General features: G+C 33.2%; 1 pseudogene; it reads left to right on the top strand.

Moving 5' to 3' along the window:
* The first annotated feature begins 20,349 nt into the window (after positions 1–20,349).
* LOC149538175 (cucumisin-like) lies at positions 20,350–64,474 on the top strand (annotated as a pseudogene).
* Positions 64,475–72,089: the final 7,615 nt, after the last annotated feature.

The following is a 72,089-nucleotide window of genomic DNA, read 5'->3' as shown; positions in this document are numbered from 1 at the left end:
GGGGAAAGCTATTTCTAGCTTGGAGATTTCAGTGTTTCCACCCTCTCCAAGTCCCCCATAGGAGCATGAAAAGGAGAAAATGGAGGAAGAAAGTGGTGAGGTGGTTATAAAAGATAGGTATTTGGCTTGGAAAAATTTCAATGTTAGAACTTCAAAGATGGGGATTGTGAGAGAAGTCATGAATCCACAAATCCTTGAAGAAAAAGAGGGAAAGATCCAAATGGACAAACTTCTTTATCTGGCACTGGTGGCCATCACTGACAATGCGAGGAAAGTGGGAATGGACTTGCTTAACAATGCAAGAAATAACATTATAGACAATTTTAGATCAATTAAATGGCTATTTCATGAACTATAGGAGGTAAAAGAAAGAATGGGATAGTTGGAAAGCTAGGGGAAGAAATTTGAGAAAGGAAATGTGACAGATTAGGGGGATGCTATCAGGTTGGTCAAAAAGAGGATGAAAATTTTAGAGACTTACAATGATAACATGGCTAACCATATGATTTCTATTATGAACTCTTTCAATGAAAACATTGTTACTCTTGTTGGAAAGCTAAAAGCTAGGGGTCTTCCAGAGGATAATGAGGAAAAGGATAGAGATGAAGACAAGAAGGATGATGAAATCATCATGGACATATCCCATAGCTAGCTAGATTGAACCTACTTGAAGAAATAGGAACATACATTGTCATTTTCCACATTATTGTTGTTTTATTTTTTATTTTTTTGAAAACTTTAATGAATGAGGATATATATATATATTTTTAAAAGTCATCCTTCAATATATCATCTATTATCATCCCTAGAGATCTTTAACAATTAATTGAAAAGGAAAATTATAGAAATTTTAAATAGTAAATCAAAATACTAATACATATACTAATTTTTTAACTTGTAAAGAAGCATTTGGAATGGATCCAACATTGGATCCAATTGGAGATACAAAATTTGGGTATGGGGCTAGGAAAATAAATACAATAAAGGTCATCAATCCATGGCTTATCTATGATGCAAGAGTAGATGACAATGTATGTAGGAGATGACAATGTATTTAGAGGTAAATCAAAAAGCATAAGAGGTAAATTTGATGATATGAGAATGATGGAAGGTGAGGTCATAGTACAATATTGCACAAGAATCAAGTAAGTTGTGAATGCTATTCAAGGTGAAAATAGAACAATTGAAGATGAAACAATGACCAGCAAGGTATTGAGGACTCTAATTCCTATATATGCAATTAGAGTTTCTACAATACAAGAGTTGAGATGTACTCTAGGTAACACTTTAAATTTGGAAAGTGTAATTGGTAGACTTACTACTTTTGAGATATCTAATTTTGATAACTCTACACTTGTTACTATTGAATATTCTTTTAAGTCACAACTAGTTCTTAGCAAAAGGAAAGAAACACTTGTGAAGAGTGACAATGATAGTTTTGATGATGAGCTTGATGAACTTGAAGAACTTATTGCAAAAAGATTTGGAAGAGGTAGAGGTAAATAAAAAGGTAAATTACCTATTATTTATTTTTCATGCAACAAGGTTGGTTATATTGTTGCTATATGTCCTCACAAAGAAGATAAGGATGAGAGAAAGGAAAGAAAGTACAAAGGAAGAAGAGATGACCATGATTACAAAAAGAACAAGGATGAAAAAGGTAAGAAATCTTGTTATATTGTTGAAGAAGAAGCAAGTTGAGTCTTAAAGTAATGATCATGAAGTTTTCTATGTTGCTATGAAATAAGACCCTAATGAAGATGTGAAAATTGAATTAGTCTCATATGTGAACAAAAGTGATAGATGGATAATTCATGACAGTTTCTCTAACCATATGATTGGTGATAGAAATAAATTTGAGGACATTGGACCATATAAAGGTGGATGTGTTAAGTTTGGTAATGATATTCCATCTATTGTGAAAGGTAAAGGTACAATTCAATTGATTAATAACATCAAGTGCGATAATGTTTACTAGGTGGAAGGACTTAACTATAATCTGTTGAGTGTTTTATAGATGAACAAATTAGGATACAAAGTTCAATTCCATCATAGAAAGGCCAAAATATATGATGTTGATAGTAAGTTGATTAGAAGTGGTGATTAGACAAGAGGTGACTTGTTCTATCTAGATTTATCTAATGAGACATGTTTGTTTGCACAACAAAAAGATGTTTGGTAATGGCACAAAACGTTACGTCATGTGAATTTTGGCAGTTTGGTGAACATTAGTAAAGTGAAGAAAGTAAGAGGCTTGCCAAAACTAAAGAAACTTGAAAATCTTATGTGTAAATAATGTCTATTGGGAAAATTGACCAAATCTAGTTTCGTGAGAAAAACATATACATCAAGTGATATTTTGAAATTTGTTCATACTAACCTATGTCGACCTATTGATGTTAAAATATATTGTAGAAATATGCATTTCATTCTATTTGTTGATGACTAATCTAGGATGATGTCTATAATGTTTCTTAAAGATAAATATGAAACTTTTTAGTTATTTTAGTGGTATTTGGCTAGAGTTTGAAAAGAAACAAGAAAGAGTTTGAAGTGTTTGAGATCTAACATAAGTGGTGAATTCATTTCCAATGAGTTCAATGCATTCTACAATAATAGAGAAATTAAAAGATAGATGTCAGCACCAAGGACCCCTCCTTAGAATGGGATAGCTGAAAGGAGAAAAAAATCAATTATAGATTGTGCAAGAACATTGATGATGGAGAAGAATGTATCGCATAAGTATTGGAAAGAGGCTATCAATACCACTTTCTATACCTTGAATAGAGTACAAGTCAAGAAAGTTACACATGCTATACCTTTTGAACTATGGTATGAATATGCTCCTAATGTGAAATATTTTAAAATCTTTGGAAGGAAATGCTATATATTCAAACATAATAGGAATAGGAAACTTGATGCAAAGAGTGATGAGGTATATTTTTAGGGTATTCTACCAAAAATAAACCTTACACACTAGCACTAAAAAAGTTGTGAAAAGTTTAAATGTGAAAGTTGGCAAATTTGTAGAAAGAAATGATGTTGAATGTAAGGAAGAATCATAAGATTATAATAAATTCATAGATGTGTATGATGGTGCTCCCAACACTCTAAATAGCAAGCAAACCAAGCTACACTTTTCCAGTAGATAGAAAATGATGAAGTGCAACAATAGGTTGTTAATTAGAAGATAGTGCGTGCCAAGCAACAACCTAAAGATGTTTAGTCAAAGATAGGCAATGTCAACCATTAGATAGACAATGTCAAGCATGTTGAACCTAGACCATAACCTTAACAAGAAAGAAAAAATGAGCTCGAGATTATTTTTCAAGATGAACCTATTTAAGAATAGAGAAGGAAACCACCAATGCTAGCTAAGTATGTATTAAGACACCATAAACCTAAGCAAATCATTAGAGATCCAGAATCTAGTTTTATGAAAAGAAATAAACCCAGACATCATACATGCTTACTTTGTGAATTTGAGCCCAAACTAATGAAGGATTCTCTAGGAAATGAAGATTGGATTCAGGCAATGAATGAAGAAATTGAATAAATTGAGAAAAATAATACTTGGACCCTAGTATCAAGACCAAAAGACAAAAATGTTATTGGAATAAAGTGAGACTTTTCAAGAATAAGCTAAATGAAAATGGTGAAGTTCAAGGAATAGGGAAGACTATTATGCAAAGGATATGCTCAAGAAGGAGTTGACTATGAAGAAACTTTTTCTCATGTCGCAAGACTAAAATGAGTCAGAATTCTATATGAGCCTACAAGAATTTTTGGATGTATTGTACGGATGTCAAATCCACATTTCTGAATGGTATACTTGAGAAAATAAGTGTACATAGAACAGCCTAAAGGTTTTGTGAACCTAGACAAAAGGATTATGGTATGTAAACTTAAATAACCTCTTTATGCATTGAAACAAGCCCCAAGAACATGATATGAAAGACCACAAAATTATTTGGTGAAAATTGGATTTGAAAGGACAAATGATAAAAATAACATATATTTGAAGATTAGCAAGAACAACGAAGTATTGTTATCTAAAATTTTTATTGATCACATTATATTTGGAGGTAAAGAAGCATTATGAAAATCATTTGCTGATGAAATGAAGGAGAATTTGAAATGTCAATGTTTGGTGAAATCAAATTCTTTGTTGGTTTGCAAGTGTGTCAAATGAAATCTAGTATTTTCATTACTTAGTCCAAATACATCAAGGAGATACTAAATTTTTTTGGAATGGAAGAATCAAGACCAATAAGCACACCTATGTCTACAAGACATAAATTGTCTAAAAATGATATATCTGCTGATGTGAACTAGACACTATACAAATCAATGATTGAAAAAATGCAATATGTTGTTCATAATAAACTTGATATTGCATTAGGTATTGGGATTGTTTCTACATTTTCAAAAAATTCTAAAGAGAATTACATGATGATAGTGAAAAGGATATTGATATACATAAAAGGTACAAAAGACTATGAATTATAGTACAAGAGAAGTGATAGGTTTGAACTAAAACTATTCACTAACTCTGATTGGGTAGGAAATATTGATGATAGAAAAATCACTAGTGGAGGTGCATTCTTTCTAGGAAAGAGATTGGTGTCATGGAAAAGAAAGAAATATAGCAATATTTTCAAATCAATAACTGAAGCCAAGTATGTGGTAGCTACAGTAAACTATGTCATCTTTCTATTTATGATATGTTATGTTGTACTTGACTATCTACTTTAGGCATTTCCCAGAGTGGAGTTGTATTGCACCACTATGTAGGATATTCTTATTAGAACATGTGATGTAATGCACCATGTCTTCTTAAGTAGCTTTGGTTAGGGGAATCACCCCCAATTTACCTCTAAGATATTCATGAGAATCTTTTGGTAAGGCTTTTGTGAATATGTCAGCAATCTATTCTTTGGTGTGCACATAATCTATCTTTACTTCTTTATCTTGAACTAGTTCCCTTAAGTAGGGATACTTGATAGAAATTTTCTGTCTTAGTGTGCATCAAACGATTCTTTGAAATTTTAATAGCACTTGTGTTATCACAATATATAACTACTATATTTGTAATATCTTCAATGATATTTGAACATTTCACTATAGCTATCACATACTCGGCTTCAACTGTTGATTGGAAAATACAATTTTCTTTCTTTCTTGTCCATGATACCAATGTTTTTCCTAGAAATAATGCACCTATACTAGTGCTTTTTCTACCATCAATATTTCCTATCCAAACTAAGAAAGTGAATATGTTTAGTTCAAATCTATTACTTCTCTTGTAATACAACCCATAGTCTTCTATACCTTTCAGATATCTCATTATCCTTTTTACTACCATCATGTGATTCTCTTTAGGATTTTTTGAAAATCTAGCAACTATCCCAACTACTAAAGCAATATCTGGTCTACTGTGAACAATGTGCTCTAATTTTCCAATCATAGATCTGTGTAAGGTCTAGTTCACTTCAATGGAATCATCATTCTTAGATAGCTTATGTCATGTAGATATAGGCATTCTCGCTAGCCTTGAATATTTCATTTCAAAAGTCTTTAGTATCTCCTTGATGTATTTAGATTGAGTAATAAAAATACCAAACTTCATTTGACATACATGTAATCCAATAAAGAATTTGATTTCACCAAACATAGATATCTCAAATTCCTTCTTCATTTCATCAACAATTGATTTTCATAATGCTTCTCTTCCTCCAAATATCATCAACGAATATTTTAGATAAAAATACTTCAGTGTTCTTAACATTCTTCAAATATAGATTATTGTTACCATTTTTCCTTTCAAAACCAATCTTCACCAAATAGTTGTGTAATCTTTTATACCATGCTCTCAGGACTTGCTTCAATTCATAAAGAGATTTTTTCAGTTTACATACCATGTTCTTCTTGTCTAGATGTACAAATATTTAAGGTTGTTTAATGTATATACTTTTGACTCAAGTATACCATTAAAAAATGTAGATTTAAAATTAATCTGATATACCTTCATATTTTTGTAGGCTGAATATGCAAGAAGAGCTCTAACTTCTTCACCCCACATGGTAGCATGAGCTGAACACTCTCTATTGAATCCCTCATAGTTCAACAAGGTCACAGGATCAAATCCAAGAGTGCAAGGCAAAGTCGATTCAATCAAGAGCTAGTGCCAAGATTGATGAATGGTGTGAATTGATGGTAGAGGATCCCCTTGACCCTAAATATAATTTTATTTTTTTAAAGATGTCATATCAGGAAAATATTCATTTGCAAATCTAAGCCCATGATATTTTGTTACAATAAGTGAGCTTTGAGATTAATTTTTGAGGCTGTAGAGATTTTAGGGACTACCAAAATGAGGGTTTAAAAAGTTTCTAATGAAGATTCAATGAGAATCACAAAATGAATTAATAAATAAACCCTTGAACATGTTCAAATTTCTCTGGAGATTTATGATAGCACTTAGGGGGAAGTGAAGAGAATTGTGTGGAGTTTATAGAAAATTAATTATTTTGGTGATCTCTTTCTTTTTATACTATGCATAATGATTTTTTGGGGGGTTTTAATATATATGAACTTATAAAATTTTATTTTCAATGTGATTATATAAACTCTTGTCTTTCCTTACTCATTTGACAAGGTTGATAATGTCTTTAAGATGATCTCCTAGTCCATGCAAGAAAGCATCTTAGGCTTTCTTGCAATAACCATTGTTAAATGCCCCCATCTTTCTATTGATAATGTTTGTAGGAAACTCTTTACCCATGGTCCTAATGCCTAAAATAGATATGAAAATTATGGTCAAAGAAGCAGTAGATGACCCATCACTGCATCACATGTAGCATGTACCAATTCATTTTCATGTGTCCTTGTGTCTATTTTTAATCATTTTTTCAAACTCAAAATAAAATTTTACCCCTAGCTAAATTAACAACCAATAAAAAATTAAGAATTTAAGAACAAAAAATTTTTTTTTTTTAAAAATCACCAAACCTTATAGTTTTAGATTTTTTTGATTGGTCAAATTAATAAGTACAACAAATGAAAACATAACTTCCCTATCTAAACAACACTTTATTATAAAATACAATTTAATCTTTTAAAAATAAAGTTTTTAAAAAATTATATTATTAAAATATTATTTGTACTTTTTGAAGATTGATTGAGATTTCTCTATAAATTAGATGAGATTGTTATCTTAAGGGTGATTATTATTAAGTGGAAGAATTTTTGAAATTTTTTGAAGAAAAGGAAAAAAGTAGTTCCAAGCTCGAATTTTTGGTTAAGAATTTGTTCTCTATTCTCTTAAAATTACTTCATGATTTTGAACCTTTATAATTTTTATTAAAGAAAATGAAAGAATTTTAATTTTTGGGTTCTAGTTGGTTTCTTTATTTTTTAAAGTTCATTCTTCAAGTTTTTTTTTTCAATTTTGATTATTGTCTTCTTTGTGCCATTATGAATTTTTATGTATTACTTTTGAGAATTTTTGTGATTGTAGAAAGAATTATCCATGTTACCGTTTAAATGTTTAGGGTTTGTATATTAATTTTATAAATTTTACTTTTAAGAAATTTTATTTTTATAGAAATTCTTATTTTCAATGATGTGGTTTTTAGAAATTCATGTTTTCAGAAATCCATGATTTTAGAAATCCAAATTAGCTTTTCTTTTAGTTTTAATTTTTAGAAATTTTATTTTTCAGAATTTTTTAAAATTTTACTTTTAGTAATACCATTTTTAGGAAATAATATATAAAAAATGATAATAATTCTATTTGATGAAGTTTCATATGAATGTTTTTATAATCAAACTAAAGCCTTAGAAAGAAAAAAGTAAACTTTAACTATCAAGAACATTTTATGTGAATACATGTGTATGTTTATTGTACTCATGTTTGTGGGGTATTGTGGGATTTAGGTTGGCTATAATATTGTACAAAGAGATTTGGGAAGTGTTTGATTTTTATGATGATTTATATGTGAAGTGATTTATGTGATGTTTCAATCTTGATACTTCTTTACCGACCAATGTTCTAAGCTCATGTGTTACTTTGAGGACCAATCTTGTTGTATTGTGGTTTGAGGACCTATGTTGTTTTTGTTATATTATGATTTGAATACTTATGTGCATTTGATATATTTTGGTTTGAGGACCAATGAGAATGTGTGAGAATTATGGTTTGAGGACCCATGTATATGAGAATTATGGTTTGAGGACCTATATATATGAGATTATGGTAAGTTATCTTGATGTATGGATAGGACTAGCTTGAAAAAAATGATAGGGCCCACAAGTGATTGTGAGAATTACTTATTGTAAGTAATTTAATAGAGTAGTAAAATGATGCATTAAATGGGTAGTTTTAAAATGAATTAATATGATATGTTCCTTTCCCATGCCTGAGTACTTAATTGAGGTTTTGACTAGTGTGAGAGTAAGAGAAGATGCTTCATTGAGGTCTTGTATGGTTATTAGCCTTGTCCATTGAGAGGTTTACTGATGCCACATATGGTCACTTGAGCATTGGGGTCAAGAGAGGTTGTTAGGAAAAAACCCAAGGGTTGGATGTATGTGATGGCACTTCTCTAGATATAAATTCTAGGATACTTACATGTGTTGTTGCATCCAGTTTAGTTTGTATTACCTATATAGTTGATTAGTAATATTGAGAATGGAGAGCTTTTCAAGATTCCATCCTTTGATGCATGAGATTGGTTTTGTGGCTGATATCTATATGGATCCTATTCTTCTATCCTCTACGCAAAGGGAGTGAGCCTTCTTTAGGTTCCACGAGGCTGGGTGGTAGTGTAACCTTTATTATTTAGATATGTTCGAACATCTTGTACTCGTGTTGAAAAATCCTTGTAGCAGTTACATTACATGATTCATCTTTGGATATTTGTTCTATCTTCTTATGTTATTATTTTTTGTGTTGTTTTATGCATTGATTATGATACCTTTACAAGATGTATATATACTTTGATTTGTATCTCATACCCTATGACATGTGCAATGATTGGAGTTTTATGAATTTAGATATTATACTAGTAAAATTTATGATTCTCATACCTTATGATGTTCTTAGTCATTATGATCTACATTATATATGAGTTGTACTGATTAATTATACATAGTGAAAGTTAATATATATGTAATTCTACAATATAGAACCCTTGAGATTTGTAATCTATATTTTGAGTTGTGTTGTATGCATGGATTATCTTGTCATTACTTGCTTCCACTTGGGTGGTATATTGTTTTACATTATTATTGGTAAACTATTAAGGAAAAAAAAAACACTAAACCTAGTTGCATTGTTTAGGTTAATCTCTCTTGGGTTCCCTAGCATTGCTTTACATCATGTGGGTTTCACTTAGTGAATTTGAATCATAGCATGTGCATTCATGACATACTAAAGAATTTGCCAATTTTCAAAAAATATTTCCTCAAACTTCTTTTTTGTCATCTCCCTCCACTATCGATCAAATACCCTCCACACCCAAATGTCTTCTATATAAAACCCCACTCCCTCCCCACTATTTAGACAATATATTTCCCCCTATACCTCATTTGGATTCCCTCAATATGAACCCTATGGTATTGTATTGCACCTTTAGTAAGAGGTCATCGATGTTTGGTTACCAATTCCATAAGACATCGATATCAAATACTTATGAATAAGTGGTTAAGGTATTGTAACTTAAGTGGTTATGTTGCATGCCACATAAGTGGAATGATTTAAGAGCTACAAATAAAATGTTTAAAATTAAATAAATAAAAATTTGGACAATTTAGCTTCAAACCACCTTGACTTTTGATTGGTTGTTTGATAGAAATTATATTTAGTAAATTTCTTAATCTATTTTTTATTGTATTGTGGTTGTTTTTCTTAGTTGATTTGTAATGGTTTACCTCTCTTATTTTGTTGAACTTAATTGTTTTATCAATTTATTAATTTATCCTCCTTTCAAAACCCTTCTTTATCTCAACAAAAAATATATAATTTTATATAAAAAAAATTAAAATAAATAGATAAAATATAAAAAGTTACAATCTAATCATTCAATAACTATTTCTATTTACTTTTACCTATCTGGTGATCTTTTTCATGTACTGAAACCTTTCATATTAAAAGGGACACGACTATCCTCCCTACAAACTGTAGAGTTGACCAATTTTCAAAAAATGGAAAACATCATGGATTTTCAGCATTTGATCTTAAAAAAACTGACTTTGTTTTGTCTTATTGCATTTTGTCTAGAGATTAGCCTATTCCTATTAAAAATAGGTGCTCAATGATTTTAGATTTATTTTATATCTAGAATTTTGTCTCTATATTATTGCATTATCTCTCATATTAAATAAATAAATAAATAAATAATAGAAAGAAAGATAAAATAAAAAATAATAATTGAGTTTTGCTGTTATATTCTAATATCGATGGATTCGACCTCAACTTTGAACACTTTCTGTTGATTCGTATTGACATGACCATACGTATAAATACTTCCTTGACCATACGCATAAATACTTCCTTGACAAGAGGAATTTAGCCGTATACATTTCTCATCGTGGAGAATAAGGATTATTGGCTTAAACATTTTCAATTACTTTTAACAGAAATTTCCTTGGTCATTACTATACATTGTGAAGATCGCCTATATCGATGCATTTTATCTTTTAAAAATTTAACAAAATGCAAATGCTCGGAGTTATCGAGATGGCATCAAGAAGTATGTATTGCTTATAAAATTATTCCAATTTTATAAGTCGTGATTAATTTTTGGAAACTTGTCTAGTTTTAAGCTTTAAATTGGCCATTTTATCTCTGAATCTTGGTGAATTTCTAAATCTTCATGTCTCCAGCTCGTACTTAGCTCCACCCAGTACTTGAAATTTTTAAAATCCGGCTTTTGAGCTTATAGCAGGTTAATGTTGAACCCCAAAATACGTGTTTTCAAGTCTATCATTAACGATTAACCTCTCAAAAGGTTAATGATAACTCTCAAATTGCATATTTTGGAGTAGGTTAATTAACCACTCCAAAAATGTATTTTTCTTAACCTCTATAACTTTCAAAACACGTATTTTGGAGTGGATTATTTAACCTCTCCAAAAATGTGTATTTCTTAACCTCTTTGAAACAGTTCCTAACCTGTTTGAAAATCTCTCTAACTTGTTTAAAATTCTTCTATGAGAAGTTACACAAGCAAAATGGAAGTTACGTACCAGGGAAAGTTCAGAGTGGGTTGTAGATTTAGTAGGATTCCCTCTAAACATAGAGTACTTGGAGGCCGAGCCCTTTCTATTTGGACCTGTTGGGTATGGTCTAAGAGTAGTTGCACCAGATTTTCCTATGGGAGGACCTCAACTAGTGGGAAACACCAAAACCAATCTTCAGCGCCAATCTGCAACAATAAAACAGCTCGTAGCAGATCTTCTTGGAGTAAAATATGGACCGGATGCACTGATACGTGGGTTGATGTATGAGAAGTTTTTGTTTTGAGAAGGCGAAGTCATACCCATATATTATTGCAGAATTCATAGACAAGTTGTCCATGCTAGGAAGTTGAATTATGTGGCACGCATCTATATAACCTGTGGATAGACAGCGATACATGTATATATATCAACTCGCCAACACTACAGGAAATACCACCAGGATGATATCATCATGACCACTATTGTGCACTATCCTGGACAAAATTGGCTTTTCTAAGAGCTCCGTATTATGGATGCCAATCATGTGCACCGTTCTCTCTAAGGTGAAGATAGCAAGGTGAATAAGCCTGCGGGTTATTACCTAGCCTTATGCTAGCAGGATAAGAACATTTTAAAGAAGCATAAACTTGCAGATATACAGGAATAAAGCCGCCAGTTATGGGAGCCCAGGTTTACGAAGAGATTGGAACATGAGGAAACTCGATAAGTGCAAGCCGTCTCAAGTTTCATGATGTGCAAAAGGGTGGCATAAAAGAAGAGAAATCTAATCATCACTTGAAATATTCATGTAGAAATGGTAAAGGTAAACCTGTGAAAGTTATCTTCAAGAGTTAATTAAACAGGAGCACATAATTCCTTAGATTGCACTTGACGTGCTTGATGTAATGTGTCAGTGGAAAGATGGAAAGCCAAAGCACGTAAATTGTTTAACAAAATGTTTGACCAATGAAACACTCATGTCTCTCTCTTGGCCCTTAACTATAGAAGCTTTAATAAGCTTATCTTCAAACATCAAATCGGGCATGATTAAAATTGTAACAAAAGAAGAAGATATTATACAATTCATGGGTTCTGCTATGACTCAGAGGTTCAGATTTTATGAAGGTGATGAATATTGTCTCCCAGATTCTATAAAGGCGGAAGATATTGCAGAGCCATTCTAGAGTTTTGTGTGTGACATTTTTGCGGGCTGCGTAGTAGGAGTATTGACAAAGAGCTAACCATTAATTCCAAAGAAGATTGGTATTTTCCTATGAGCCCTTGGCTATCCAAAAAACACACCCATATACATAGCTGCAAGAGAGGTCTATGGTGGTGATGCCCGCATGGTTGAGTTGGAATCTCAGTTTCCAAATTTGAATTTTTTTTTAAAAAAGAGGGATACTTTAACATCTAAACAAGAGTTCGCAGCTTTTGTATCACATGCAACTCAAATGGCTATTATGGATTATATCATCTTAGCAGAAAGTAATGTCTTTGTCCCTACATACTCTGGAAAACATGGCACATGCTGTTGAAGATCATTGCAGATATTTGGATAGTCATCCCGACTTAAATCTAAGAATGTCTTAAGTGTAAGTTTGATGGAGGTGAGTAAAGCGAGCTCTGTCAAAGAGTGGAGCATGATGATTAAAGAATACTTTTTCACTTCTTTCACCCTCAAGGCATGCGGCTGGTTCCTCTCTCATTTGCAACTCGACATGTACACAAAATGTAGGAGGATTGATGATGCACGTCAAGTGTTTGAGAGAATGTCTGACAAAGATGTCATCTCCTGAAATACTTTGATTGTTGGGTATATGCGAAATGGGCAGTGTAATATGAATTGGAAGTGTTTCTATGAGATGTAATCACAAGGTGTGAAATCGGATTTTGTTTCCACTGCTAGCATTCTTCATGTTTTTGCTCAGTTGGAAAGCCAGATTTTGGAAGACAGGTACATCATTTCCTTGTTACAAGTAGATATAAGAAGGATGCTTTCATGAGATCTACTCTCACACACATGTATTCCAAATGTGGACGGTTACTTGAAACACACCTAGTGTTTGATGAAATGTCCCATAGAAATAGGGATGTCATTTTGTGGAATGCAATGGTTGTGGAATATGCTCAGGATAAGCATCACGATGATGTCTTGGAACTCTTTTAGGAAATGCAGATAATAGGCGTAAAACTAAACCTGGTTGCCATTGCTAGTATTCTTAGGGCTTGTGCCTGGATGAAAGAAAATCAAGTTGTGGTGGAAAAGTAAAAAGTGTATTATTTAAATTCTCAAGAAGAGGGTTGGGTAACCTATGAAGAGATTTTGTGTACATGTTGAACAAAAGTATATTCACAAAAGATTTGGAAGCCCATGCAAGAAGAAAATGCCATTGACCTTTTGCTAATATTATTTTAGAAAATGGCAAAAACTTTACTTCAATAGAAGATGCAGCTCTTGGACAATGATGATAGGTTAAATGGTTGCAAGACAATATCCAAAGTTATTCACAGAGTTGATAGTCCTCTTTTGTGATTAGTGTGAATGTCAGTATCACATGGGATGCTTATATGAGAGAGGAATGCCAAAATTAAACTCTTGCCATGAAAGCAATTGGTTTTGTAGTAATAAATGTTCAGAGTCAATAGAGCATCAACAGGTGGATATGATAATGGCTCATCACAATCACTCTCAAAAGGATTGAAACTTCTATGATCTATATCAATGGGAAGTCAAGATTGTACTATCACTATCTAGATTATAGTCAGTACATGAGCAATTGGTGTTGTGAATTATTGTTTCCTTGTCAATACTCAATATGTCAAATTTGGTGATGATCACGAAGAAGAGTCTGCATCAAATAACTCAGCAAGCCGATGATTCAACCTTTGAAGACATGTTTCTAGCTGTACATTTCAACTAGTGATCTTTGTCATTTAAGGTTAATTTTATTGAGTTTAATTAACCTCCCAAAATCACATATTTTGGAGGTGGTTATTAACCATGAAGAGGTAGTTATTAACCTCCATGTCTATATAAGGACACCTATTGGCTTTGTGAGGGGGACTTTTTGGCTTTGGAAAAAGGGAACACTATGCTAAAATTTTGATTAGGAGATGATATTTGGAAAGTATGTACAAATTTTGTCTTTGTAATTAGAAATTCATCTTGATTTCTTGGTGCAAGAAAATAAAGGAATGTGCAATTTGAGTTCTCTTCTTCCAAATCTAAATTGTTAGGAATGTTGATTCTCTTTGTAGTGAGCATTCTCACGGTATGGTGTAGATGTTTCTAAATCTGTGGATCAACATTGTGCTAGTAATAGTTTTCAAGCATAGATCATGATTGTTGTTATTAGCGATTTTAATTTAGTAGTTCGAGAAAGCCTTGGAGTTGTTTGGTGCATTCATCATCATGAGCTTTCTCACCTTTTAGTTTTAGATCTTTTATTCGAAAAGCTTCAAAATCATATCATACGAGGGAGTTGCCCCTCTTAACGCAGAGGAAGGCCACATACCAAGGACCTATCCAACTATGTGAATGGTCTGCCACACACTCTACTGGGCAAATTCTACCATGAAAAATCTATTTACCAACAGATTTTTGGCAACTTTGCTGGGGAAACTGAACAAGAAAGATTGATAGTCACCTGTAATGAAGCACGATGGTGCTACCACATGAGAACATTTTTTCAGTTCTCCAACCAAACCTTGGCTTCCAAAACACCCAGGAGGATATTATTTTAGACTTGAACACTCTAGCCTAGAGGTGCAGACAAAGTGCTCAACAATACCATCTGGTGAATCATGTTCTTGAAGAAGAAGAAGAGTTCGAAGAAATCTTGCGAAGGGCTCCTATTGGACACAACGTTGTAATCATTGAAAGAATAGTATTTATCCTAAGAAAAATTAGATTGATCTTAAACAGGCAAAATCTTGGTCACATCCAAAACCAAGTGAACAATAATCAATAACATGGTTGATAAAAGGTACCTTCCCTGGAATGAAGGTTGGCGACTCTATTTTAAAGATTGATTATCGACGACTCTATTTGAAGGTGGCAATTCAAAATCATGATTTGGTACATAGGAAAAGTTGAAAGTGATAGTGATAATGATAGTGATGATGAATACTTTTCATATCCTAAGAAACAAATTCCTAATGAGCCTCTGCAAGTTGAATTGATGAAGAATTTCTATGGCGGTAGGAGGTTAGACCCTAAAATGGTTCATCCTCGCTTACTTCAAGTTTTTCAAAAGATTGAAGAAGAGGATGAAAAGAATTATGGTTTTCTTTTTCATGATCAAAAATCCTTTTTGAAAAAAGATTCAGCATATAAAGATAAAGAAGGCTTTGCTGAAAAATGTGTTTCATCTAAATCAGCAATGAAGGATACTAAAAATGTCCCTCATGTACCTGTATCTCAGAAAAATCAGATTGATCTTAAGCAGGCAAGCTACTTGAAAATTTTCTATGGTGGATAGAAACTAGATCTAGGAGGGATTCATCCATCTTTGCTCTAGACTTTGCAAAAGATAAATGAAGAAGATGGTAAAGATAATCAATTTTTCTCTAACAAAACAAAATCTTTTTCAGAAGGAAGTTTCACATGCGAGCATAAGGAAGAACTTGATAAGGAAAGTGATTCATGTCAATCAAAGATGGATAGTGGTGGTCAAAAAGGTGTCCCCATGCTTACACCTATTGCTCATCAAAATCATACTATCATTGATCCCAATCAAGTTGAATTTTTAAAAAGCTTCTATGGCAATGCACGCCTGGATCCTAACAAAGTACATCCTTCTTTACTTCAAATGTTGCGAGAACTTGAGAAAGAAGACCCATGCAAGAATTACTTTCTTGATAGTAGAACATCTTCCGATCCAAATATTAGAAAGGATTCATCTAAATCTTCATGCTTGAAAGAAGACTGTGTAATGAAGGAGATGGTCAAGGAAGAGAATCTATAGAAGAAGAAAGGTTTGCTAATGTATCAAGGCATGAATGTGAAGATTTTCAAATCTAGGAGAAATTATTCAATCATCTCAATCCTAATAAGAAAGAAAGAGAAATATCAAAATCTCGAGAAACTACACAAAAAATGATTGAAGATGAGGAAAATGTGGATCAAGGTGAATTTCATATTGCTTTTATTCCTACTTGGTGCCTAGATGCTTCAGATGGTGATTTCCTAAATGGAGAAAATCTTCCCAATCATCCTTCCATGATCATTCAAGATGAATCTATAGACGACATCAATACATAAGTTGTCATGGAACAATCAGAAACTACTACCATCGATGGAGATAAAAGCAGTCATGAATTTCTACAAATATCTTCTTTCCCTAAGGAAATGAAGACCTTTACATTTAATGATATTGATGAACTTGTGATTAAACAATCGGTTGATGAAAAAGTTAAAAATTAGCTTCGAGGGGAAGAAGAAGATGAACCATGTAACCTTAATTCTTTATCATGCATGCCAACTTTCACACTTCATGAAAGATGTCTTGGAGAAGAAATGATGATTCAAGAGGGGATAGATATCATTGAACATATTGAAGATTAAAGCTATATGAATATGAAGAAAATTTCCTCTATTCTAGTAAAAGTGAAATTAAATTCCTATGGATCATTCAAAGTTCGAGGAAATCCTCTTTTTGAGTCTTTTCATCAAATAGGAAATTCTATGCCGAAGAACTTCTATGAGAAGAATAACCATGATGAAGAAAGTAATGAGTTAGCAGAGGATCTCATGGAGGAATCTAGTGAAGAAAACTCTTATGATGCATTTACTCCAAGATTGTGCTCAAAATCTTTGGATGGTAAATTTCTCTATGAAGGTGATCCTCAAGTTGGTATTCAAAGACAAGGTTTGATGGCTATAACTCCACAAGTTGCTTCATGTCATAGATTATATGAAGGAAATACAATACAAGGTTTGATATTGTTGAGTCTTAATCACTAGAAAGATCTTCAGAAGGAGAATTTTGATATTAATGGAAGGGAAATTGAAGTGATGACCAACCATGTTGACCATGATATTAGTATAACTTCACAGTACCTAAGACTTCAAGATAATCTTTTGGAAGATAAGGAAGAAGAAATGGATCGTGAGAAAATTCAATATAACATGGATGTGCATCCTAGTTGGAGTAATTTTACAAAGGATTTAGCCATGAGCACGCCCATGGAAAAGCAAGAGTATCTAATGTTAGAAACAAGTTCAAGACTTCATGATGATCAATCACTAGAAATCCAATTAGAGGGCTTGCCAAATAGAGGGGAAGATCAGAAATGTATTCAGAGACTTGAGAATCTTATACTTCAACTCTTTTAAAATGAAGTTATCAATGACATGCAATAGGAAGCAGGATTAATTTTAAAGTTTGAGATTTTTTATGAAGCCTGGTTATTTGGATATGTCTTGTCATCCAAAGATGTGGGGTGTGCTATGAACTTCAAAGTTAGTATTCAAGTAGCACACTTATATTCAAACCCATGGAAGCTTAAGAATTGCCACATGTTGGTGAACGATGGAATTTATTTTCGCCACCTTGTGAATGGATTTTCATGATTATACCTTGAGTCACTGGAGGTAGGGAAACCTGCCCTGTACATAGTCTAGTTAGGAGTTTGTGGTGCTTCAGTTTTTCTTTCTACTATCCCATTTTTTGTGTTTGTTCCCTCTTTTGTAAATTGGTCCCTCAAATGACTCTATTTTATAGCCCAATGGATAAGGCATTATTTTATTCATTTTGGATTTGAGCTTCATCCTTGTCAGTCCTTGTCCCCAGTTAGAGCCAGCTATTGCATGCTTATAAATTTATTCCAATTTTATAAGCGGTGATTAGTTTTTGGAAACTTGCCTAGTTTTAAGCTTTAAATTGGCCATTTTATCTCTAAACCTTGGTGAATTTCTAAATGTTCATGTCTCCGGCTCATCCTTAGCTCCACTCAATACTTGAAATTTTTAAAATCTGGCTTCTGAGCTCGAACTTATAGGAGGTTAATGTTGAGCCCCAAAATACATGTTTTCAAGTCTATCATTAACCATTAACCTCTCAAAAGGTTAATGATAACCCTCAAATTGCGCATTTTGGAATAGGTTAATTAAGCACTCCAAAAATGCATTTTTCTTAACCTCCCAAAAGATTAATGATAACTTTCAAAACACACATTTTGGAGTGGGTTAATTAACCTCTCCAAAAATGTGTATTTCTTAACCTCTTCGAGATGGTTACTAACCTGTTTGAAAATCTCTCTAACTTGTTTAAAATTCTTCTATGAGTAGTCACACAAGCAAAATGGAAGTTACGTACTAGGGAAAGTTTAGAGTGGGGTGTAGATTTAGTTGGATTCCCTCTAAATTTAGAGAACTTGGAGGCCGAGCCCTTTCTATTTGGACTTGTTGGGTAAGGTCTAAAAGTAGTTGCACCAGATTTTCCTATCGAAGGTCCTCAACTAGTGGGAAACACCAAAACCAATCTTCAACGCCAATCTGCAATAGCAAAACAGCTCATAGAAGATCTTCTTGGAGTAGAATATGGATAGGATGCAGTGATACGTGGGTTGATGTATGAGAAGTTTTTGTTTTGAGAAGGCGAAGTCATACCCATATATTATTGCAGAATTCATAGACAAGTTGTCCATGCTAGGAAGTTGAATTATGTGGCACACATCTATATAACCCGTGGATAGATAGCGATACATGTATATATATCAGCTCACCAAAACTATAGGAAATACCACCAAGATGATATCATGACCACTATCTTGCACTATCCTAGACAAAATTGGCTTTTCTAAGAGCTGCCTATTATGGATGCCAATCATGTGCACCGTTCTCTCTGAGGTGAAGATAGCAAGGTGAATAAGCCTACGGGTTATTACCTAGCCTCACGCTAGCAGTATAAGAACATTTTAAAGAAGCATAAACTTGCAAATATACAGGAATAAAGCCGCCAGTTATGGGAGCCCAGGTCTATGAAGAGATTGGAACGTGAGGAAACTCGATAAGTGCAAGCCATCTCAAGTTTCATGATGTGCAAAAGGGTGGTGTAAAAGAAGAGAAATCTAATCATCACTTGAAATATTCATGTAGAAATGGTAAAGGTAAACCTGTAAAAGTTATCTTCGAGAGTTAATTAAATAGGAGCACATAATGCCTGAGATTGCACTTGATGTGCTTGATGTAATGTGTTAATGGAAAGATGGAAAGCCAAAGCATGTAAATTGTTTAACAAAATGTTTGACCAATGAAACACTCATGTCTCCCTGCTGGCCCGCAACTATAGAAGCTTTAATAAGCTTATCTTCAAACATCAAATCGGGCATGATTAAAATTCTAACAAAAGAAGAAGATATTATACAATTCATGGGTTCTGCTATGACTCAGAGGTTCAAATTTTATGAAGGTGATGAATATTGTCTCCCAGATTCTATAAAGGTAGAAGATATTGCAGAGCCATTGTGGAGTTTTTTGTACAACAATTTTGTGGGCTGCGTAGTAGGAGTATTGACAAAGAGCTAACCATTAATCTCAAAGAAGATTGGTATTTTCCTACGAGCCCTCGGCTATCCAAAAAGCACACCCATATACGTAGTTGTAGGAGAGGTCTATGGTGGTGATGCCTGCATGGTTGAGTTGTAATCTCAGTTTCCAAATTTGATTTTTTTAAAAAAAATAGGGATACTTTAACATCTAAACAAGAGTTCGCACCTTTTTTATCGCATGCAACTCAAATGGCTACTGTGGATTATATCATCTTAGCAGAAAGTGATGTCTTTATCCCTACATAATCTGGAAAACATGGCACATGTTATTGAAGATCACTGCAGATATTTGGATAGTCACCCTGACTTAAATCTAAGAATGGTTTAAGTTTGATGGAGGTGAGTAAAGCGAGCTCTGTCAAAGAGTGGAACATGATGATTAAAGAATAGTTTTACACTTCTTTCACCCTCAAGGCATGCCACTAGTTTCTCTCTCATTTGCAACTCGACATGTACACAAAATGTAGGAGGATTGATGATGCACGTCAAGTGTTTGAGAGAATGTCAGAGAAAGATGTCATCTCCAGAAATACTTTGATTTTTGGGTATATGCAAAATGGGTAGTGTAATATGAATTGGAAGTGTTTCTATGAGATGCAATCACAAGGTGTGAAACCAGATTTTGTTTCCACTGCTAGCGTTCTTCATGTTTTTGCTCACTGGGAAGCCGTATTTTGGAAGACAGGTACATCGATTCCTTGTTACAAGTAGATGTAAGAAGGATGCTTTCATGAGATCTACCCTCACACACATGTATTCCAAATGTGGACGGTTACTTGAAACACACCTAGTGTTTGATGAAATGTCTCATAGAAATAGGGATGTCATTTTGTGGAATGCAATGGTTGTGGAATATGCTTAGGATAAGCATCACGATGATGTCTTGGAACTCTTTCAGGAAATGCAGATAACAGGCATAAAACTAAACTTGGTTGCCATTGCTAGTATACTCAGGGCTTGTGCCTGGATGAAAGAAAATCAAGTGGTGGTGGAGAAGTAAAAAGTGTATTATTTAAATTCACAAGAAGAGGGCTAGGTAACCTATGAAGAGATTATGTGTGCATGTTGAACAAAAGTATATTCACGAACAGATTTGGAAGCCCATGCAGGAAGAAAATGCCATTGACCTTTTGCTAATATTATTTTAGAAAATGGAAAAAACTTTACTTCAACAATAGATACAGCTCTTGGACAATGATGATAGGTCAAATGGTTGCAAGACAATATCTAGAGTTATTTAGAGAGTTGATAGTCCTCTTTTGTGATCAGTGTGAATGTCACTATCACGTGGGATGCTTATATGAGAGAGGAATGCCAAAATTAAATTCTTGCCCTGAAAGCAATTGGTTTTGTAGTAATAAATGTTTAGAGTCAATAGAGCATCAACAGGTGGATATGATAATGGCTCATCACAATCACTCTCAAAAGGATTGAAACTTCTATGATCTATATCAATCGGAAGTCAAGATTGTACTATCACTATCTAGATTACAGTCAGTACATGAGCAATTGGTGTTGTGAATTATTGTTTCCTTGTCATTACTCAATATGTCAAACTTGGTGACGATCACGAAGAAGATTCTGCATCAAATAACTCAGCAAGCTAATGATTCAACCTTTGAAGACATGTTTCCAGCCATACATTTCAATTAGTGATCTTTGCCATTTAAGGTTAATTTTATTGAGGTTAATTAACCTCCCAAAATCACGTATTTTGGAGGTGTTTATTAACCACGAAGAGGTAGTTATTAACCTCCATGTCTATATAAGGACACCTATTGGCTTTGTGAGGGGGACTTTTTGGCTTTGGAAAAAGGGAACACTATGCTAAAATTTTGATTAGGAGATGATATTTGGAAAGTATGTACAATTTTTGTCTTTGTAATCAGAAATTCCTCTTGATTTCTTGGTGCAAGAAAATAAAGGAATGTGCAATTTGAGTTCTCTTCTTCCAAATCTAAATTGTTAGGAATGTTGATTCTCTTTGTAGTAAACATTTTCACGGTATGGTGTAGATGTTTATGAATCTGTGGATCAGCATTGTGCTAGTAATAGTTTTCAAGCATAGATCTTGATTGTTGTTATTAGTGTTTTGAATTTAGTAGTTCAGGAAAGCCTTGGAGTCGTGTGGTGCATTCGTCATCATGAGCTTTTTCACCTTTTAGTTTTAGATCCTTTATTCGAAAAGCTTCAAAATCATATCATATGAGGGAGCTGCCCCTCTTAACACAAAGGAAGGCCGCATACCAAGGGCCTATCCAACTATTGTGAATGGTTTGCCACACACTCCATTGGGAAAATTCTACTATGAAAAATTTATTTACCAACAAGCCCATCACGCTATTTATAGAGGGAGTTTCATGTAGTGATAATTGTATCTTTGTAGGGTACACAGGTTATGCTGATGTATTTTAATTTCCCATTAAAAAAATTCCAATTTCCATCTCCACTTTCATGAATCAAATATTGAAATGTTCTACATCAAAGCAATCAATGAAATCAAATGTAGTTTCTGCTTCAACCTCTACTTTTTCACATTTCTCTAGTGTAGAAGCTATCTTAATTAAGTGTCACATCAGTTGATGTAGGAAATGATGAGGAGAGCTAAGAAGAAATTACAGCTCAATAAGATCGATTGCAAATGAGAATGGTGCAGATGTTACTAGATGGAAAAAATTGAATTCATAATTGTAAAATTGATTACATGGAGCAAAAGATTTGATGGCTTCTCACGTAAGGAAATACTAGAATACGTAGTAACTAGAAAATCATTATAAGAATGTGATATAATTAATGTATGATGAAGAAAGTGAAGCTACAAATAATAGGTAAAAAGTGGACAATGGTTATGGAAAGGCAAATCCAACACCTTCAATGAAGATTATTATTTGGTATAAAATAATATAATAATGTTTAATCTTGTACAATTAGGAGCACTTCTCTATTATTAATTTATATTACTATAATAATCAAAATTTAAAAACTAATATAGATAACATTTATATTATTAATTCATAATTTTTCTTATTATTTAAATTATAAAAAATCTAATAACATTTCTACATTCTATGAATGTTGGTTTGGAGCTTAAATAAAAATGTATATAATTTTATGACAAATAATATTGAATGTTGGTATCATTATAATTTTTCTCTCTATAATTTTTGTACCACCTCATAATCCTCAATTGTTAATTTCTTAAATATTAGTATAAATTAATACTTCCATACAAAAACAATAAATAAATTCTTGATTAATATAAAATCTAATATTATTAAAATAAATTAAGAATGGATTGAGAAGAGGAAGAAACTTTAAGAAAGGTAAAATGATAATGTCATTTGAAGGAAAAGCTTTGAAAGTAAAAAATAAAAACTTTTGAAGTGAATCTATTCTTCATCTGATGTTCTTAAAAAATGGTATAGAATATAATTGAAGCCTTTGCGTGGAGCTATATGAGAATCATGTTGTCATCTTGATGGACTCTCACACTTTAGCAAGAGGAACAACAAATAAGAGGAGTTTGACTCCTTACTAGGACCAATTCATAGTAAACTTGAGTTCCAATTGCTTACATTTTGATGAATTTATATGCAAGTCCATGCTAATTGACAATATTATCAAGATATGATATATAATATTTTTGAATATCATGTAGAATTACATGATGGATAATCATTATATAATGAGACATATGAAGAATAACATTCTAGTAATTATTTTTTCTTTTGTTGAATTCTTCATCTCTTCCACGTAGCACAATAAATAATAAATATCATTGTATATATTTGCAACTCTCTACTATAAAAGAAAAAATATCTCCTAAAATAACTTTATCAAGAAAATTTAATTTAGAATTAAAAAACCACACCCCTCTTAGGTTTATATTAGATAAAAGTTAAATGATCAAAGCAACTTCACATATGCTAATGTGTATGCTATAAATACATGTGTGATATCAAGATACATACCTATTTTGATCCACATTGACATATTCTTGCAATCACAATAATAGAATAGAATCTATTTACATATATTGTCCTCATCTTTTTTCATGTGTACATGCAAGGTTGCATGTAGAAGATTTTAGCAAATCAACTATTCATTCAATTTTTCCAATGTTACAATAAAATGTTAGATCATTCAATGTTAAAAATATTAAATTTTTATTTTTTATTCAAAAAAAAACTGAAAATAATAAATTTCATACCTATTACCTAAGTATTCTCCTTGTCTCAAATTCTCTTGGACCTTATCAACTTGCCTTTTGAATAGTCATCTTTATCTATTTTGGTTCCTTGTGCCACTTATATTTTTAAATCTTTGAAAAAATTAAAAGAAATAAACAAGAAAACCCTATCCCATCCTTTTGCATGCTTATGAAATAAAAAGATGAATAATGCAAATTTTGAATCTTATAAGTTGAGCTTTTATCTTATCAATTCATCTAAAGACATTAATTGTTGTAGCAGTTTGAACTAGAAACTACAAAAAGGGAATTGCATTTTGTCTTTTCTTAATTATACATATCCTGTATTGCTATTCAAGATAAGAATTTAATTGAAAAATAAATATATTTTGTTAGTTTTTAATAGATCTATCCTCAAATAAGGTCATTAACAAAATTCTTAGGAGGATAGTGTTAGTTTGTGGTGAGTGATCAAGAAAGTATTCTACATACTTCATAAATACTTTGGGAAAAAAAAATTTGGCCCTATTTTATCAAGATTTTGGGCCGACATGTAATTATTAATTATAACCCTAAAGAAATTTAATACTTGTATAAAAGGGCTTAGGGTCAGAGATTATTTTATAAGGTGATGCAAAAATTGGTTGTTGCGATGGTATTGAGCTGTAAAGGATTATAGATTGTAATCAAGTTGTGATCACTAGATCATAATAATATCGGACTTGCTATTTAGAGGACATAGCCTAGGGATTGGGTGAACCATGTTAAATCTTGGTGTCTTGTGTTCTTTTTTGTGTGATCTATTATTTTTTGATATTGGTTATATTTGCATGTAATTTTTATTTCTATCCATGGTTTAATCCTAACAAGTGGTATCAAAGCGAGGTTGTGTTCTTTTTCAGTTATCCTTTGTGGGAAAGTCTCATCATTGAGTAGTAGTCTCATGGTCAAGTGAGAGGGATGGAAGATGAGGGTAAGCTAAGAGTTGATAGGTTTAATAGACACAAATTTTAGTTATGGAAGATGTAAATCGAATACTATCTTTATCAAAATGATTTATGGAAGCCATTCGAAGGAAAAGCCAAGAATCAAGGATCTATGTCAAATGACAAATGAGATCTTTTAGATAGAAAGGAACTTGGAAACATTCGATTATGCTTGGCACCATTGGTGGCATTTAATATTACAAAAGTGAAGACAACAGAAGAGAGTGAGTTTTGTGAAGATTGGGAAGGAAAACAAAAAGGAGAAATTAGAGCTTGTGCATACCAATGTATGCGGACCAGGTGAAGTATCTTCCCTTGGTGGCTCTCATTATTATGTTACATTTATTGATGACACAATTAGAAAAGTATAGGTTTATTTTCTTAGATAGAAATCTAATGTATTTTAAACTTTTAAGAAATGGAAATGCTTGGTTGAAAATGAGGCTGGTAAGAAATTAAAATGTCTCAAATTTGATAATGGTGGTGAGTATTATAGTCATGAATTTAAAGATTATTGCTCCACTAATGGTATTCATAGAAAGAAAACTATTCCAAGGACTCCATAGGAAAATGGAGTGGCTGAATGCATGGACATGACTATAATGGAGAATGCAAGAAGGATGAGGTTACATGTTGGGTTGCCCTTATACATGTGAGCAGAGGCTATCAATACTCCTTTGTAGTTGATTCATAGAGGTCCCTCTACTCCTTTGGGTTGTGGTATTCCAGAGGAAGCATGGACTGGTAAGAAGGTGAGTTATTTTTTTCTCAAAACCTTCAGTTGTGAAGCTTTTTCTTGCATAGATTCTGAAAATAGAACCAAGTTGGAAGCTAAGTCAAATAAATGTGTATTTTTTGGATATGACATTAATAAATTTAGTTATAGGGTTTGGGATTTTGAAAATCATAAAATTATAAGAAGCAGGGATGTCATATTCAATGAGAAAGTGTTGTACAAAAATATGTTTTAGCAACATGAGAAGAAAGAAGATGATTATGTGGTGTTGGATGATACTCCAAAAGATGATGTTCTAGCCATTCCTCATGATGTGCAACAACTGCAACAACAAATACCACACACATCAATGAATGTTTGACAGTCAACAAGGTGAATTAGATTTCCACAAAGATTTTCTCCCTCTTTGTATTCTATTTTACTTATTGATGTTGGTGAACCTAAATGTTATGATGAAGCTTTTCAGGTGGATACTAAGATTCAATGGGAGTATGCAATGAAAGATGAAATAGACTAATTGCTAAAGAATAAGACATGAGATTTATGCAAGTTGCTTGTAGGTAAAAGGCTTTACAGAATAAGTGGGTTTACAAGTTGAAAGAAGAGGAAGGAGGTAAGAAAAGATTTAAAGCTAGGTTAGTTGTAAAAGGATTTGCATAGAAAAAAGGAATCAATTTTGATGAGATATTTTCTTCTGTTGTTAAGATGACTTCTGTCTACACTATTTTAAGTATCGTGGCTATTGAAGATTTGCATTTAGAAAAACTTAATGTTAAAACAACTTTTCTTCATGGTGATTTGGATGAAGAGATATATATGATTAAACCATGGGGATTTGAGGTCAGAGGTAAGGAGAACTTAGTGTGCAAATTAAAGAAAAGTTTATATGGCTTGAAGCAAGCACCTCAGCAATGGTATCTAAAATTTGATAGTTTTATGCATAAGCATGGATATAGTAGGTGTCATTCAGATCATCGTGTTTATTTTAGGAGGTTGGATGATTATAGGTACATTATTTTATGTTTATATATTGATGATATGCTTATAGCTGGGTCTAACATGGATCATATTAAGGGGCTGAAATGCCAATTACCACATGCATTTGCTATGAAGGATTTGGGGGTAGCAAAACAAATCCTTGGTATGAAGATTTCCAGAGATAGAAAGAATAGAACATTGATGTTATCTCAAGCTGATTATGTGGAGAAGGTGTTGCAACATTTCTCTATGGAGAATTCTAAAGTTGTTAGCACACCTTTACCTAATCATTTGAAGTTGACTAAGGAGATGTGTCTCAAGACAGAAGAAGACGAGGATAAGATGTCCAAGATACCCTATGCTTTAGTTATAGGAAGCTTGATGTATGCTATGGTATGTACAAGGCCAAATATTACACATGCAGTGGGAATCATTAGCAAGTATATGAGTCATCCAGGGATTGAGCATTGGAATGCAATCAAATAGATTCTTAAATATTTGAGAGGAACATCCAATAAGTTTTTACACTTTGGGGGCTCTACTATTGATTTCTAGGGCTATGTTGACTTAGATTTGGTAGGGGATATTGATACCAGGCAGAGTACTATAGGTTATGTCTTTACTGTTGGTGACGTAGCCATGAGCTAGGTTTCTAAGTTATAGAAGTTTAATGCATTATCCACTACATAGGCAGAGTATGTTGTTGCTATAGAGGTAACCAAGGAGATGATATGGCTTCAATTCTTCTTGGAAGAATTGGGACACCTTTAGAAGGATAATTATTTGTTTATAGATAGTCAGAGTGTCATTCATCTTGCAAAAAATTTAGCTTTGCATTCTAAGACCAGATACATATGGTTGCAATACCATTTCATTTAGTCCATTTTGGAGTATGGCCAATTAAATCTAGACAAGATACATATAGATGACAATCTAGTAGATATGTTTACAAAGGTAGTAACAAGGGAGAAGGTGAACTCCTCTTCAACTTTGGTTGGTCTTCTAGATTGAGTAAGAATACAAGAACAATAGAGTCTAGGGTGGTTTGATCTAGTGAGAGCCTCATGAAGTAGTGACATAGCTACAGGATCAGTCTCCAAGTGGAAGATTGTTGTTTAGTGTCAAGTCTAATCAATCACCAAGTGGAAGATTATTGTTTAGTGTCAAGCCTGATCAGTCCCCAAGTGAGAGATTTTTAGTTTGTGGTGACTAATCAGGAAAGTACTATACATACTTCATAAATTCTTTAGCCCAAAAAAAAATATGGACCCTATTTTATCGAGATTTTGGATCGACATGTAATTATTAATTATAACCATAAAGTTGGTTAATACTTGTATAAAAGGGCTTAGGATTAGGGATTATTTTATAAGGTGATGCAAAAATTGGTTCTTGTGGTAGTATTGAGCTATAAGGGATTAGAGATTATAATCAAGTTGTATTCACTGTATTGTAATATTGGACTTGTTGTTTGGTGGACATAGCCCAGGGATTGGGTGAATGATGTTAAATCTTAGTGTCTTGTGTTCTTTTCTATGTGATCTATTATTTTCTGATATTGGTTATATTTGCATGTAATTGTTATTTTTGTCTGTGGTTTAATCCTAACAAATAGATTGGTTGCACCTATTATAACAAATGCTAAGTTGTGATAATTAGCTAAAAATATACTTGTAGATAACATATAAACAAATTCATGACATTAATAGATGCAATTGATTTACTTATCACTAGGACTTAATTTCTTTAATTCTTATATCATTATCAACTTCTCTAGTGTTATGAGAGTCAAAATTTCATCATTTCCTTTGATAAAGATCTTAATGATTTTATTAGCATCACTTTGGTTGAGTTGTAGAGCACAAAGTGGCCATCTCTCCTTCATCTATTATCAGTATAGAAAAAGAAGGTGCTAGAAATAAAAGACAATTGCTGAGATCCCTTTAATATATATGATTATTCTAAGATAAGAAGATGCTACATATAAAAGATAATCATTGCTCTTTGATCTATGCCCATTTTGAAAAAATAATATATTGCATTCAATAAAATAACCATCTTCTTAATATGTATAATCCATTTAAGCTTGCCATATGTTGTACAATAAAATACAACCATATGACTCCTATATATTGTCCTTAAATAATATACTACATATAATAAAATGACCACTACCTTCTTCTTACGATAATTTCATAACAGAAAGTTCATTTAGGTAAACATACATGTTCAAAATGAAAAATAAAGATATATAAGATACTTCAAACTCATTACTATCAAAATTTAATTTTATTCTAACTTAAATTATCTACATAATAATACATAGTTTAATATAAGTAACTTATATTAACCAAATTTTATTTAATTTAACAAAACTTACTAGGCCAGTCCTACACCATCATTACAGCACACGAGAGCTTCACAAACTAATCAAAATAAAGCATAATTATACTATAATACGCTAATAATGTCCAAAGCATAAAAGGTTATTTGGCTTTATAAGTCAATGCATAATTAAACTATAATACGCTAATAATGTCCAAAGCATAAAAGGTAATTTGGCTTTAGAAGTTAAAGTGGAGCAAAGAGGTTCTCTCTTACCTTCTCCGGAGAACTGTGAAAAAATGATAATCTAATCCTGCTTTTTATAGAGAGGAATCACACCCTGTTATTTTAAATTTAGGAGCCGTCCCAAATTCATTCTCTCCTCGGAGCGATCAAGAAGTTTGTATTTATACGTGGAAAATGGTCACATCTCTCAAGGAGAAGAAGGTTATCGGCTTAATTACAGTTACAATGGCCACCCCTTACATAAGCTACCTTCAGCTCTCCATGCTTTTCTTTTTGATCATGCTTCATACTGAAATATTATCCACAGTAGGGGAAGATGCAAAGGTACATTATTTTTTAGAGTGGTGACTTTTATATTTCATTATGCTAGTTTTATATTTCTGATTTAATTTGGAACGATTTTTTTATCCTCAATGTGTCAAATCACAGTACACTACTTAATAAAGAAATAGTTAGAAAAATTTATAATATATTAATAAATTTTTACTAAATATGTAATATTTGTGGCAAATCAGCTTCATGTGGTCTACATGGGCAGCACTCCAGCACAAGAAAATGGGGAGCCTTACACAGCAGGAGTTTCATTGCACCTTGAAATGCTTCATTCTGTGTATGGAAGGTTATAATATATCTTATCTATTCTTATATGGAATTGTGATTAAACAAAAAATATATTTATTTTTGTGTTGGATGTTGGGATCTGTTAGTTCAAATAAGAGAGGGCTCGGAACCAAAAAAAACCCATTCAGACAGTTCAAAAAAAATTCACATACAAATAATAGGAATGTTGTGATTTGTCATTGTATTGTGACATTTTACATTCTTGATTATTCTTAGTCGTAATTGATTGTTTTAGTCACCCCTCTGGGTAAGGTTTCACGCCTCTCTGATAAAAAAATGTTTGCAATGATTAAAAAGATATGCTAAGATACTTTTTTATAATTGTAATGTTGCTATTAAAGCCGGGAGGCAGCAGAGGAGTCATTGAAGCTCAGCTATGGAAAGAGTTTTGATGGATTTGCAGCTATGCTTTCTTCATCCCAGGCCCAACAGCCTCAAGTAAAAGAAACAAAAAACTTATTTAATGAACGGCCCGGCTATTTTTCTTACCATCTTGTAAGATTTATACAAGCCTTTGATTAATATTCATGTTTTGCTGTATACTAGATATGGATGGTGTGGTCTCAGTGTTTGAAAGCAAGGAGGTCAAAACCTTCACAACAAGATCATGGGATTTTGTTGGCTTTCCTGATAATTTGGTTTATCAGAATGATATTATTATTGGTGTTTTGGACACAGGTGAGATTATCAAAAACAAGAGAAATTTGCCGCTTCATAGTAACTTGTTATGGATTTCTACACATGCATTTTAACTGAAGTTTGAATTACAAATAGTTTTATCATTGACTCTAAATACATTGTGGTGTTGTAGGAATATGGCCAGAATCAGAAAGTTTCAGTGATTCTGGATTTAGTCCAGCACCATCTAAATGGAAGGGTGGATGCCGCACAACATCAGACTTTCTTTCATGCAACAAGTTAGACTCGTGCATACTCTCTTTTGTTATTATAAATATTATTAGTAATATTCATTGATTTAACTTATAAAATTTATGTATAATTATTACATTAATACACATGTATGATTTTGTTCTTATTCTTTACTTCAATAACTCTATACATCTCCTACTTACCAAGTCTATATATGTTTCTACCGCAAAAAACTACACATCTTCTATGTGAAATTTATATTGGTTTGTTACATTATTTTTCATACTATTATTTGTTTATTGATTTTAATTTTTTATTATTTCACTAATAAACTTTTATAGAAGTAAATATCCTTGCACTTATGTAGCTGAAAATGTGGCTAATTTATTAGGAAACTTGTGGGTGCAAAGTATTACCATAGTTTCTCAGATGATCCACCACCTGAAGGAGATTATCTGTCTCCAAGAGATGGAATTGGCCATGGCACACACACCTTCTCTACTGCTGCTGGAAACCATATAAAGAATGCAAGTCTCTTTGGTATTGCTCAAGGAGATGCACGAGGTGGGATCCCTGGTGCAAGAATTGCTATGTACTGTGAGAAATATTAAAACAAAATCAAACTCACAACCTAACCCTTAAAATATGCTCGGCAAAAACTATTATCGAGAGGCAGATTTTGCTCGGTAACAAAAGGAAAAAATAGGTGGCAGGAGAGTTTACCGAGTTAGCTCAGTAAATGAAAGGACACACAACTCGGTAACCAAAGGATACCGAGTGAGCTCGGTAGTGTGATTACTGAGTGAACTTGGTAACCACAGGAAAGGTGGAGCTCGATAGTGTGATTATCAAGTGAACTCGGTAACCACAGGAAAGGCAGAGCTCGGTAGATGAAGGCACTGACTGAACTCGGTAACCATAAGAGAAAGAAGCTCGGTAGAAGAAGGCACGGACTGAACTCGGTAACCACTGCAGAGAAAGACTTCTACCAAAAGACAATACCGAGTGCAAGCTTATAACGTGAATATTTCCACCATTAAAACCAGAGACTCAAAGCTTCAAACTTTCAAATAAACTTTCCAAAATGCAATGAATAGAAGAAGGAAAATAATGGATTCTAGTATGCCAGCTTGTTTTCTATTCAACTTGGATTCAAACTATTACAAAATTGGGAGCATTCGACTTCAACCAGAAAGCCCTAAACTAACCCTCAAATTTTAAAACTTCAAAACTTCAGGCTTTAAACTTTAAACATTAAACTTGTAGCTCTAATGGCTGCATACAATAATGCCAGGAGCAATCACTGCTTCAACAGAACGAATGAAAACAATAAGCTATAAACTTACAGAATGACACAAAAGAGCACATGCAACTGCAAGCATGAATAACACTTCCTCCTATCTGTGCACCAATGGATCTGCTGATCACTTTTCTTTCTTTTTTTCTCTGCAACTTCTAAGCTCTTTCTCTATCTCAACTGGTTGAATGAAACTGATCATTCCTTTTGTTATATTTACAAAATATTTTTCCCCCCCATTTCTGAATTTCAAAATTTCACCTACCATGCAATAAATTTCCTGGCTGTTGTGCAATCCGTTAGGGGTGGTAGGTGGGCATTTGGCTCCAGGGGCAAACGTCAATATACATTTAATATTCCAATGCTCCCCCTCTGTCCCGAGCCAAACAAACAAGGATTACTACTGATCCAAATCAACTACACCAATACACTCTCTTAGGTGTACAAAACTTCCAATGTCTAATGGCACTAGTACATTTGACTCAAATTTTCGACCAAAACTTTAGACCATTTGATAATTTGGGGTCAATTTGGTCAAATTGTGATGAGTTTTGTTAAAGATGAACCTGTGTTGGTCGAAATTTTGACCAACACGGGTTCATCTTTAACCAAAAATTGAAATAAGTTATGTTTTCTGCCCTAATCTTATTGTATTGTGCCCAGAAGACTCGTGCACACTGAACCATTTTCTACCACTGCGATTTGTGGCCCGGAGTACGCAGCAAAAGGGTTTAACAACGTTAACACTAGTAGGGTTTGACATCTTGAGTTCTTTGGTGGTTGATTGTAGCAGAGGAGAGCTCGTGAATGTTTCCAAGTTGATCCATTGAAAGAGATTTCAGAAAGAAGGCGGCGTGAAAGGATCAAATAACAACTGGAAATGTTGAAGAGTCTCCTTCCCAACGTTACAAAGGCAAGTTGAAGTTTTGTTTTATAGATTGATATTTCTTGCCTTGTTTTGAATATATTTATATGCACCCTATACAATGTTTTCCTTTTTTTGGACTAGACATTTCTCATTTGCTTTGTTCCCTAACTGGAGTTTTCAAACTAGTGCTTATAACAACCTCCTAAGATATTCATAAATACTAGTAATCCAAAAGCAAGGCAAACAAATTTGATGAGTCAAAAAATAGAACACAAAACTATCGAAATCTAATCAATGGACTCCTGCAGTTCAATCCCTAACACAATCCAAATTAATTTCTTGAAGTTCAATCCACTTCTGCAATGTCCAAGCACATTTCTCTATCAACATTAGCCAGGTTGCTCTAGGGATCAACACACTCATTGCTTGTTATTTCAAGTTTGGCAGAGAAAAGTGAGGCAATCAAATATTACATTACATACTTGAAAGAAACATACCTTCTTATATGTGCACTTATAGCTCATTTCAGGTCATTGTAGAGCTAACAGGCTAGAAGAAGTAGTCAGACTCTTAAACCAACTAATTCTAAATGGTCTGGCTCCAAAAAAGTTTACGTATAATATCATTATTGCTGGACACTGCAGGGTTGCCTGCACAAATGTTGCATTCAAACTATTTGATAATATGGTAAAGAGTGGTATTTTGCCTCATGTGATTACTTATACTACTCTTACAATTGGGTTATGCAAGGAAGGTAATATACAAGAGGCACATTTTCTTTTGAGGGAAATGTTTGGAGAAGGTTTGATTCGTGACAAAACTGTACACAGTGTATTGATTGATGAACATCTCAAGAATGGTAATGTAGAACAAGCTTTTAAACTGTGGGCATAAATGGACAAGAAAGAAATTCCACCGGATGTTATTGCTTACACTCCTTTTATGAATGGGCTTTGCACGATAAGCTACATAAAGCAGGCACATAGATTCCTTACGAAAATGGTAAATCGACACATTTTTCCTGACAATTTCACTTATAGCTCATTGATTGATGGACATTGGGCTAGAAAAGGAAATGATTAAAAATTGGGCTTGCACCTAATGTCATTATTTTTAATACTCTCATTAATGGATTTTGTAAACAAGAAATGGTAAGTACAACAAATCAGCTTTGTACCCTCATGCCAAGCAATGGCTCGTCCCCTGATATGTTATTCCCCAGCTTTATCTCCCTTGGATGCCCTCCTCAAATGAAACCTCTTCTTTATATCTTACAATGTAAGAGTCACTTCTGTTCACCACATGTGCCCCTTGCATTGGTCACAGCCTTTCAGAATTACCACCCTTCAAATAAGGTCAAACTTTTCATCATTGTTGACCAAATGAAGGTACTTCCTTACTATCTTCTCCTCCCTTCTTCCATCAATCCTTCCTTAATTCCTATGCTCCCTTTATGCATATCAGAACTGTCTTATATCTTAGGCTAGAATTTACTATGGTTATCTTATGATTATCCAGTCTTCCATGCCTTCAAAAGAAGTCTTTCCCCGCTGTTTATATCTAAATGAGCCTTTTAGACAATTTAGAAGCATTTTTCTACATTTAGTTTATCCTCATCCTCTTTTTATTAGTATTGTTGCATTTATTTTATGCATCTTCATTAATCTCAGCACTTGTGCAAGTAGCCATTATGAATGACAAATGATTGATCTACATTTAAGTCTCTTAAATGAATTGCTAGTAAACATAAAATTTAAAACTATCCTATGAAATGAATCATAGTTTTGTCCAATTATATATTATTTCCAAGTTTAGCAACCCATAATTATTAAATGCCATGTACTCTTTTGTAGTGGTACAAGCCATCCATAAATCAGATATGATCTTACCCAAGCATTCAACAAAAATATGCATGATCTTCATCATTAGCTTTCTCAGGGCTCCAAACATCTACCAACCAAATTGTGAAAGTTTTCTCACAAAATATATCACCAAGGGATATAGTTGTTACCTTTGTTCTTTTGGAGATCGAGTCAAAATTGACTATTATATTTGACGCTATTCATTCAAAACATTGACATGTGAAGTCACAACTAAGCTGAACTGTTTCAACTTTCATAATGGTTTTCTAGCCTCTATCTAGTGTGTGTTTGTGTAAGCTATCTAAGAATTAATGTGACTAGAAGAAAGATATTAATGTCTTTCTCAAGATTGCTACATACAAAATTCACAATTTTTGAGATCTGTGTGTGTGTGTGTGTGTGTGTGTGTGTGTGTGTGTGTGTGTGTGTGTGTGTGATAGCTATCACAGAGTTAATATGGCCAAAGATATTCATGTCTTTCTCAAGAGTGCCATGTACAAAACACCAACTTTTGAGCTTTCATGTTCATTCTAATGTCTTTTCTCTTTGACACTATCTGTTTAATTGTAAACAATTCATCCCTATATGGCTTGTTTAGATTCTCTCAGTCTAGAGGGTTGTCCCATGGAAATATCTTGGGATCTAGATTATTGATGAAGTTTGGGGATGACATGACATGAATAGTGGATGTATATTATTTTGAATTTTACACGTGCGATTCGATAGATTTTATTACAGGCATTTCTGAATCTCTGTTTTAGCATAAAGAATGGTGAAAAAACTGGCAATGACTCTAACACCCCTCTTTGTTATCTAGTGATGACAAAAATTGGAACCATTCTTAATGAGATTTACAAATTGAGCCAAGAATAGTCCAAGTGTCTATAGGTGGGTGTTGTGAGTAGACTATGCAAATTCAGCTCTGTTTCCTTCCTTTTGGTGGTGTTCGGTGCAGGTTTGCATTAATGTAGAATACTACACAGATAGTGACTGATTGCTATCACTGAGATCCCCTCTCAAGTAATAAAGAACTGCACCAAGTTTTCTAGCATACATGTCCATCTACAAGTCACCTATGCCTCGTATAACTCTCAAAGGTTTTGGCATGTTAATTGTAGCCAATCTCTCTAAAATTTTACTTTAATTTGATCTTTCCATTAAGATTCCTTAACATATATAGTTAAAATGTACAAAATTCCTAACCTCTTAGTTGTAGCTCCCTAGAGACTATCAATTCTTTATTCTACTTTAAAACTTTCCATATGTGATCTTGAATCTTCTATAGTTATAGCATGCCCAAGAAGGTATTCATGTCTACATTTTTACTTTACATTCTTCTTGAAATATAAACATTAATAATTCTTCCTATAAGATAATCTTCAAAAAGACTAAACTTTTGAGCCTAGATAGTAACATACACAACCTAGAAATAATAAACCTTGAGAAAATTGTAATGACATCATTTACTAGTATGTTGTATATCCTTTTTGTTAATAAAAAATGGTAGTGCTAATCACCATAGTTTTTAAATAAGAAAAGTGACTAAATACTCTAGAAGAAGAAACCATTGCATTAGTTGACAATAGGATGGACAAAACCAAAGAGACTGAATTTAACGTGAAAATAAAATATGTAAATGGAAAAAAAATCATCTGCTATAATATGAAACTATCTTAACAATGAGTTTTGAATTTTTGTGTCTCAAAAGTCAAAGCATATGAAAGTGATACTTTAACAATCAAAGGACTCTACCAGTAACACAACTAAATTTTGTATGTTCTCTCTCCCTTCTAGCATGTAGCATGATGGTAGAAGATATTTCTTGTATTTAGAAAATTATAACACTTTCAACTATTTTATGAATTCTAAATTATCACATCAAACTTACCAATGGACAAGATGTGGGGCAATTCCAAGTATAGCGACATTTTATCCATTGGAGCCAAGTTTTAAGTTACAATTACACTTACCAAACTAATCCATTGACAAGAATCATTATAATTTATGAGATGATGTTCTTCAGCAGTTGTAATTAGAAGTTAAATTCATGTATCTCTACGATTCGAATACCAAAGGAGGGAATCGTATTCCTTAGTAACCCCATGATCTAACATGACTTAAGTTCAAGTGGGATAGGATGAGAGGTTAACTTCATAGTTGTGAAATCCTTTGCCTAGGTACACTAGTTCAACTGTTGGACAATCCTAAGATGTTGGATACACCTCTAGTCAAGGGTCACACCAAGTTGACAAGAGTTGTAGGATTTGATTGATAAGGTGTAGGACTCTTACGCTAGTTCCTAGAAGGTTTTCTCTTATTCCCTTGTAGAGGATTGGGCTCACTTTAGTTAGCAATATGCAAGGAAGGATCAAGATTGATCCATGGTTGGGTGGATAAACACTTGATGATACATTTCCCCTACTTGAAGAAAAGTAAAAATTCTCCAATTACCACCATTTTTAACTTCTTAGTAAATTTTTTTTCCAATTATTCATTTTTTTCAATACAACTATTCATATAAAAGAAAATTAATGAAGACTTACATTATTTTAGTTATCATTCTATTATCTTATTGAATTTTTTGTAAACATGCTTAGTTTATATTTGTTCTTTAATTCTCCAGTTCAAAAACTATAATGCAATTAAACTAATTAGAATAATCTCTTGTCTTATATTTAGTAATCCATTCTTTTAAGAATAAATCTACCTTTTCACTCTCCTTTTAGATCTTTTGGTTACAAAGGCAAAGATGGAATACATTTCATCTACATATCCCAAGTGATTTTGTACTAAGTTTATGTATGGAGAATCTAGGATAGAAGACGAGCATATTCATGCTTTTAAAAAAACATGTAATGTCACATGTTACTATAATTTTCAGCACTAATCATGACACACAACCCTACATGCCTGTCTTTTAAATAATATAAATGGAAGATGCAATTTTTTCTTTCATAATAATCATTTTTATTTACTTAAATAAGCTTCCCTAGCAAAGTTAGGGACAATTCTATCCTCATTTTTACACAATGCTGATGTCTTCCCTACTTCTTTCAGATTTGTACTTGCCATCTTTTCTGAACAAAATTATTCTTGGTTTGAGAGAAGATTAATATTGTGCAACATATGGAAGTTTTCATTTTTTTGTCATGTGAGGTTATTTGAGCTTCTTGTTCAACCTTTTTGTTGATCCCTTGCCTTGGTATCCTTATGAATGATAAAAATATCTGCTTTTGGAATCCAAAAAAGATGGGGGAGCTCATTTGAAGGGCTTCCTTCCCTTGCTATTCACTATTTAATGCAAAACATTAGGTTGGGTTGTGAAGTTAGAGGGTGGATAACTTTTTCCATAGAGTCTAAGGACCCTTTTGCCAAGGAGGCAGTTCTTGTCATTTTTTCTGAACAAACTTATTCTAGGTCTGAGGGGAGATTAGTATTGTGCAGCTTATGGAAATTTTCACTTTTTGTCTTCTGAGGTCATTTTAAGCTTCTTGTTCAACCTTTTTGTTAATCCCTTGCCTTGGCATCCTTATGAATGATAAAAAATTCTGCTTTTGGAATCCAAAGATGGGTGAGCACATTTGAAGGGCTTCCTTCCCTTGGTTTCCACTATTTAATGTAAAACATTAGGTTGGATGGTGAAGTTAGAGGGTGGATAACTTTCCCCTAGAGTCTGACCCTTTTTCCAAGTTGGCTATTATGTAGGGGGTTGTACCTTCAAAGTAATAAAAGGTGATAACAACCTTGAGCAAGAGTATCACCCTTATTCCAATATCTTTTAAGAGGGAAAATTTGTCAGCCAACAATATATTGCCAATATCATTGTGTAAAGAATCATTTCCAGAAAAGTGTAAAGAACTAGTATTTCTAGATAGGATTGTAAAGCTGCTACAAAAGATTGCTAACTTGAATCATTATGCCATAACGAAGTGTCTAGATGTATTGAGAATTCACTTGAAATAAGAATCTAGTGAAGACAAAAATTCTTTGTGATTTCTGTTTTGAAATGCTTTATGTTCAATTTTTTGGGAAGAGTAAATGTTATCTGCATCCATGCCTTAGGAGGATGGTACCAAACATGCCTCTACAACTATGGAGAAGCATGAGAATACATAGTTTTACTTTAGCAAAGAACTCTGCTTTGTTGCATGTTAATAAAGGTCTTGATTCCTAGATACTCTAGATACTACTTTAATTCACCATAGCCTCTCCAACCAATAGAAATGGTTAAGTTTATCGTAGTGCCTATGTGGCAATATCATGGTGCCTAAGTGGCATAGTAATTGTAATGTCTGCCAGTCACTTCCAAGAAACTTTACAATGCAGATCTTTACTAACATTTAAGTATACTATAAGTTGATCTCTTATGATTGTAAAGGCTTTTGGTCTTTTTCAAAAGTTCCTCGAAGGATACAAAAATTGTTTTGTAATTGGAACCTTTAAACTTCTAAATCAAGTAATGAAAAAATGAGATTGACTGTTTCTGTCTGTTTATCCATTGTGTAATTTTATATGGAGTATTTGGTTTTCTTCATTGTCTAGCAAGCACCACAAATTTTTTTAATGAATTAATGTCTTTGAATAAATGAGTTAATGATGGTACTTCTGATTCTCCAGCTCTAGCTAAATCAAGTTCTAAAAACTCAAAAAAGGCAAATGGTCATGATGTTGTAGCTATAAGTCTTACATTCAAAATCAACAACAAGGTTTCATACAGAATAGTACTAAAAGGTGTGTGTCTTTGTGGGGTTCAAGTTTCAAACTACAAGTGCACATATTTGTATATTAAATTGGCACCTTCTATGCTCAAATGGTTGTTGATCTTTGTTTCATGGCTTTCTATTCCAGCACATAGTGCAATTATGCTGAAAGTAGAAAGTATAGCAGATAAAACAGAGTGGGTTAGCAAAATTAGGACCTTATTCAACCTTCAAAAGGCGTATCAATAGAAGGACCAGTATTATTGTTGTCTTGATCTTATCCATTATTCTATACTAGGTGTGTTTTTTTGGTAAAAGGGTGGTACTACACATTTTGCAAACATCTACGGCTTCTAAAAATTATAGGATCATTTTAGTTACATTTGAAAACATTAATCAAGAAAAACCATATGTGCAGATATAAACATTAATCACAACATGTCCAATTTATTTGCAGATATATTTTCCTGTGAAGAAAGACCACGCCTGACAATATGAACACTGAACAAAATGAGACAATGGCTGCATTGTGGGCTCAGTTTCAAAGAAAACCTAATAAATGTTATTGTCCTTGCAAGAAGTGTAAAGGCTTAAAGACTCAAATAAATCTAATCACAACAGCCTAGAGTCATTGTAGGCAACATGGTCATGTTGAAGGGGGCCACGATTTTTGTCCATTGCTGAATGTGGATTTCCTACTGGAGGAACATAGAGGTGTGAATATCCAAGCTGAGGATAACACTCTCATGGAAGAAGATGATAATGTGCCAGAGGACATGATTGAAGAAGATGGTATTGGGGCAGGTGATGAAGAGGCTCACAATGATGGTACTAGCGAATTTGATAATGATGATGAAGATGGTCTTGATATACCTTTACTTGAGAAGGCACACGAGCCCTTATACGAAGGCTCCCAAACAACTCTACTCTTGGCTATAGTGTTGTTGGTGAACTTAAAGGTTATGAATGGTATATCTAATGTAGCAATGCCACGTGTGCTAAGGTATGTCATTTTTGTCATCTTCAATGTTAGCATACAATTACTATTCATAATATTAACAATGCATATTTGTTGTTGTAGGTTGATTAGTGAGTTTTTGTTACCACCATCAAACATTTTGCCTCGTTCGTACCGAGAATTATCTAACATTATGGATCAGATTGGAATGAAGTATCAAACAATACATGCATGTCCCAATGATCACATTCTATATCATAAACAATATGAATTTGTAGCAAAATGCCCTGATTGTCATAGTAGTAGATATTGGTCAGATCAAATAACAAAAAAAGTGCCTCACAAGGTTCTTTGCTACATTCTCATTATTCCACATCTTCAACGGTTATTCAGGTGCGCTACCTTGGCACAATTTATGGATTACCATGCATGCAATAGAAGTCAAGATGACATTATGTGAATGCCTACCGATGGTTTTGCATTTAAAGAGATAGAAGAAACATGGTCACACTTTAAAGAAGAACCTCATAATTTGAAGCTTTCATTGGCAGCGGACGGTGTCAATCCATCTGGAGATATGAGATCTGTTTACTTAGTGTGGACTATTTTTGTTATTAATAATAACATTCCTCCTTGGATGTCCATAAAGAGGGAGCACATAATGTTGTCAATGATTGTGCTAGGTATTTTTATCATTTTATAGTTATCTAAATTAATTTATAAATAGTACATGAAAATGGTCATAATAATAATGTAATGTTTATGTTCATTCAATTGCTAGGTAAATACCAAGTGAAAGATATGAACGTGTATATTGAGCCCTTGATTGACGAGTTGTTGAGGTTATGGAATGGCATCACTATGTATGACATCTCTAGATCGATAGAACATTGACAATTTCAATTCCATGCAATGCTTGTATGGACAATACATGATGCCCCTGGGTTAACTCATTTTTGTGGTATGTTATATTGTTAATATCACATATTTTTGGTTTGTTATAGTGCTTACACATTACTATCAAATGTTTAAGTTGCGCATGATAATTGTACATGATCCACTTCTACATGATCTTGTAGGTCTTTAGACAAAGGGAAAATTCGCATGTCCAGTTTGTGGTCCGAAGATGAAATCTCGTCATTCAAGAACTTTAAGAAAGCAGGTGTTTGATGAGTTTAGAAATTTTCTCCACAATAATCATAGGTATCGAATTACCAAAAAATATCTTTTCAATGGGAAAGAAGAGACATCATCAAGGTCACGAAGAATGACACCTCATTTATGGAAGTTGGAATATGATCGACTAAATTGTCAAGGTAATATCCAATTTTTCGTCTGAAGTTTAAAATTTGTATTTTGATATTGTCTTATATTTACTAACGTTGTAATTGATGCTTGTGAAGGTCGTCAAGGAATCAATGACCAACTTCCTAGAGGAATGAAAAGTTATCCTACTCAATTTAGTAGGTTACCGTACTACAAGGATCTCTCAATTGTGCATTTGTTTGATGCTATGCATATTGGAAAGAATGTAATAGAGACACTATGGAAAATGTTAAATGGAAGGCATGATAGAGAACAAATTTCCAAAATTTTTACCGACATTCATGAATCCAATCATGCACTAAAAGCATCCATTGAATCAAATAGCAATAGAGACTACATAAATACAAGCACCCTTCCTTGGTTATTAACAGAGCAACAAAGTGATGCATTAAAAGAAGTCATAAGAAAAAAAAATTTCCAATAGGGTTTGCTATAAATATAAGCACTCTTCTATCAAAGAAAGGTGATTTTGGGCCTAGGTTGAAAACACATGATTGGCATACCTTCGTCAAGGTAAGTCATGTTCTCCATTTACAGTATATTTGTAAGATTGAATGTACTACCTATTGCATTATTTAATAATATATTGAAATGATCATTTTTAATGATTGCAGTTCGTCCTACCTCTATCCCTTCCACAATAGTTTGACAACAGTATTCAACAAGTTATATATGATCTTGGAAAATACACGAGGTTAGAAGTGTTTTTTCTTAGATTTGTAGCTTTCTCTTAAATCTATTGTATAATTTTATTTGAAATCTCGTTTATGTGGTTTCGTGTGTTGAATCTCTTTTAGGTGGTTATCATCTAAAGAAATTGACAAAAAAGATATAAAATACTGGAAGAGAAAAATTCCACAGCTTATGTGTGAAATGCAAAATTGTTTACCTCCAACCTTTTTCAATGCTCAGGAAGACTACCTCATACATCAAGTTAGGAGATTGAATTGTGTGGACCTGTACAAGCTAGATCAATGTGGATGGTTGAGAGGCACTTGAAATTTATGAAGGGCTTGGTTCGACAAAGAGCATGTCCTGAGGGTTCTATGATAGAGGGATATATGATATACTAGACCATGGTGTACATTACAAAATATCTTCCAAAGTTTGTAGTAGATATCCATGTAGATCGCATTTGGGATCCCAACTCTAATGACAAATTCAAAGGGGAGTACCTGAAGGGGAAAGGTAGATTGAGGAGGGTGATAGGTAATTATAAGCTTTTTTTTTGTAGTTTAATTATTATTATTCATCATCAATATATATAAGTTGTTTCTAACTAGTGTAATTGTCTTCTTTATAGTTGGTCGTGAGTGGGATGCACTACACTTGTATATTGCAAACAATCTTGATTGGATGACAGTATGGATTGAGCAGTCTCAAGAAAATGGTCACTCATTAACATGGGATGGTGTTGTATCATTGGTTAAAGAAGCTCATTGTAATGGAGATCCCAATGTTACACAAATGGTACTTGATCTAATATATGGCTTAAGAGATACAAAGGTACACATAAGATTACTAATCATCACACATAAGTTTAATATCAACTCATAGATCGATGCAAATAATCTTGACATGTTTGAATAATTGCAGGTCAAACACCACAAAGCTATGTACTACCATGGCTATAAATTTCGCACCAAAAATTCAGATGAAATGAAGAAATCGTGTGATTTTGGGATAAGTGTTGTTGTCACGGTCACCAATATTTCATCTAGAACTCACATACATCCTCAACGATCTAAAAATTGATACTATGGCAGTTTGGATGATATAATTGAGTGTGACTTTAATTCATTCAAAATAGTTCTATTTTTTGTCAAATGGTTTAGGTTACGACTGAATCAAAATGATCCTGATAGGATTATTATTGAACATGATAGTGGATTTACTATGATTAATACAAGGTCATTTGATACAGTCGAAGATGAGCCCTATGTTCTTCCAAGCCAGTGTGAGCAAGTGTTTTATTTTGGTGTTCCACAAAAACCAGGTTGGTCATTTGTTGTTAGACATGACCCAAGAGGAAGGCCGATAAAGTATAATGTGATCGAAAAAGAAGAAATTGAAGAAGCAAAAGAGGAAGTAAATGATTATCAGGAACAACAGTTACCCAGTGGTGAAGATGAAGAAGATGGTGATGATTTTGGTCATGCTAATGATAATGGTGATAATGATGATGATGATGTTGATGATGATCATGATCATGGCGATGATGGTCATTATGATGATGGTGATGAAGATGATGATGATGGCGATGAAGATTGTGATGATGGCGAAGAAGATGGTGGTGGTGACGACAATGATCAAAGTGACAAGTACGATGATGGTGATGATGATGATGATGATGACATGGATGAAGATCATGATGATCAATGCAATGTCCAGCTAGGATCAATGTCAATTATGATGGGGTCGTGTACGACCAAACTTTTCTTTCTAAACCATATGTGCACATATAAACATTAAGTAGAACATGTGAATTTTTTTTTAGATATACACATTAGTTACACTAAATTTTTAACTTAAGACAAATGATTTACATATACAATCTAATTTATTATTAATATTTTTTTTTGGTAAGTCTATTACTTTAATTTCGTTGTTGATTTCTAAGACTTACTAATTTTTTTCACAGGGCGATATGGATGCACCATCTCAGACACCTTTAGTAGAGGTAAACATTAAATATTGTAAATTTTAATGTTAATATAGAAACAAATGTCATATTATTATGTTCTTTTCTTTATGGCTTTGGAGTTGTTTTGATGAAATTTTACTGATATTTAATGTAACAAATGATAGGAAAAAGCTAGAATGACCGCTGATCAAATGCGATATGAAATACAGGCTTCATATCTACATAACATCGCCCTTAGTACTGGCCCTGTGTTCATCACCCAGAAAATCAAGCAAAGATACACTGATGAACTTGTTAACATTATCATCGAGGGTGACAAAAGTGAGGAGAAAGAGGCACTAAGAACAAAATTGGGCCGTAGAATCCAATCTTTGCAGGTAAGCAGTAATTCGACTAAAGTAATAATAGAAGTTCAATAGATATGAATATTTTATACTATCTTATGGATCTTGATCTCTAATTTTATGTGTACTTGTATAGACATTTGTGCCATTTTTGACATCACATGGTGAACATGGTGATGGTTGTTGTGCACAACCTTCATGTAAGTAGCACTTTATTTGTTTTCATCAACATTATAACACTTACTTTTTTTTGTGGAAATTTCTAGCTAGTATCCCATTTGATCTTTATCCATTGCAAATGTCTTTGCTAACAATATTGTATTCCTCAGCTCATGATGACGTGCGAACTCCTCCTTCGGTTGTCGGTCCACTATTGCCTAGTGCATTGTCAGCAACAAGGGCCATGCAAACATCCTCATCTATGCCCACTAGAATTGGTAAAACCTTGTTTTTCTATATTTTGTAATGTATTTGTACAAGTTGATGAAAAATGAAGTAGCATATCAGTGCTTAAATGATGTCTACAGAAGCCTGCATACACACAAACACATGCATACACACACCATGCATACATACATACATACATATATTGTACTACATAGGCAAGATTTTGTGCTACTTTCTAAATTAATGTTTCAGATTCACATGGAAAAAATAGTCTAACCTTTGAATCCAAAAGTAAACTGAAACATCATTTAAAAAATATATTTTAATTTTGTCTTTTATGTTTCTCTACGATGTATGTGCATAGATACTTTTATATTCTTGAACTCTCACTGTGATAACAAACCATAGACCATTGAAAGCTATCCTAAACATAGATGATTAAAAATCACACATTATCTTATCATAAACATAAACATTATCATAAACATAAACAACAATATATCATGAATTCTAAAAATATGGTATCTTTAATACACTATTTGATTATCCTGAATTAAATCCTTAATGGAATGCGAGGAAAAAACATTTTTGCTAGTCAATTTCTTCAATTTGATTATATCCATAAGTATGCTTTAATTCATTTGGTGTCTACTTTAATTGTCACGATGTTTCAGTTGATAGACCAGTAGAGAGCAGTACTGCTAAAGTTGATCCATTTCTTGGAGCAATTCGTGTGATTAGTACTGGTTCATATGAAGGGACATTATTGTTGAATAAGAAAACTATGTTTCCGTTAAAAGAACAAAAGCTTCCAGGTGCTTTAAAATTGTTTTTATTTAAAGTGTAAATTTAATTAATTTTTATATTACTCATTTTGGACTGATAAATCCTTTATGTTTTTTTAGGTAATAATGTTTTCTTTGAACATCTTTTTCATATGACATTGAGACTATTCGGACCCACCATACGTAAAATGTACGTAGTTTCATATCATTTCTACATAATTTTTCTTTTCTTTCATTTACCGTAATATATTAAAGCTATTGATCTAACAATCTATTTATTTTTAAAAAGGTGGAATTTACAAACCATTGAATTAAAAAATCAGCTCATTGCATCTTTTGATGAGAAATTTGGAAAAGAGCAGCAAAGCATATAAAGACTGTGACGGATCAATATAGAAGGGCTCTTAAGGATAACGCAAAGTATGACCGTCCAGCTATGATTCCACCAATGGAGTGGAATGAAATAGTAGAAGATGTAAAGGAGAAAAAGCTATGTGAAGATAGAGGTAATGAAGCAGCACAGGGCAAAAAGAGGTATGTCATGATAGTATTAAGTACATTGTAATCATGCACTAATTATTCATATTTGTAAATATATAAACTAAGATGTTTTAAATTGTTCATAGATTGCAGGACACATCCGTGGCTATAAAAGCAAGACTAGAAAAGTTTGGCCAACACAAACTTGGCTCTGGTGGCTATATGAATCTCCAGTCTCGAGTTGTAAGTAGGAGCAATGATATGAAATAAATTTTTTTAATATAATGTTGCAAACAATTTTGTTTAGTGAAACCATACATACAAAACTAATGATATTAAGCAAAAAATATAGGGCACAGAATTCAATGTGGAGGTCATAGATGAAGATAGAAAACTTGCCTTGAAGGAAGGCTATAAATTCATGGCTGCACACCTACACGAAGAATCTATAAGTCTTGCTCAAGAATCCAGTTCACCAAATGATATCTCATAGGGAAATTGGTTAGATGAAAAGTAAATGAAATTGAATAGTTGATCCTTTTCTTTTTTGGTATTAGTTTTGAACGTAAATTGACTACATAACAATGTGCATAACATTTTATTGCAGCCTTCATAGCCTACCACAAAACCTGCTCATGACGAAGGCCATAATGTGCATTATAGTGGTGGAGGTATTAATTTTCTATTGGAAATTAATTATGCAATCAGAAATATGAAATATTCTCCTTCCATTTATTGTCCAAGCATGCTCTTATCCAAACATATATTCTATGCTCATTGTGCAGATCTTTTAGAAAATGTACTATTTAAAGACTACAACCTCTTCAAAATTTTCTCCAAGTGAGGTTTCCATGCTAATAAAAATATAATAAAAGACCACTTATTAGCATCCTCAAGAATATGCATCTCAAATGACATGAGAGACTTGACTTCCTAGTCTTTAAGATGTGTGTATCTTTATACTTTATAGTCGTTGAGAGTCTTTTTGAATATACACCATCTAAGTTCAAATATTGGTCATAGTTGAAAGAGGATTACAGACTGTAATCACTATGAAGCAAGAGTTATGGTCCTATACATTATATGACAATACCCTGCCAGGAGAAGGCCAAAAATATTTTGATTGATTGTGGTTGTAGATTAAATTATTGCATATCAAACACAAAGTATTGATATTAGTTTGTGAGCCATTACCACTAGGTCTTCAGATTGTTGAGGCTATTTTAATGTATGATTTGAAAATCCATAACTATAGTTTTCATCACTGGAAGGTGTCTCTGTGTTGCTGCTCAATTCCATTGCAGTGTACATGAGATTTTGTTTGTTTGAGCTGAGACTTTTCTCTTGGCTATTTGTTGTTTATTAAATCATAGTAGTTTTCATTTCTTGTCTTATGTATTTAGGGCATTCTTGAGCAATGAGAACCAAGTTTATAGATTGGCAAGGCAATTTATTATATGATTTGGATCATTCACATAGTTTTGTTCTTATTTCTTTAACACTACTTTAAAGATTATCTCTGGTTGCTGAAACATATTCATTATTTTAAAATAAGGATCTTTAAGCTTTTGATCAGTAGTTGATAATGATTTCCAACTCTGTACTTTGATAAATCATTTGTTCTAACAAATCTCATAGAGTAAATATTGTGAAATTGCTATCATGATTTAATTGTGTAGTATTTGAGTCAAATTTATTGACTCATATTTCATGTGAAGTGCTCAAAATGAATCCATCACTCATGATAATATTTTTAAAAATATTTTAGAGCATGTTGAACATCATGTCGAAGGAGTGGAACATGTTCCAAGTGTTCAACATGTTGACGTGGCGGTGGATCAAAATGTTAATGTACATGATGTGGCATTGTCAGGTAAGAAAAATGCATGTTATGTTGTACTAGTACTTAATTATAGACTAGTAACAGTTAAAAAAAGAAAAAGAGTATGCCAATTTATCCCATTCACTTGTTCTTGCAACAGAGCTCCCTTTAGTGCAGCAGCCTTGTTGATCACACACTTGTTGATTCTTCTATCTATTTTGATGATGAAGTCCATATTCGATCAATTTGATGATATTGACAAGTTCATCATTCACAATGATAAATAGTGGCATCTCTTTGCTTTCCACTACCCAAGAATTTTTATCAACTTTAACAAATCTAACATTCTTGAGCACCATGTTTTCCTATTTATATTGTACATTCTTGAGCACCATGTTGACACTTTTGTTAGATGGGAAAACTTTTGTCAGAGACAAGGGTAGATTCGTTTTCCCCTTTAATAGGTATCTGCTTTTCTAATTTTTTAGTCTAATTAGTATAATAAATTTATTAACAAGGTAATGCATTATACTAACAATTAACAATTAGAAGTAAGTGGTGAGAAATATCTGTAATTAAAATATGTATGTTCTTTCTCAAAATTCTAATCTTTTATATAGATAGTTTCTGCATACATAGTTTGAAGATGCAAATGATGCTGCTACAATACTCTTCTTCTACAATATTGAATGTGATTTGCCACTAGTTTTGCAAGGTCTTCCTACTATTACAAAATCTAGATTTAGAAATGCATCTCCTATTTTATTGTTCATGAAGTAGAAGCACTATCTTGAGCTGAAATCTATGATTTGGCTTTGGGTAACCTTTTAACTCCTTGAAAACAAATCACAAAAGCTAACAGCAGCTTCATCCACCATGTTGACATATCTTCTTCACCACGCTTTCCTTGCACAAACAAGGGCAAACAATCCCCAAAATCCAATAGCAAAGGAAGCCAAATAGCTAACATACCAATACCAGGGATCTTCTGTTCCCTCTTCACCTTCATCATTCTCATTTATTTTAGACATGTAGAAAATTTGTTAGATGGGAATGAAGGGTTTTGGAGTGGGAGTTTAATATGTCCAATGAATGCAGTAGAGGAAGGGAGCTAGGTTCACCAACATCTATCTTAATATCCGCTGCTAAAATGCTAGTGGGGGGGAGGCCGTAAGTATGAGGATCAGTATAAGAGGATTTTGTTTATGGAACAATTCTCTATGCTTTGTTTGTGGAAAATACATGCCACATATTACTTTTGTTTTAACTATATTTTGTGTCCATGGTTGTTTGAAATTAATCAAATGCATGTCCAGTTATCTTTTTTACTTTTTTATGACTGAGAACTAGGAGTTGCAAAGATATTATCTGCATCTGTTTTAGTATCAAAACAATTTGTGATGAACTAGAGGGGAGGCCATGTCAGTTGAGAGAAGGGCAAGAGGAATGCATGCCCTTGAAGGAACACTGGTGAATTGATTCAAAGAGTAGACTGCCTTGAGGAGAGATAAAAAGTGGATGAGTCTGAAGAGGAACCAGAGAGCTTAGTGAAAGGTGCTAGGATATAAAATCCCATGGAGAGGCTTCTCAAGGCATTGACATAATAGAATAATAAGATAAAGGTTGATATTTTTGACTTTAAAAGATGAGCTAAACTCAAATGCATTTTTAAATTGGGTCCAAGAGTTGGAAAAGTACTTAGAGATGGAAGACATGGACAACAATGATCCAAAAAGAATAAAATGTGCTGCTTCTAAGAGGAAATTGCATGCAGCCCTATGGTGGGAAAATGTGCAGAGTTCAAGAAGAAAGGGAAAAGACAACATTTGACTTTGGCTTCAGATGCTGAAACATCTGAAAACTCAATTTTTTCCCTCGAATCATCAAGATAACTTGTTTAAATAATTTCAAATTTTAAAATAAATCAATTAGTGGAAACTTATGCTGATAGTTTATGAGATTTCAAATTCAAACAGGTAAAGTGAAGCACAAGTGGCTACCCAGTATGGAATGGACTCAAATGTCAACATCAAGAGGAGCTGGCATTGGTTAAAGTTCATATTGTAGATAAGACATATGAATATGCCTTGAAGACCAAGGAGATACTAAACCAGAAAAACTAAATAATGGGTAAAGTATTAAAGCTATCCAAGCAAAGGGAAAGAGGTTCCTTAGAACCTACCGTGAGTGAAGAGCTTGAAGAAAGTATGAATGTGAAGGTTGACTTTGATTAAGGGGAAGTTTTAGAGGTAGAGGGAACAAAAGCCACTGTGTAAAGAGCAAAAGCTCTTGAAGTGTTTTATTTGTGATGAGGGCCATAATACTATAGATTTCCCTCAAAACCCTGAAAGGGTTATGGTAGCCCAAGAAGAATAAAAACCTTGGTCAGCAAAAGTTGAGGCTGAATCAAGAGAGAACCTAATGCTGGGAAGAAACTTAATATCTTGAGACAAGAAAACTCCTAAAATTAGTTGGAAAATAAAAAGTGTCTTGAAGTCTTCCAAATGTAATGCAAATATAAGGATGTGGTATATAAGGTGATCATAAATGGTGGATGTACTGATAATTTGATGAGCACATTCCACGAATCAATTCCTGCAAGATTTTTTGGTTAAATAAGAGTCATAGTGCACTTGCGGATAAGTTTTGTCTTGTTGCTCTCAAAACTGATCCATATGAGGTTGAAGTGCTCTGATGTCATACTGATGGATCCATGTCATTTATTTTTTGGTAGGCCTTGGCAATATGAAGAAAAAATGTGAGATTCAGCATGAAGGAAAACCATCTTAAAACCACGGAAAGAGGAAGAAGTAGCTGAAGTGGTAGCTTTATCTCTTTTAATAAAAGCTAAAAATGAGCTTGAAGTGAAAAGTAAAGTTCTAGATCAGCCGAGAAGGAAGTTGTAAATATTTCAAAGAAAAAGAGAAAAATGATTATAAAAGTGAAATTCAACTGAAATATGAGGCGGAGCTGCAACAAGATTCAGCTTACAGTTATTGGTGAACCCGAAAAGGTAGATGATGATATTTCAATTGATTGTAATGTAATTGAAAGGAATAGTGAATTGCATGCAAAATCTACCTTGGATGTTATCATAAATTTAGCGAAAAGTGACTTAAACTCAATATAACAACTGTTGCGTGAAGGGTGATTAAATTGACAAAAAATATTTCAGGTCTTAGTGATTTTTCTGAGTATTCTACTTTAGAGGCTTTGTATAATTGTATTGATCCAACTAAATGATGGAATAAAATGCTGGATTCCTCCCCATAAGAAGACTGAGATTGGAAACTTATGAAATGACCCAAAATTGTGTCAAGGGATTCCTAGTGAAAATCTTGATGACAGATCTACTGAAAGTTTTTCACTCTCATGTTGAAGGAAATAGTGTCTGATCCTTCTGAACTAGGATGTTCAAAAATATTGAAAGATGGATAAAACAATGCAACAGATGACTTCAACCCAATGAAATGTTGGCAACTTCTTTACAGAAATGTTGGTGGCTTTTGCAAACCATATATTCTTATGTGTTCTATATTGTGCTTTTCTTTATTGACACTTTTTTACTTCTATAATTTTGCAATGTGGTGGGGAAGAGCCATTGATTTTAGTTTTTCTTGTTTAAGGTATAATAATAATCTCAAGTAGGCTTGGCAACTGGGATTTCTTCAACTGTGTGGAGATCTCCATCGAGACAAGCAGCACAAGTTTTTTCCATCCACCCAACACAGTCATATTTTGTGTTTGCACTTAACAAATAGGCAACACAGATCCTGCTAGCCACACATGCAAGAACTCCCAAGATTGTTATGAATACATAGATGCACACCTTTGAATAACATCCTTATGTACAAGTCAATGATTATCATAAAGATTATGTTCAATAGATCAATGGCTAATACTTCATGCGTATATATTATGATCCAAATATAACCTTAAACTCCATTTACAAATCCTTTTTACTATCCATAAATCATATTTGTATATTGTTCTCCAAATCTATCCTAGAACTTTATTGACAGGTTGTCCTTCTATCCATAAATTGGAAGTTAACATTCCCTTGCATTTTTACTCTTAGAAATAAGATTGAAATTATATGACCCAGTCACATACTCATTGTCAATAGATGTCTCAATGCTAAGACAACTGAAAAGAGCACTAGGATCTCTATTTAATTTTCACAGTATATGTTTCATTTTTCTAAATGGATGTATTGTATCATATTTAATTTTCACTATTTTAAGAAATATTTTAATCCATTCCATGTGGGTGTTGCAGGAAGCATATATTCTGAAAGTTGGTGAAGGTGTTGCTGCTAGGTGCCTAAGCGGATTTGTGGGCATGGATGTTCCTCCACCAATTGGGTCTGACATGGTATGTTGTGCCATGTAATTTTTCCTTTTCTATTTGCAAACATAGATTTAGAATAAGTTTTTGTAAACACTGATTTTTTTTAGGATTCTCGGAGATATTTTCATGAGTGCATACCATACAGTTTTTGATTATGGGAACTTAAGAGTAGGCTTTGTTAGGCAGAAGCTGCCTAACAATGCACACATATTTTTTCTACTGTGAACAATTAGTGCAATATTGCGTGTAGGAAAACCATGCACATTAACTCATCATTGTGAACCTCTCTAAATTGTCTTTTATTGCTTTTGATGCCTTCTTGTGTGGACTATTTAAGTATCTGGTGTCTTATTAGACGCAATTTGTTCTATGATGTTACTATTGTAATCTAATATATGTATAGCAAACAACGTCAATGTAAACTCTGTTGAGAAAAATGTCAAGATGTATTAGATTGGATATGCAATAGGTGTCAAGAAAAGAAAGGAAGAAGAGGCCAGATTTTAGAATTTCTATGACAATAGGTGTCTTGTTCTTCAAACTTATACATAGGCTCTTTTAAATTTTTGCTTCTTTCTCTACTATTTTTCTTCTCTTACTTGCAACGTATATGAAGTTGATTGAGCTCTTCTTCTCTATTGCTCTATTGGATTACATTGTCTACTCTTCTATTTCTATCTATCTAGTTTCTCTTTATCTTCCTTCTATAATTGCAGTCCAACATAAATCAGCTTATTTTTATGAAAATCACGAGAAGAGTCTCCCTTGATTTGACTCTTCTTTTTAGGCCATCACAAAGTAACTCTACCAATTAGATCCATCAAAATTGGTGATATAGATCATTCATTGAGATCTGATAGCTACAATCATTATGATTTGGTTAAGGTGTTGCCATAGAAATACTTAGGAAGAGAAAACATCATTCATGTTTCACAATTGTCTACTAAAGATCCATAACATTGTTTAGTTCTTTGCCTGGACCTCATCATATTGTAATTTAAGGAACCATTAGTGTGAGCTTTAATCAATGTTGCTTCTTAAAGTTGTATCATTCTTTGTCGATTTGGAGTTTACCCATGCATGGTAATTTTCAAAAATGGATGTCTGTCCACTGTTCGATTTAACTAAAGCACACAGTCACTTTATGGTTATTCATGAGGGCAAGCATCATTTTAAGAAGGCCCACTGCATTGATTGTTGGAGTAAGATGAGAATCTTAGAGAAGCCTGAGAAACAAAGATGTCAAGAAATGAACATACATGAATAGACATGAACATACTGTGCCACACATCATCATACTGTACCTTTTAATCAACTTTGTCATGATACTGTTATTACTGCTAGGCAGACTTAACTGGTAAACAGTAACATCCAACATTGTAGTTTGTAGAAATTATAAGTAATAAAGAATCTCAAGGTAATTGAAATTGTAACCCAAAGTTTGCAAGAAAAACATGCCATTAGAAAACTAGCAAAAAGTCAAGCTAGATGACTAAAATTATTAAGATAAAAAAGACTAGAAGCAACTACAAGCAGGAGATGCAGAAGAGGTACCAAAAGCCTTAGCACTAAATATCCACAGAAATGAAGTGCTACATCAAGATGATTGAACAATAAAAGGCAGTTATGTAGTATTTGATCTCTATTACTATAAGTCTATTTAGCTTGCTTCGTGGGTACACAATGGAAGCTTCAACACCTTTTTAAATTGTGGATTTATAGTGATATTTACTATGCATTTTACTTTCCAAGAATTGTTCATTGATAAGTTCCAAAGATGGTAGTTTAATTTTACCATTTGGAAAATATCTTGATAGTGAGCAAAACAATCAAGGAACCACCATTTCATATAAAAGGCTTTGAAATAACAAAAATAAAAAATTCCTCCCATACAACATATAAAGTGAATATTATTTCACTATTTAAACACCCATGGAAAACATACATTTAAGGTAGTATATTTTAATGTTGTATTTAATATATTTATTCAAAATCATACATCAAAAGCATCAAAGTAGGCGAAGGCCTTGAAATTCCATTATAACAAGAAACACATCCAATCTTGAATAAGGGCTGATTGTTTGATATCCTATAACAAAAAATTGGATAGAACAACATTTATAGGAAATTATCATCAACTTAGACTCAGATTTTCACATTGGTCCCCACTCTTATGGTAGATCTCAAATGTATGTCTTATTGTAAGAGGAAGATCAAGGATCATTCCTCAAAATTTGTAGATACAAAAATTGTGAAGGATACACTAGCAAAACTGCACCCTTATTGACAAAGAGATTGGCTCAGTTGCTTCCTTAGTACAAGACTTAAAGTTTTCTTTCGTGCCAAACAGATAAGCCTTACTCAGCACTTAGCACAAACACTCAGCATTCATTACATATCATTTGAGATCAAATGGGTGTGTGGGATTATACACACAGTAAATAATAAAGGAGGGAATTGAACCCTCCCTAACGCTTGCACTTGTTGAGGTCCACTTCAGTAATGGCCCTTCCTGTGAAATTGCTATCTAAAAATTTTCTAATAAGATAATGTGTTATGAGCTCTTCATCAGTGGGATGGAACGTGAATATAGGAGGCAGTTGTGCATTACCCATATCATGACTATATATAACTAAAGTTAAAAGCCTCTATTATTGAATTCTCTTCCCTATCACCCATATTCATTTCCTTTTCTATTCATTCTTCACACGGGAGTCTTTTTATATGATGATTTATTGTCAATCATGTCCATTCACTACGAAACAATTCTTATTTTACAAATTCGAGATACTAGAATTTTTGTGGATGTGCAGGCCATCAGAACATACTGTAGAGAGGATGACGAACTTAATCTCAACTGTCAGACTTAGGCAAGTGATGTTTTATTGTAGAATCTTAACATATGGTTGTTCAAATTTTGTATCTCCTAAATGATTTATTTTTAGCGTATAAGTTGTTGTGGATAGTTGCCAACTTTGGTTATTGTATCGGGCATATTAATGAAGAAGCATATTAGTTACTGTCCGTGATTACGACAATTTGATTAGTTATTGTCAATATTTTTCAGGCATTCTATAAAACAGTTCACATGCTTTCCCTATGATATGACATTTTGCATGCATCCTGCAGTGTCTCATCCGGTTGATGATGGATTACGGAGAGTGATTTGAAACGATGACGCTAAAAAACATCACAATCAAATCCAAAATGAACTTGCATTACAAATGGATTGTGGAAATCTCATATTGTTGATTTTGCATGCATGTCTACCAGGACAATCACAACTTAAACATAGTTGTGATTGTCCTGGTAGACATGCATGCAAAATCAACAATATAAGATTTCCACAATCCATTTGTAATGCAAGTTCATTTTGGATTTGATTGTGATGTTTTTTAGCGTCATCGCTTCAGATCACTCTCCGTAATCCATCATCAGCCAGATGAGACACTGCAGGATGCATGCAAAATGTCATATCATAGGGAAAGCACGTGAACTATTTTATAGAATGCCTGAAAAAAAATTTACACACAAGCGTTGGTAGAACTTTCTACCTTCATTGGTCAAAATTTCTACCTTCAGATGTCATAATTGTCGACCTTCATTGGTTGAAAGTTCTACCTTCTTGGTCAATATTTCCGACCTTCAATGGTCAAACTTTTCTACCATCACTGGTCAAAATTTCTACCTTTATTGGTCAACATTATCCACCTTCATTGGTCAAACTTTTCAACCATCATTGGTCAAAATTTCTACCTTTCCTGGTCAACATTCCCACCTTTGTTGGTCTAACTTTTCGACCTTTATTGGTTAAAATTTCTACCTATAATGGTAAAAAGTTCTACCTTCATTGGTTGAACTATTCAGTTTTCATGGCCAAAACTTTCTACCATTGTTGGTCAAAATTTCTACTTATATTGGTCGAAATGGAAATCTTCAATGGTCAAAATTTTGACCAATTCTAGGCAAACTTGCACTTTGGTTATAAAGGTTTTTCAACCAATGTATTGGTCAAAATTTTGACCAACCATAATGTTGGTCGAAATTTCGACCGAAATTTTTTTGACCAATGACTTGGTCGACGTTGGTCGAAGTTTGGTCGAAATGTAAGTCAAAATTTCAACCAATAATGGTCAAAAAGTGGCCTCAGATGTAGTAGTGTGGCTTGGTAAAAATGTCTACTAGCTGCTGCTCAGACTTGCAATATTCAATTTTGATATCCCCATTCTCCACCAACTCTCTGATGAAGTGATATCTGATTTCTATGTGTTTGCTTCTCGCATGGAAGATTGGATTCTTGGACAATGCAATAGATGAGATGTTGTCACAATAAATTGTGGTTCCATCCTCTTGCCTTTTATTTAAATCTGTCAAGATCCTTCTTAGCAAATAACCTAACATGCTATTGTATTTGCTGCTATGTATTCAGCCTCTGCTGTAGATTGAGCAACAATAGGTTGCTTCTTGGATGCCCATGAAATTGCACCCGATCCCATATGGAACATATATCCAGAAGTGCTCTTCCTATCATCTATACTTTTAGCCCAATCACTATCTGTGTATCCCACCAACTTGAAATCATTATTTGCAGTATACAAAATCCCAAATCCCTTGGTAACTTTCACATACCTTAGGATCCTCTTTCTTGCTTGCCAATTGGAATCCTTTGGCATTTCCATAAATCTGAAAATCAGACTTACTGCATGCATTAGGTCTAGCCGAGTTGTAGTCAAATACATTAAGCTTCCAACCATACTCTTGTATAGTGTTGGATCCACTCTTTTGCTAGAGTCTTCCTTGCTCAATTTTAGACGTACTACTATTGGTGTGGGGGCTCCCTTATTGTTCTACATTTTAAATCGCTCCAAGATCTGCCCTGCATACTTTTCTTGAGAGATGAAGATGCCATCATGCATTTGTTTTACTTCTATTCCTAGAAAGTATTTCAAGAGATCAAGTTCTGTCATTTCAAATTCACTTTTCATGACCTTTTTGAACTCACCAATTAGAGCCTTGTCATTTCCAGTAAAAATCAAATCATCTACATACAAAACAACAATCAAAACATTTCCATTTTCTGCCTTGATGTAGAGAGTGGGCTCACAATTGCTTTTGCTAAAGCCATTGCTCATCAAATATGAGTCAATCCTACTATACCATGCACGTGGAGCTTGCTTGAGCCCATAAGGAGCTCTGTTCAATCTATATACTTTATTTTCTTCACTTGCAACTTCATAACCAGGTGGCTGCTCCACATACACTTCTTCCTTCAATACACCATTTAGGAAGGCGGACTTCACATCCATTTGATATACCTTCCATTTGTGCTGAGCTACAATTGCTATGACAACATGCACGGTTTCCATTCTTGCAACTGGGGCATAGGTCTCATCATAATCTCTGCCATACTGCTGTTTGTAGCCCTTGACTACCAGCCTTGTCTTATGCCTATCAATCTTACCTTTAGCATTGCATTTAGTCTTGTAGACCCATTTCACTACAATCACTTGCTTCTTTGGAGGCAATTCAGTTAGCTCCCATGTCTCATTCCTTTCTATAGCATCTATTTCCTCATCCATGGCTTTACACCATTTCTTCTTCTTAATAGCTTCCTCAAAATATATTGGATCACTATGAGAAAATAATGCAAAATTAACACTCTCATCATAATATTCATACCTTTCATCTTGGTATATCTCCCTAAGACTCTTGGTCTTTCTTGGTAATAGGGAGGAGAGTGTGGGATTAGAATCTTTGTTGTTGCTACTTGGCCCTGACACTCGATCATGCCTAGAGGAGCTCGGTAATGACTGAGGCTGCTTGCCTTTCCTTCTATCTACTCCTTCTTCTTATTTTTCATCAGCATCCTCTTCATTCATAAATGGAACTCTACTAGAAGTGCTTGGTGACTCATCAATTGAACCATACCAAGACTGATTTTCAAGAAATTTCACATCTCTTGAAAGCATCATCTTGTTGTTCAATGGGTCATACAATCTGTATGCCTTTGATTCTGGGCTATACCCTATGAAAATAAATTTCACACCTTTGTCATCAAATTTTTTCCTTTGCTCTTTAGGCACATGTGCATATGCAACACATCCAAATACTCTTAGGTGTTCAACTGTCCATCTTATTCGTGACCAAGCTTCCATTGGAATTCTGTCATGGACTGCCTTTGTTAATTAGGTAAACTGTTGTTGCCATAGCCACTCCCCAAAATTCAGTTGGGAGACCTTTTTCTTTCATCATGCTCCTTGCCATTTCAACAATGGCCTATTCTTTCTTTCAGCTACTCCATTCTATTGTGGTGTATAGCTAGCTGTGAGCTCTTTCTTTATGCCATGTTTCTCACAAAAAATTACAAGAGAATTGGAGGTATACTCCCCTCCTCTATCTGATCTAAGGACCTTGATATAATGTCCACATTCTCTTTCAGCCTGGGCTTTAAATTCTACAAATTTATCAAATGCTTCAGATTTATTCTTTAAGAAATACACCCATGTCCTATGACTGAAATCATCAATGAATGTCATAAAATAAGTACTCCCCACAATGGAAGTAACTTGCATAGGACCGACTAGGTCAGTATGCACTAACTCTAATGGATATCTAGCTCTTCTAGAATTTCTAGAATTAAAGGGAAGCCTATGTTGCTTACCCAAAATACAAGCCTCACACTTGCCACATGAATTTCCTATTCGTGGCAAACCTTCTACCATTCTTTTATTTGACAATAAATTTAAACCAGCATAGCCAAGATAACCATACCTGAGGTGCCATAGCCATGAGGGGTCTTCAATCACACTCCTTAGAGGTAATTGTGTGGGAGGTGCAACACTGACTTGAGATGAGAAACATGTCTCAATCCTCAAGGGAAACATTCTGTTCTTGGTCATTTGAACTGCTACAAGTAAATTCTTTCTCCCATCCTTTTCTTGAATGACACACATGTCATTCTCCATCACCACTTTGTATCCATTTTGAATGAGCTGACAAATGCTCATCAAATTGTGCTTCATACCAGGGGTGAAATACACATTTTGTATTTCCCTCTTCTCACCTTTCTTGGTGCGGACCATAATAGATCCTTTGCTCACAACTGGTAGGGTTCAATTGTTACCCATCTTAATTTCTGATTTGAAACTCTTGTCAATGAGTGAAAACAAGGTTTCATTACCACTCATGTGGTTGCTACATCCACTGTTGAGGTACCAAACCTCAAGGATTCCTTCTTCACCAACATTACACATGATGAAGGCAACAACATTGGGTCCACTTCCCATGTTCACATCAACCACATTTGCTTATCCTGACTGATCATTCTGTTTCTTCCAGCATTCATTTGCATAATGCCCATATTTATGAAAGTAGTAGCATTCTGCATTACTCTTATTTGAGTTGTAGTTTTTCTTACCTCCTCTTGAAGTATTTTGTGAGCTACTTGCTCCATCAGCTCTTCCTGAGCTTTCAACTGCAACATTCTTTTGTCCTCCATTACCTTAGCCTCTACCTCTGGAGTTCCTGCCTGAGCCATTTCTTCCTCTCCCCCTTCCTCTTGGATTTGATTGAACCTTGAATGCTTGCTCTTGGTTAGAAGAAGATGTGGATTTGTTGATCCTATGCTCATGGGTTTGAAGTGTACCCATCAACTCATCCATTGTCAAGATAGTGAGGTCTTTTGCCTCTTCTATGGTCATGACCAAGTTGTCATATTTATGAGGTAAACTCCTCAATATCTTTTCCACTATCCTCTGCTCTTGATAGTCTTCTCCATTTGAATTTAGCTGGTTAATCACATTGGAGGTCCTTGAATTGAAGTCTGCAACTAATTCATTTTCCTTCATCTAAAGGTTCTCAAACTCCCTCCTTATGTTTTGTAGCTTTACTGTACAGACTTTATAAGTCCCCTTGAAGTTCGTCTCAAGGATATTCCATGCTTCCTTTGCATAATTTGCTGCTGCAATCTTAGGGAATATAATCTCTGTTATTGCTACTTGAATAAGACTTAATGCCTTTGCATCTTTCCTCCTTGACTCCTTCAAATGAGTCTTCTGTGCATTTGTGAGGGTAGCATACTGAGTTGGATCAGTCACATCATTGAATCCATTAACCGCAAACTCCCACAAATCATTTGCAACCATAATGGTCTTCATCTTCTTTGCAAATGTATTATAATTATGTCCATTGAATGATGGTGGCTGTTGCCAAACCTTTCTTGCATCTCCTGTCATGATAAATATCTCAGAAAAAAAAAATGCCCTAACTCACTGTGGATGTGGGGCCTCAAAGCTCTAATACCATGTGAGAAATATTAAAACAAAATCAAACTCACAACCTAACCCTTAAAATCTGCTCGGCAAAAACTATTACCGAGAGGCAGATTTTGCTCTGTAACCAAAGGAAAAAATAGGTTGCAGGAGAGTTTACCAAGTTAGCTCGGTAAATGAAAGGACACACAACTCAAAAACCAAAGGATACCGAGTGAGCTCGGTAGTGTGATTACCGAGTGAACTCGGTAACCACAGGAAAGGTGGAGGTCGGTAGTGTGATTACCAAGTGAACTCGATAACCACAGGAAAGGCGGAGCTCAGTAGATGAAGGTACTGATTGAACTCGGTAACCACAGGAGAAAGAAGCTTAGTAGAAGAAGGCACCGACTGAACTTGGTAACCATTGCAGAGAAAGACTTCTACCAAAAGACAATACCGAGTGCAAGCTTATAACGTGAATATTTCCACCATTAAAACCAGAGACTCAAAGCTTCAAACTTTCAAATAAACTTTCCAAAATACAATGAATAGAAGAAGGACAATAATGGATTCAAGTATGCCAGCTTGTTTTCTATTCAACTTGGATTCAAACTATTACAAAACTAGGAGCATTCGGCTTCAACCAAAAAACTCTAAACTAACCCTAAAATTTTAAAACTTCAAAACTTCAGGCTTCAAACTTTAAACATTAAACTTGTAGCTCTAATGGCTGCATACAATAATGCCTGGAGAAATCACTGCTTCAACAGGATGAATGAAAACAATAAGCTATAAACTTACAAAATGACACAAAAGAGCACGTGCAACTGCAGGCATGAATAACACTTCCTCTTGTCTCTGCACCAATGTATCTGCTCATCACTTTTCTTTCTTTTTTTCTTTGCAACTTCTGAGCTCTTTCTCTGTCTCAACTGGTCGAAGGAAACTGATCATTCCTTTTGTTATATTGGCAAAATGTTTTTCCCCCCCCATTTCTGAATGTGAAAATTTCACCTACCATGCAATAAATTTTTTGGCTGCTGTGCAATCCGTCAGGGGTGGTAGGTGGGCGTTTGGCTCCAGGGGTAAACGTCAATATGCATTTAATATTCCAACATGTACAAGGCTTGTTGGCTGGATGGTTGTACTGATCATGAAGCAGACATTCTTGCAGCATTTGATGATGCCATATTTGATGGTGTAGACATCCTTTCTGTTTCGCTTGGCATAGATATTCCTCGTGACTACTTTAATGATAGTATTTCCATTGAAGCATTTCATGCAATGAAGAGGGGAATTTTGGTATCAAATTCAGTTGGAAATTCAGGACCTTATAGGTCTACTGTTTTGAATTACTCTCCATGGTCTCTAACTGTGGCTGCAAGTATAGTGGATCGCAAAATGGATGCTGGTCTTCTTTTAGGAAACCACTTGTTTATAGAAGTAAATATCTCTCCTCCATGAAAATTTTCTCCTTGTGTTTTGAAAAAAAAACAAGTTTCTTAATGCTTAATTTCAATTGTCTTTAATCTCTATAGGGAATTTCTGTAAACACATACTATGGATCAACCATTGTATCCTTTAGTATATGGAGGAGATGTTGCTAATGTAGCCGGAGGCTTTAGATCTGACAACTCTAGGTAATAAAAAAGTTTAATATACAAATTCTGAAAGATAAATTAAAATAAAGAATGGTATAGGAAAATATTTTTTTTGAAACCTTTCATTATAAATAATTTATATTTTGATAAGGAATTATAAATATTGTTTTGTAATTTTGAAATTTCAGTACCTGTGCATTAAATTCTCTGGATAGCACCATAGTGGAGGGAAAGATTGTGCTTTGCAACTACACTAGTGACCCACCAGATTATTTAGTTTTTATTGCTGGTGGAATTGGTACTATTATTGTCTTAGACCATTTTAATGACACGGCTTTTGTTTGGTTCAACCCTGCAACTGTTATAACGAATAAACAAGCAGAACTTGTATTGTCTTACATCAATTCTACAAGGTAACTATTTCCAATGGATACTTTATACTTTATACTAATCAAATAGATATATTGGTAACCAAGGTAATTAATAATTTTGTTTTATTTTTTTTATTAGCTCTCCTATTGCAAATTTTGTAGCTTTTTTTTCATCTCATGGCCTCAATCCAATTACTTTTGACATTCTCAAGGTAAATTTTTTTTATGATATTAGACTGAGTTTCAAATTTCACATTTTATCAAATATAATTTGTTTAAAAAATAATGTAAAGTCTAATTAGAAAAATGAGATACAATTATAAGGTAAATATAATTATTCTGAATCAAAGAACATAATACAATGATATTTGTTTCTTATAATATGGAATCAAATTATCAAATTCATAATATTTAGTATGGAAAAAGATTCAAAAAAGAATTGTAAATTAATAAAATGATTTATAATTCTAATAGAAGAATGTAATTGTTTCAATAATATTCAATTATCATATATCAATTTTTACTATAAGGATCTATAAATATTGTCTAATGTATAAATTGTTGAAAAATAATTTAAATTATATAACTTAATTGTAAAATTTTACTAGAAAATCTCACCATACCATGTATTTTTCTACTGTTAGCCTGATATTACAGCACCAGGAGTGGCCATTCTTGCATCATGGGCCAGAAATTCTCCACTTAGTGAAAATGGAGATACAAGGATCTCCGACTTTAATATAATATCTGGAACCTCCATGTCATCTCCACACACAGCAGGAGCTGCAGGATTTGTTAAGTCATATCATCAAGATTGGTCTGCAGCTGCTATTAAATCAGCACTAATGAATACAGGTAATATATATTATTCACCGCTTATTATACATCTTCATTGTTCATAACATATTAATTATTTCTATATTTTTTCAATTTTGTGCAAAATATCATATTTAAAAGTTTTGAAATCTACCTTTAAATATGTATTATCATCCCAAAAGATTTTTAAAAATGGAGAAAGAAAATTCCTATATTTAAAATAATAAATTAAAATACTAATACATATACTTAATTTTTTAACTTGTAATGCAGCATTTGTAATGGATCCAACAGGAGATGGAGAATTTGGGTATGTGGCCGGGCAAATAAATCCAATGAAGGCCATCGATCCAGGGCTTATCTATGATGCGGGAGTAGATGATTATGTCAATTTTCTTTGCAAGGAAGGTTACAATGATACCACTTCACGTTTGATTACAGGAGATTTCAGTACTTGTGATTCTATAGAGCCATCTACAAATGGAGCAAGAGAACTAAACTGTCCTTCAATAATGGTTGCTACTAGTCCAGGCCAAGCTTTCAAAGCTGAAATACCTAGAACTGTTACCAATGTAGGAGACACCGTAAGTACATACAAGGCTATTATATCTACACTCTCTGGAATAACTGTGACAGTTGTACCAGATACACTTTCATTTTCACTCCTAAGTAATAAGTTGTCATATAATGTCAATTCAGTTGTACCAGATACACTTTCATTTTCACTCCTAAGTAATAAGTTGTCATATAATGTCACAATTGAAGGTGGATCTATGACTGCTGACACATTAGTTTCAGGTGGCCTAACTTGGAGTTATGGGAATTACAGTGTCAGAAGCCCAATCACTGTTTATGCTCTTCCTGATTACCCACGTAAATAGCTGAACACGTTCTTTTGTTTGTCAGGCAAAACTAGGTTAAAACTGATTTATGTGCTCTTGCACAGATTATTTGCATTTTGGATATTAATTTCAAGAGTTGAATTGACAACTCAGAGCTAGATGAGCTCTTTTGATATATATTTTTACTTAAGTGACAGCTGTTTGCATTTCATGAATGGTTAACTTTTTTTTTTCTACTCAAAGATTGCATTATAAACTTGGTTCTATTAATTTTATAGATATATTTTTATAAGTGATATATTATTAAGAGAGAAAAAAAATAATTTATTAAAGTGATATAATAAAGATTCAAAATAGGAAGATTGTTCATTTCTAATCTTCATTCAGTTTAATCTTCCTTTTAAATATATTCTTCTTTGTTAAGATTTTACAATTATATCAAAATTAAGTTTTAGTATGAGATTATATTAAGTCATTCATGAACTTTTAGTTCAAGTGACACTCTATGATACTATGATATCTTGCCTAAGCTTAAATCTGTTTTCATATTGTTGCCATGGTTCTTGTGCCTGCCAAATTGTGAAAAATCCATCTCTATTTTGAGTCAAAATAAGTTTGAATGTATCAAACCTCATGCTTTGAAAGGACCAATTATCCATTGTATTTTTAATGATTTTCTCATTTTGACGCACCTGTTTTGTCTCCGGCTCTGTCCAGTACTTCAAATTATTGGAATCTAGTTCCTCCGTCAAAAGTTCTCTCAGGTCAATGGAAGGAACTAAATCATAAACCATTAACCTTTAAAAAGGTTAAGGTTTGGAGTCAAAAACACATATTTCAAACCATTAACCTTAACCTCTTAACATTTAAAAAAGGTTTGGAGTCCAAAACACATGTTTCACTTCGAAATCTTAACCTCTCCATCAGAAAAAAAGGGTTAAGATAAACTTCTAGAAAACATATTTTTGAGATGTTATTGACCTTTCACTTGATAAAAGTAAAGGAAATGAAAGCTAGAGACAATGGGCATAATGCAGAGTCAAAGAAAAGGTGTCCAAACTTTTGCAAAGCTCTCAAATCACTAATTGCAAATATATTGAAGAGATCCCACTCTGTAATGGTGCTTTGGCAAGAGACATAAGATAAATAGATCAAGCATGATAATTATCAAACAAAGGAACTCAACTTCCAGCCTGCAACACATTGGATGGTATTAGTAAATTACTTTCAAATGAATTGAATTCACTATCTAAAGAAAGTTTGGAGTTTGTAGCATCTTGATCAAAAAATGAAGAAGAAGACATGATAATTGCTTCATAAAATGACTATTGATTGACCAATCATAAACAGAATGTGTGGACTATCAGACCAGTGATTCATCCAAGCTTTCCAACTCATGTGCAAAGGTCACAGACGACACATGGGAAATTTTTGGTAAAGGGCTGCACAATGGTAGTCAATGTGGAGATTTTGAAAAGGTAGAAGATGATGCGGGAACCACTAGTTCAGTTTCCAGCCTGCGCACTTGGAGATCAAAGACTTCATACATTGCAAATAACACCTCTTAACAAAGAATAACTTGTAAGGAACACATAGGCATGAAACGTCATTGGCCCGACAGATATTAACCTTCGTGTTTTCCACAATCCATGTCGAGCATCATTCTGTTCATGCAAACATCAACACAATATGCTAGCCTCCAAAATAAGTCAAAGCATGTGAATTGTGTGATGAAAGGGCGCCAACCTGGAGCATGAAAACATGGGCACTACACGTTACTTGTTTAACAAAATGCCTAGAATTACTGGAGTGATGAATAGTGAATCCGAACCATATCCTGTTACAAATTACGAAGGCATAGAAAGACACAAAATTGATCTAATAGAATCGCTGATAGAGGTGGTTATTAATGGTCAACCAAGTCACCTGTTGCTGGTCATTCTTCATGACACCTTCGGTTCTGTAGATTGTGAAAGATGATGGAATAAACATGGTCAACACATGGCTTTCAAAGGCCACACCACTCTGCACCATTATTGAGAAAGGAGAATTGTGCTACTATATTTGATCTTGGACCCAATTGCCCCAGCACAATTGATTACAATGCAAGTCTTAAGTTGTGGAGCGTCTCCTTGAAACAGCTACTAGCTTGGAATCCCTTTAGAAAACACCACACATTGGAAGTGGTTGATGTTTGTGCACAAGACACTGCTCTTTATAATATGCTTCTTACATGTCCAATGTTGAAGAACCTGGCTCTACTTGGTTGTGATGGTGCCAAGGTAGTGGACATTGATTTGAAGCATTTAGAACAATGCATGCTTGATTGCTTTCTCAACATAACTGCTCCTAAACTTCAAGTTTTTGAGGTTCAAGAGGTTTCTTGGATACGATTAGGTGGGATCATTGCTTACAGTAGTTGTCAATAGTGAATAATGTTGATCAAAGTGGGGAAATGTGATTGACTATATTGATCTATTTTATCAAATTTCTACATAGAGTGTGCAATGGAAATCATCAAAGTTCAGAGGGAAGTCTAGAGTGAGATATCAACATATAGTTAAGGCATAAAGGAATTATGTAACAATACGGCCATATAAAGTGAAATGTTAAAATTGAGAACAAAAGATCATGCTAAATTTGGTTCTTCTTTAGACTTCCAAGATCGAAAGGAGAAAATCCGATGGCTACCATTAAGATCAACCATTCAAAGTTCTTTTCAAAATGTTTATCTCTAGAATCACTTTGGTTAATTTTTAGTGAGGTTAATTAACCTCTCTAAAATTATATATTTTGGAGATAGTTATTAATTGTGAAGGGGTAGTTCTTCACCTCTATGTCTATATAAGGAGTTGGCTTTGTAAAGGGACCTTTTGGACATTTAGAAAAAGGGAACACTATTCTAAAATTTTGATCAGAAGAAAATATTTGGAAAGTATGTACAAGTTTTGTTTTTGTAATAAAAAATTCCTCTTAGGTTCTTCGTGGAAGAAAATAAATGAATGTGCAATTTGAGTTCTCTTCTTCCAAATCTAAATTTTTAGAAATATTGATTCTCTTTGTAGTGAGCATTCTCACGGTATTGTGTGCAGATGTTGATGAATCTTTGGACCAGCATTGCATTAGTAATAGTTCTCAAGTGTAGATCTTGATTGTTGTTATTAGCGGTTTTAAGTTAGTCCAGTAAAGCTTTGGAGTCATGTGGTGCATTCATCATCAATGGTTTTCTTTTGATCTTTTAAAGTTTAATTTTATTTTTCTTATTTGAAAAACTTCAAAATTATATCATACGAGGGAGCTTCAAAATTATATCATATAAGGGAGCTACCCCTCTAAACATAGAGCAAGGCCACATATCAAGGGCCTATCCAACTGTTGTGAACAATTTGCCATATACATTCCATTGGGCCATTTTCAAGTGACAAATCTATTTACCAACACATATGTATCTTTATTTCTTTACATAGTGGTTCCCAAGACATTTATGTTAATTAACTTTACTTTTGATGATTATTTAGATTTAATTAGACTTTATCTAACATCACATCTATCTTTCCCTTGTTCTATCATAGCATGTCCTTTTTGAATCCAAAATGACATTTTGACTAGATTCAATTGTTTGCACTTAGTTAGATGGCTATGTTTTAGAATTTACTTTTTTGATACAAGATAGAAATGATCTGTATTGTGCATCTTAAGAAAATATCAAAATGACTAAAACATCTAATCTAAAATCTTTTAGAAGATTATTGATTTCTATGATTGTTTTCCTACAAATATATATATATATATATATATATATATATATATATAAATTATACTTACAAAAGCATATGCCAATGATAAATTAATGTACTTACTCTTTTATTTTGAATTGGGATATTTTTCTATTATTTGCACCAATGAAAACATGTCAAGGCCAAAAAAACATCCTTAGAAAATATTATCAATCATTAATATTAAATATTAAAAATTATAAAACATCTTTTAATTTATTAGATAATATCTTTCACTTATTGCAATAAATCATGTAACAAAGCTATCATTTGAATAAGTGTAAGACAAAAGTTGTTGGAAACTTATTTATATTTATTAATAATATACCCCAAAACTAATCATTTCATGCATGCACATCATATAAAAAATATAATTTAATAAATTACCTAATGTAAAAAGTTGAGGTTTAAACTTAAAAAATTTCAACATTTAATAGTATTCACAAATCAACCAATTATAATGAAGTATTTTTTCACCTTATTGTAATATTTCTAATGTTTACATATTTTGTATCAATTAAATATATTATTTTAAAATTTTAATCCTAATAAATCTTCATATATCAAAAAACCTAATTGTTTTATTCAAATTGAAAGAGAAATGAAAAAGAATGGATTAAAAAAGAGAAATTAGTAATACCTTGAGAACTTTTTAAAATAGGGTTAAGATGAGTTACAATCCTTCAATTGTTTATCTTTAAAAATTTACCTTCATGTCAAATGGCTCTCTGTGTTGGTGAGGTTGAAAGGCTCACAAAGAGCTTGCTAGAGATCAAGTGTTGTGAACATGTGGTGTATTTTTTCATATGAGATCTATTAATATTTTTAAATATATTTTTATTTGATTTTTATATAATTTAAAATAGACGAAAACTATCATGGTTTAGTTAACTTTCTCAAATATAAATTTAATAACATTTTATAATTACATATAATACATATTCATTTTATTATCTATATAATCACATGTACATGCCACTATCTAACAAAAAATTAAAATAATACTTCAAGATAATGTCTATTGTAAAAATGGAAAAAAAAAAAATTAAAACTAGTTTTGACATTGCACAAAAAAAAACCCCAACCCAAATTGGGTTAAGTTAAAATTTGACAAGTCTTTCATGGGTAACTTTGGTCAAGCAGGCAAATGTGCAATATTTTGTGAGATTTAAAAGGGGATATGTTGGTTTCCTTTTTAGTTAACCTAGTAGTTTAAATTGCCTATGTGGTAGAGCTACTTTCCCTTTATCATGGGGTTATCTTGTTGATGAGGACAAATTATAAAAAGGCGGTCATTGAGGGAGACACCCTTAACATAATCAACATTTTAAAAAATGTGGAAAAAGTTGGGTGGAATGGAAGAGATTTTATTAAGATGATTAGACACATGTTAAGTAGCATTGATGAGGTGTTATTCTACCACAACTATTGAGAAAGAAATTATGCTCTAGACAACTTGTCAAGCACGAGAAGGTTTACAAAAGGTTTCAAAATTTGGAAAAATAATTGTCTATCTTGATGGTGGCATATGAAGCAATCTAGCATGATCAGAGAGAGATTGTGCATTAATGATTATGCATTTATTTCCTTTTATGGCATATATTAGTTGCAGTATTTTGTTAAATTGGGCTGTCTATTGGTTTTTTATTTTTAGCTCAAGCATAAGAACCTAAAAACCTAGTGTCTTTTTTTCTTTTCTCTATTTTTGGAAAGTTAAAGTCTATAAGTGTTGCAGGTAGTTGCATCATAAGAAGGTCACGTGGGGAGATTTGTTTTAAGAAGAGTCTAATGAATGGGGAAAATATTAAAATGAAATGGAGTTAGGGGAAACTATAATGCCCCACTAAGGAACCCAAAAGAAATTAACCTAAAGTTTCACTAAGTTTTTCAAAACATTCTTTTAAGAGATAACAACAACAAAAGATAAAATAGCACAAGCAATAACTCACATATATACAATCATCATAAATAGATTACATCTCTTAAGGGTTCCATGATGTTGAATCGCATATATAAATAAGTCTTATTAATACTAAATTTGATACACAAAATATCCACATCAAATAATTCATACAAGTAAAAATCTAATTAAATAATATACAATTACATATGATGCCACTTGGCATAACCATAATGCATAATCATCCATTGTTCAAGTCATTAGGTATGAAAAGCTCAAAGAATATACATCATGAATAAAATCCATCATCTTATAAGATCTTTGATAATCAAACCTAGTACAATAGAATACAATCATCCAATAAAAATAAAAGATTAGAAAGAAATGAACAATTGCACAAGTACATCTAGCAATGAAATCCAATTGTCGGATCTCAATGGTATAAAAAATAATACAACCTGACCTCATGGAACCTAAATGACTCACTCCCACCGTGCTAAGGAGATAGTCTCAAGTCCCAAATGAATATCAATCCACAAGTCATAACCAACATCTAGGTCAAGGAAATCCTAATAGAAATTTATCTCAAAGGTGCAGACACAAGTAACATATAAACCCAGAGGAAACAAAGACACATAGGAAATCTACTATGCAAGTGGGCAAGTGTCGTCATAGGAGCCAACTCTAAGGTTGCCCTAACAGCCTCTCTAGACTTTTCTCCCCTAGTGCCTTGATGCAATGTTATTATCCTTTCATACAGATAAGGCATACTAACAAGACAAGTTTGCAAAAAAACATCCTCTCTACTCCCATCCTAACCTATACTTAAACTCAAGGCATGGGCAAGGAAAACACCAACTCTTATTAATTCATTTTACTCTCATTTAATGAAATTTTAGTAATTATTAAAACAACTTATAATGGGTTACCCAGGCAACCACTTTAGGTCTTCGAACTCCATTGCTAGCCACTTCCCAATGTACACACAAATTACCTACCCTAGGCTCATAAACTTGTACAACTTATAAAATCACCTAGAAAGCAACTAGAAAGCACTTGTAGATACAACACAATATTCACCTTAGTCCTTTACAAAGAACTTGAATGCACATAAAGATAAAACACAATAATCATCTCAGTCCTATACAAGCAATTAGAAAGCATCAAAAGAGAATTACTTGAAGACTCAAAGGTTACACCAGAAAAATCACACCATTCACCTTAGTTCTATACAAGCAACTAGAAAGCACTACAAGAAACTTATCAAAACTTATCATAGACATACATGAGTACATCACCATGGTCGAGTATAAAAGATCATGGCTAAAAATATAACCTTAACATCATCATAAAACAAAACCCCCAAGGCTCTGGTAAACATTCCAATTGGTTAAAGTACTAAGTCAAAGCCTGAATCCCAAACACAAAAAACAACATACATCTCTACAAGTGTGATTTCATGGTTTTGTTTGGTTTTGAAAACATAACAGTTTGATTCAAAACACAATTCTAGTTTTTGTTTTCACAATATAATATCCAACAAAATTTACAAGTCCACATGAACCTCAAGAGACATAATGATCCATTAAAAGTCATTTAAATATCAAACCCCACTTTTTTAATATAAAAATGAATAATCAATTTAATAACACCATTATCCATTAAAATTCTCTAAATTAAAAGAAAAAATTATATTTTTGAATTTCAAGGATAAACTTATATCCAAATCTTTTAATATTTATTATTAAAATAAATAACAACTATTTAATTATTAAAATAATAAATTATTAATTTTTTAATAAAATAACACTAATTTCTTAATAACCATACTTACTAAATTTAATAATATAATAAAATTTATTAAAAACTATTAATAACATTTTAATTTTTTAAAAATATTTAATAATAATGAACAAACTATATTATAAAACAGTATTTTTGTTACCTTCATTTTATTTTAAAGCCTGTAGGCTTGTTG

The sequence above is a fragment of the Cupressus sempervirens genome, chromosome 9 (genome assembly GCF_028749045.1).
Source record: "Cupressus sempervirens isolate cs-2001-9-10 chromosome 9, ASM2874904v1, whole genome shotgun sequence".
In the NCBI taxonomy this organism is placed as follows: Eukaryota; Viridiplantae; Streptophyta; class Pinopsida; order Cupressales; family Cupressaceae; genus Cupressus; species Cupressus sempervirens.
This window is presented reverse-complemented; position numbering and strand designations above follow the sequence as displayed.